Source organism: Solanum pennellii, chromosome 2 (assembly GCF_001406875.1).
Source record: "Solanum pennellii chromosome 2, SPENNV200".
Taxonomy (NCBI): domain Eukaryota; kingdom Viridiplantae; phylum Streptophyta; class Magnoliopsida; order Solanales; family Solanaceae; genus Solanum; species Solanum pennellii.
In genome coordinates this window covers 7,107,272-7,170,785 of record NC_028638.1, presented here as the reverse complement: position 1 = coordinate 7,170,785, position 63,514 = coordinate 7,107,272, and the positions used below count along the sequence as shown (strand labels likewise).

General features: G+C 34.8%; 5 protein-coding genes across 7 annotated transcripts; 2 read left to right on the top strand and 3 right to left on the bottom strand.

The window, feature by feature from the left end:
- The first annotated feature begins 6,375 nt into the window (after window positions 1-6,375).
- Window positions 6,376-13,099, top strand: LOC107008926. 3 transcript variants are annotated; one of them, XM_015208141.2, is made up of 5 exons: window positions 6,376-6,720; window positions 7,495-7,598; window positions 7,941-8,117; window positions 9,671-11,526; window positions 12,766-13,099. In XM_015208141.2, exons 1-5 carry the CDS (start codon window positions 6,578-6,580, stop codon window positions 12,913-12,915), a joined length of 2,430 nt encoding a protein of 809 aa, XP_015063627.1. In that variant the 5' UTR covers window positions 6,376-6,577; the 3' UTR covers window positions 12,916-13,099. The 3 variants fall into 3 exon arrangements, with proteins under 3 accessions (XP_015063627.1, XP_027770822.1, XP_015063628.1); XM_027915021.1 differs by lacking the exon at window positions 6,376-6,720 and having other exon boundaries at window positions 7,500-7,598; window positions 7,945-8,117; XM_015208142.2 differs by lacking the exons at window positions 6,376-6,720; window positions 7,495-7,598; window positions 7,941-8,117 and adding an exon at window positions 8,576-8,708.
- A 1,353-nt stretch (window positions 13,100-14,452) lies between these two features.
- On the bottom strand, window positions 14,453-17,742 carry LOC107009017 (WD repeat-containing protein 76). The gene is made up of 5 exons (XM_015208268.2): window positions 17,546-17,742; window positions 16,670-17,243; window positions 15,716-16,122; window positions 15,459-15,557; window positions 14,453-15,022 (listed from the first exon to the last, which is right to left on the bottom strand). The coding sequence occupies exons 1-5, from the start codon at window positions 17,674-17,676 to the stop codon at window positions 14,809-14,811; spliced, it is 1,425 nt and encodes a 474-aa protein (XP_015063754.1). The 5' UTR covers window positions 17,677-17,742; the 3' UTR covers window positions 14,453-14,808.
- Window positions 17,743-20,798: 3,056 nt separating this feature from the next.
- Window positions 20,799-22,351, bottom strand: LOC107009373 (phospholipase A1-II 1-like). The gene is made up of 3 exons (XM_015208700.2): window positions 21,938-22,351; window positions 21,559-21,864; window positions 20,799-21,488 (listed from the first exon to the last, which is right to left on the bottom strand). The coding sequence occupies exons 1-3, from the start codon at window positions 22,265-22,267 to the stop codon at window positions 20,892-20,894; spliced, it is 1,233 nt and encodes a 410-aa protein (XP_015064186.1). The 5' UTR covers window positions 22,268-22,351; the 3' UTR covers window positions 20,799-20,891.
- A 20,674-nt stretch (window positions 22,352-43,025) lies between these two features.
- On the top strand, window positions 43,026-48,908 carry LOC107010467 (glycerophosphodiester phosphodiesterase GDPDL6-like). Its single transcript, XM_015209752.2, has 9 exons — window positions 43,026-43,170; window positions 45,876-46,293; window positions 46,377-46,486; window positions 46,598-47,105; window positions 47,180-47,221; window positions 47,327-47,602; window positions 47,715-47,851; window positions 47,935-48,421; window positions 48,505-48,908. Exons 1-9 carry the CDS (start codon window positions 43,135-43,137, stop codon window positions 48,732-48,734), a joined length of 2,244 nt encoding a protein of 747 aa, XP_015065238.2. The 5' UTR covers window positions 43,026-43,134; the 3' UTR covers window positions 48,735-48,908.
- Window positions 48,909-51,941: 3,033 nt separating this feature from the next.
- Window positions 51,942-53,554, bottom strand: LOC107009740 (uncharacterized mitochondrial protein AtMg00860-like). The gene is made up of 2 exons (XM_015209086.1): window positions 53,501-53,554; window positions 51,942-52,346 (listed from the first exon to the last, which is right to left on the bottom strand). The coding sequence occupies exons 1-2, from the start codon at window positions 53,552-53,554 to the stop codon at window positions 51,942-51,944; spliced, it is 459 nt and encodes a 152-aa protein (XP_015064572.1).
- Window positions 53,555-63,514: the final 9,960 nt, after the last annotated feature.

Below are 63,514 nucleotides of genomic sequence, written 5' to 3'. Positions count from 1 at the left end.
AAGCTGTAATAGACAATTAGGAAAGGATCATAGGCCATTATTCAATATAGCCCATTTTTAGCCTAATTTAAAGAAAACCAAATGAAATTTATCCTTCTTTGATCCAAATGATTTGAGCTTAATTTAGACCTTTCTTTCTCACTCCAACTGATCTTTTCTGGGAATAATGTGTTGGCCCTGGTCCCTCCTTGGACATGTGCACCTCAGCTTATGCCAAAAGCATAAGTTGAGGGTGGCTAATGCAGTAAACAACCTTTTTATGGCCCTGACCCAACTTTGGGTATTGTGTACTTTGACTCATGGCAAAGCCATGAGTTGAGGGTGGCTATTATGAGGAATGCTCTGTAAAGTGGGGTTGAAAGAACAAAGAGAGAGAAAGAGCAAAAGTAAAGTGATTCAAAATTAGTTGAAAGAAAAGTAAAGAAAAAGAAAAATATACAAGAAATACAAGCAAGAAAAGGAGAGAGTCACTTACACAAATGAAGAAAGAAGAGAAAATAGCAAGGTGAAAGAATATGAGAAACTGGGCGAGATAAAATGATAGAAAATGGTATGTTTAGCCGATATGTCAAGGAGGGCAAAAAGTCACTAAAGTATACCTAAATATACCCTACCTGACCCTGAGCCTATGTTACAAGCTAAGAAAGTCTTATCGTGATCCTAAGGGTTGTATAGCAAACTTAAAGCTGTGAAATAAGGGCAAGCTTATGGCAATAGGTATGAAATGAGTGTGAATTTGTTTTGAGAGTGAGTGTTAAAAGTAATCCTTATACTCAAACTGAAATCATTGTGTGAAAAATGAGGATTTTTTTTTAAAGTGAGCACACTAGTTGCAATACCCGAANTGGGCATACTGCATCGGTGAATGAAGTGACAGAGGCATACCATCTTGATGAAGGCTGAGTAATAAAGTGTCCTCAGTCGTGACGCGACGTCAAATCAGGCGCTTGTTGGGAGGCAACCCAATACTTATAGTTTTTTTTCTTTCTAGTAATGGTAGCATTTTCTACTAATGGGTTTTAAATTTGCAGGCACATCACCAGGAAATTCTGCAGAAAATTACTCTGCAGCAGTCACTGACGGATACAGCGATGGACCGTGTCAACTGTGACGGACCGTCACATGAATTTGTCGTGCCAGGTACGTCTTTCTGTTATTTTCAAACTAGGGCACACGCGACGGAACCAACGACGGACCGTCACAAATGAGACGGACCGTCGTCGTGGACTCGTCGCGTCATTCATTGCGCCCCAGGTTGCTTCACCTACCACTCTAGTATTTCAATTTTTATGCATTGGGGACAATTCCATGTCTTTTTGTTGGGGTGGGGTAAATGGAAAGTGAGTGCTAGGGTGAAGTCTGAGTAGCCCAATTCACTATCCTCTTTTGGGGTTTTCTTGCCTGTGTTCTTTTTCCCCGAAAGACTGATTACTTTTTCCGTTGAACCGGCATGTCTATATCTTGTGTACATAGTTTAATTCTGGAGCATGATGGCTAAAATGATATCCTGATAAAATGGAAAATGATGCATGACTAGGCATAGTAATTGATAAATGTGTGGCTCTAAGCATGACATAGAGGTACACCACTGCATGACCCTAAGTCTAAAATTCGAACTAGGTTTCTGATAATCTGGTAGAGTGATGAGATGTCAAGTGAGTGTGAGAAAGATTTGAATAGTCCACTATTTGTACTGAGCTAGAACTTGCCTGGTTAGTCCTGCTAAAAGTAAGCTGTAATAGACAATTAGGAAAGGATCATAGGCCCTTATTCAATATAGCCCATTTCTAGCCTAAATAAAAGAAACCAAATGAAATTTATCCTTCTTTGATCCAAATAATCTGAGCTTAAATTTAGACCTTTCTTTTTCACCCTAACTGATCTTTTCGGGGAACAATGTGTTGGCCCTGGTCCCTCCTTGGACATGTGCACCTCAGCTTATGCCAAAAGCATAAGTTGAGGGTGGCTAATGCAGTAAACAACCTTCGTTATGGCCCTGACCCAACTTTGGGTATTGTGTACCTTGACTCATGGCAAAGCCATGAGTTGAGGGTGGCTATTATGAGGAATGCTCTGGAAAGTGGGGTTGAAAGAACAAAGAGAGAGAAAGAACAAAAGTAAAGTGACTCAAGAATTAGTCGAAAGAAAAGTAAAGAAAAAGAAAAATATACAAGAAATACAAGCAAGAAAAGAAGAGAGTCACTTACACAAATGAAGAAAGAAGAGAAAATAGCAAGGTGAAAGAATATGAGAAACTGGGCGAGATAAAATGATAGAAAGTGGTATGTTTAGCCGATATGTCAAGGAGGGCAAAAAGTCACTAAAGTATACCTAAATATACCCTACCTGACCCTGAGCCTATGTTACAAGCTAAGAAAGTCCTATCGTGATCCTAAGGGTTGTATAGCGAACTTAAGGCAGTGAAAATAAGGGCAAGCTTATGGCAATAGGTATGAATGAGTGTGACTTTGTTCTGAGAGCGAGTGTTGAAAAGTAATCCTTATACTCAAACTGAAATCATTGTGTGAAAAATGAGGATTTTGTTTTAAAGTGAGGACACTAGTTGCAATACCGGAATTGTTAGCACCTCGGTGAGAAATTGAAGAGGATAGGTGTTAGTGCATGGTGAGTCTGTGTCATGTTCTGATCCCACATAATTCAAGCCTAATAGTGATAGCATGCATAGATATGATGAGATTAATCGGGATTGATAGCCAAATGATTGCAAAGGATAAAACATGGATACTATTGTACAAAGATTTTGTATTGAGTCATAGTGCGTCGCTTGAGGACAAACAACGAATTTAAGTTGAGGGTGTTGATATACCGTGGTTTCACGGTATTATTAATACTTTTTCCTTAAGTTTGGTGTGTCCAAAAGCCTTTTTGTGCTAGTTTTTATATAAGTTTCTCCTTATTTGCAGGAAATCTGTCCAAAGATGAATGCGGAGGTTTTTGAGCGAAAAAATGCAGAAGAGACCACCTACGGAGCTTGTGACGGTCCGTCGTGCTTGTGACGGTCCGTAGGTGGCAGCGTAGTGTAGCTGCTGAAGGAAGATGGGGAAGTCTGACCAAGTGTGGGGTTACGAAGCTTGTGACGGTCCGTCGTGTCTATGACGGTCCGTCCTGCAGGTTCGTCATGAAGTTCAAAGAAGTAATCCCAGTACCCATATTCCAAGAGTTGAAGTGTTTTGGAACGAAGACCCTCGACGGACCGTTGTGCCTATGACGGTCCGTCATACTTGCCGTCGAGGGTAATGAAGAAAGCAGCAGAAGAAATTGCACAAGTATGGGACGACGGAGTCCACGACGGTCCGTCGTGACCACGACGGTCCGTCGCGTGGTCCGTCGACCCAGCCGCGTTTTGGCAGATTTCCAGCAATTAGAATTCTTGTTTAATTAGGTTTTTGTATTTTTATAAATAGTTCGAAAAACCTCGTTTTTGAGGTTAGACACCTGATAGTTAGACTCTTAGATTGTTAAAACTTCGTATTGGTGAACATTGTATTGTGAGATTCTTGATAATCATTAGACTTTTCGTGAGATTATTGATTACTTTGAGAATTCTTGCAAGTGATTTTTGGTGATTAATCAAGCAACCTTTTGGATTTTATTCTTTCTCATTGAAGTAAGTACATGAATTCTTATTTAATATATTTGAATATTGTGTTTATGGCTATGAGTAACTAAACTCCATAACTAGGGTTGTGGGAACTATAGGCAAATAATGAGATAAACCCTAGCTAAAATAACAATTCTAGAATAGTGTCTTGCATGTATTAATAATTCTTTCGCTTAGAAGTCTTTTTAACGGATGACCAACGTTAGAACTCGCCTTAATGCTACTTGCCGGACCAAGGAGGTAGATAATAGGAAAAGAATTATTAACATAGATTTAGTGTATACTATCTAATAGGCTAGTATTGATTGGTACGAGGTAATAACTGAGTCAAATATCGAATACGATGCTTAATATGAGGTAAAGATAAGGGTTAGGATAGCAACACACGTAGCCGGACCAAGGTGCGGAGTGAGATTTTCTAGATGCCGGACCAAGGATTTAGAAATACATAACTTATCACTTTGCATGCAAGATACTAGGAAAGAATTGTTATAGTTAGAATTATCAAGTTATGAACCTGTGGGGAACACGTAAACCCTAGTTACTTTGATTAATTGATTAAACTCCAACATTCAAAGCTGTTAAGTGTCTCTTTCAATTTCGTTAGTTATTTTCACTCATTTAGAAATAGAAACCCCCCTTTTATTGTTTTTACTTTCCAAGGAAGTCATTGACCAAACAATAGTAATAACAGGTTGAAGTTAAGTCTAGACTATTTTCCTCGTGGGAACGATCCCAACCTCACTAGTTGGGTTATTTACTTGACACGACCGCTTTACTTCTTATTTGAGAAGTAAGTTTGAGCGTATCAATGGTCCATAATGCCGCACAAAAATGGTTACTTGGCACATATTTTAGACGCTCATATGACCATGTATCATTCAATAAATTTTCAGACAAATAATTGAACATCCCGCTTTGCTTGAGTAGTTTGGGCCACAATATGAAAATGAGTTGGATCAATGTGAAAGTCAGTTCATCACGCACATGAATATTGCAATCATAAACTTGAATCAAGTCTTTCTCCATCACTTTCACTTTCACTTTCATCACCTTTTTCTTCTCCACTAGATTTATATCAATCACTTTCATCATCTAATTTTTTTTCGCTTGAATTTTTTCTAATTTCGTTACTTTTTTCTTCACCTAATAGGTCTCCGCTGCTCTTAAAGTTTTTTTCCATCTCACTAGATTGTTTCTCGCTATTTTCATCACTTTTTTATTCTACTAATAAGTCATTGTTGCTCTTACAAGTTTGAAGTGTTGCAGTACCTCTTTTCTTAGAAGTCGTATAGCTCTCATCATTTTCTCCAGCATTTGGATTCTGTGAAGATGTTTCAATTCTTTTCCTCTTATATTGATGCATTATATCTACACTAAAATAGTTAAAAAGTTAGTAAATGATATAAAATTAACTTAATAGGATCAATAGAAAATGTGTAATTATAGTACATTAAACATCAATAATTATATTGTTTGTCTTACAACTAATCAATTGATCAACAACTGAACACATTTGTCTAACAACTGTCGTAGTTGTGGAAACAACTTATCTAATCGTCCGACAACTTCATGCAGTTGTTGGACCATTTTGTATCCGAAAGATATGCATAATTATTCCTATAAATAACTTCAGTAGTTGTTCAGACAACTGTAAAAGTTGTTGGTAAAACAACTAAATTGGCTAAATCATTAACACAAAATAATTTTATACAGACTAAAAAGTTCTTTTGAGTTAATTTTAACTTCAAGCGGAATAAATGCAATGCAAAATAACAAAAAAATATGATAATGATTTTCTTCTTTATGAAACCCTAGTTTTGATATTTTGAAATAGAAAAGAGAAGAAAATTTACTAGGAAGAAAACACAATAGAAATTATTGAATATTGAAAGAGGGTCGATTTATTTTTATCGAACACCACTCTAGGCAGTCTTACAAACGTCTGTAACACTCAGCCTATTATACACCCACGAATTTGACTAAGTATAGAAATACTTTAGCAGCAAAGTTAAACAACAAACAGATTTTACAGGAACTTGTCCCAACCTTTATTAATCTGATAATTAATACAAAGGAAGGCTTCACGAATTTGTCTAAGGCTAAAAACACTCTCTGTCTAAGCCTTAGACGAATTTCCACCCTTAATAAAAATTCTGCACATGGCAGTTACATGTGGCAGTTACAAATGACACCTGTCCGACACTTGTCATCACAGGGTTCAAACTAAGTTTCCAACAGCTATATTTCTAACAGATAGAATCTAATTCAAATTACATTCTTTTCTACACGAAATACTAATATTCTAACACTTAGAATATTTCAGGCTACATTCCAACACTTAGAATATTTCAGCCAGCTTCCAACACTTAGAATATTTTAGCTGTCCTCCAACACTTAGTTTTATTTCAGCAATTCGGGTGAACTGCCTTTGTTCTTGCCATTGTTAAGTCTTCACATTCTTGCCTTGTCAAGCCAACACGCTGATAAGTTGAATTTTTTTTCAACTTATCGTTCCTTTGCCGTCCTAGTCGTTTGATTCTATTCTATTAATGAAAAACTCTTCAACATCTTTTTAAATTGGAATTTTATTAAAATTTTAAAAATATTATTTTGAGTCTTTAAGTTTTTTAAAATTAATAGTTTGATCTTTTTTATTAATGTTAAAAACAAGAAAATAGAGGGGGGAAAGGGATCCACTTGTCCCTTTTTTTTAAAATTGAAAACTTAAGAGGCATTCTTACCTTATTTTGGCTAGGCTAGCACATTATTTTTTTCTCCCAATGTCATCTGCTGTTTCTTTGCTTTTCTGCTTTTCTGCTTCCCGTATTATCTTTTCCTTCACACATTTCCTTGTTTCCTTTTCAATTTATCATGGCAAATTCTTGAGCAAATGGATATGTAGTTTGATTCTGGTTGCTGCATCTTTGATATAGAAGAAGGGGGAAGAAAGCTATGTCGACTACATTGCCTCAAGAAGCTCGACGTTTTGGAGATCTAAGGGGGGTGCAATGGCGTATTGATTTGGGTATTTTGCCTTCTTCCCCTGATTCATCCATCCATGATCTTCGCCGCAGCACAGCCGATTTCCGTAGGAGGTATAAAAATTGTAAACTTTGCAATTTTCTTAATCCGGTCAGTTTATGTTTTTTTTCCTCTTCTTAGTTTCCTGAGTAGGCGTCCGCCGCGTTAGTTTGGATGTGATTTGGTTGAAGGGTAGAAGAAAAAATCATTTGAAGTTTAGAGTACAAAAAGGGTGTTTGGAAGTTGAAGTAGTAGCATCTATTTCACTCGGAAACCATCATTTCACTCGAATTACTCGTCAAACTTAGATTTCTCTATTTCAAGTTTGAAGTTGCAATAACAACCATATTGTAAAATATAAACTGTGATCATCTTCAAAAATTATGTACTTGTTTCATCTATTGATATTTTGGTAATACTGAACAGCCATGTGTTGCTTCCTTATCTTAAAAGGAAACAAAAACATAACAGTCTATGAGTTTTTGGGTATTTCCCTGAATCAGATTGTGTTAACTTAGGTGTTAGGTGACTTATAACCACAGATAAGTATTGCTGTTTCACATGTTAGGCTGTCGTGTAGCTCATTTCCGAAAAACTTCGGTGGAGAAAGCTCGTTTTTTTTTTCTAGTACATCTTGGTGTGATACGTATTGTTTATGGATTTGGAAATTTCCGCATCAAGTTCAGTGAACAACAAAATCTACTGATATAGTCTGTTTGAGCATGTTGCTTATTTTAATTTTTGTTCTAATGGTTATTCCCGCATATGTTTTTAATTTGTTACATGAAGCATTCTGGTTATAAAGATTAGCTTATGCATCTTTTAAGGTGTTTTTTGCTTTAATTCAGGTATGCTTCTTTGAGGCGGCAGCTTCTGATTGATCCACATGTTCCGAAAGATGGAAGTAATTCTCTTGATCTTGTCATGGACAATCCACTCTCACAAAATCCAGGTAACACGCCTGATAAAGTGATCTTCTCCCTTTTCCATATGTCCATAATGAAAAATATTCACTTTGGGCACCTTTCTGCATTTTACCTGTATCTTATTTTTTTACTAGAATAATCTTTAAACTTATCATCCCTTTGGACGTTTTTATTCACTACTGCAACTTGAAATGGTTCTTCCATTGAGCTTTGTTTTTAAATCCCGCTTCTTAATTAATCTGTCCTATTTCGGTTCCTTGGTTTAGAATTTAATCAGCGCTACTTCTGCCATTTGGGAAAAAACACTTTGGTGAGTCAGTAGCTTGTGGTGACCTTACCTATGCACTAATTGTGGGGTTTTCCTGCAGATAGCATGTGGAGTCGCTTCTTTAGGAATGCTGAATTGGAGAGAATGGTTGATCAGGATCTCTCTCGTCTATATCCTGAGCATGGTAACTACTTTCAAACACCTGGTTGTCAAGCCACATTGAGAAGAATATTGTTGCTTTGGTGTCTTAGACATCCAGAATTCGGCTACAGGCAAGGTGAATATAGTATTTCATGCCATTTGTAGCTCTGTTTCCTCTGTTTCCTTTTGATTAGGTGCCTTTACTTGTTTCAGTTGTCGTGCATGAAAGAATCTTTTTTTGATAAGTAGCTTAAAAAATTGTGCATTTGTAATTAGTCAATGGAGATCAAAGTCTTTCAAATAACATGCATGTTCTGAATCTTATCCCATACTCAAAATTTCCCATTATCAATCAAGACTCTGTGCTCTATTAGTTTGTCACTGATAGGAAAAAGAAAAAAGTGGCATCCTTTATGGTGTGTCTTTATCCAATGTTCTATGTTGTGTGCTGCTCCCTTTAATTTACATTTTGTGTAGCACCGTCTGATGCCTAATAGCCCATTTTGTCTTAAAGTGATTGCTTTGCTCTGACCTCTGTTTTTCTAAAGCTTTTTCCCGGGCGCTTCTTTGGGTGAGGAAGATAAAAAATACTGCTGGAGGCCGCAAGGTTCGCTGGAGGAACATCCCAAGTTTTAGGCGAGGCCAGATGGGAATCTCCAATTCACATCACAAATATGACAAATGAAATCATAAACCTCAGTATTTTCAGCCTACAACTTAATCTTCGGTAGAACTTACTGAACATTAACTTTCTAAATATTGTTTCTCCATTAACCATCTCGGATTGAAGGTTCAGTATCTTTAGTTTGTAATCCACTATAATTCTAATTCTAGTTACTGGTGGGAAAGAAAACAAGAGAGACAAAGATGAGAACTTGAAGTGCAAGGTTGCCCAAGAAGAAGAAGTAGTCGTGTTGGGTGGGGTGGAAACTAGCTGATTCATACCTGACGATAGAACATTCTCTGAAGAGTTAAAAGAGTAAATTCTAGAAAATACTAATAATGACGCTGGTGGATGAAATGAATTATTTATCTTCGCTTCTCATTGGGTACTGTTCCTTACATGTAAAGACTTTTCAAAATAAAAAATCAATAAACGGACAATTTATGGTTGTAGATGAAAATGGGCTTGGATGCCATTCTAAACAAAAAAAAAAAAAAAAGAGAACAAGAATCTTCTTGTTAAAAATAAAATGAACATAGATATTGAACCAAAATAAAATGAACATAGATATTCAAACCCTAGCATCATGTGTCTAATTTAAAAACCTCTTATGTACACGTGCACAAGTAAAACTTTTGAGAGAATGGCTCCTTTCTTCTTTTATATATGTGCATTTTTCTGTTTAAAATTGGCAAAAAGAAATAGTTCATGGGGCTTACACTCTGCGTCTTGAGACATACTCCTTGCCTCGTGATAGATAAAACACTTCGGCGAATCCTTTCACCTTTTAAGCGCTGACGATGAAAAAGCTCCCCTCTTTTTCTATTCGCTTCGATCTGCTTAATCTAACATAACCTTGGAGTCCATATTAGCGACCGTGCCATGTGTCTTTCTTTTTTTTTTTTTTTGGGGGGGGGGGGGAAGAAGGTATATATGTCATGATTCATGTTCCTTCTATTCTTGTGATAATTGATCTTTTTTTGTCCTCTCAGTAAGATGATAAGCATTCTGCTTTTGGTTTGCAGGGATGCATGAACTGTTGGCCCCACTTCTCTATGTTCTTCAAGCTGATATTGAGCAGCTTTCTGAAGTGAGGAATCTTTATGAAGATTATTTTGCTGACAAATTTGATGGTTTTTCATTTCATGAAAACGATTTTACATATAAATTTGATATCCGAAAATTTTCAGAATCTGAGGAAGAAGAAAATAGATCCGAAAGCAGTCCACTGAAAATTACTAGTTTAACTGAACTAGATCCCAAGATACAATGCATTGTTTTGCTGAATGATGCTTACGGTACTGAAGGTGAGCTTGGTATTCTTTTGTCCGAGAAGTTTATGGAACATGATGCATACTGTATGTTTGATGCTTTGATGAATGGGGCTAGCGGTGCAGTTGCTATGACAGAGTTCTTCTCCCATTCACCATATGGTACTCCTCATGCTGGCTTTTCCCCTGTCATTGAAGCTTCAGCAGCACTTTACCATTTGCTTTCACTTATTGATTCCTCTCTCCACGGCCACCTTGTCAAGCTAGGGGTTGAACCACAGTACTTTGCACTTCGTTGGTTACGAGTACTATTTGGGCGTGAATTTGCACTTGAAGACCTATTGATAATCTGGGATGAAATATTTGCATGTGAAAACAAGAAGATGGTGAAATCTTCTGAAATTGCTGCTGAGTCCAGCTGCAGTGTCTTGAATTCAAACAGAGGAACATTCATCTCAGCTTATGCAGTTACTATGATACTTCACTTGAGACCTTCACTACTTGCCTCTGAAAATGCTACTGTGTGCCTTCAACGATTGCTAAATTTTCCAGATGACGCAATTGTAGAAAAACTGATAGCAAAGGCAAAATCCCTGCAGGCTTTGGCAACGGAGGACAACAATTCAACTCCCTTAGTTGGCCAAGGTGGAGACTATGGTAGAAGTAAGTCAAAAGTTGTGAGAGGTCATAGCAATTCAAATGATTTAAGCTCCCAAAGGACTCCTTTATATTTGGTACCAGAAAGCTATTGGGAAGAAAAGTGGAGAGTTATACACAAAGAAGAAGGGCTCAAGCAAAATTGCATACAGAAACAAACTTCAAAGCAAAGAAAAGGTTGGTCTGAGTTGCATCTTACTAGAACCGAGTTAGCTCCATCGCCATCTAAGGTTAATAATGGAAGAAAAGATCCCAAGTTGTCGGTTAGGAAAAATTTATTGAAAGATATGCCTCAGAACCTTTGTTCGGATGAAGATGAAAATAATCATATTGGTGATGATAATGTACAGGAGAAAAATCCAGTTGCGGTAAATGTACAAGATGGTTACAGTAGAGATGATTTGACTTGCGCATCTGAGCAAATGTGGTCAAGCAGAAATGCTGCTAGTGTACAGAGTGCTTCTATTTTCTCAGATCCCCCAAGTCCTATACATGCTGGTGATCCTGAAAATAGATCTGAGAGTAGTGTTGCATCAAACTCATATGCAGATGAAACTAATGTTGATGCCAATAGAGGTGAGGTGTCTGGAACCAATCTGGGAAACTCACCTCTCCGAAGTTTGGATCCACCACAGCAGGCCTGTTCAAAATCTGAACCTAACGATGCCTCAGGAGGTACATGTACAATAGGCTTGAAGGAACAGAGATCTGTTTCTGGTAAATTTCAGAGGTTATGGAAATTTGGACGAAATGCTGATGAGGAAACGTCTGATAGAAGTGGTCTTTGTGATTCCATAAAAACTTGCAATGGTGGGAATAATCTGACCACCCCAGCTGGTTCTTCTACAGCTGATGCATCTCATAACTATGAAGTAATCAAAGAGGAAACTGTAGACCAAAATCTTATAGCTACATTGAGAAATCTTGGACAGTCTATGCACGAAAAAATCCAGGTTAGAGTGCTTTACTTTGTTACTTTATATGTAGTTATCTTATTGAATATTGGAATAAAATGATTCCAAATAGGGCAAAATGAATCATGACGATTCATTCAGTTGACTTCCACTAGCTTGGGATTCAAGTGAAGTTGTTATTTTTGTATATACTAGCCCCCCTTGGGAAGTAATTTTTAAGGAACTTGTTTTCCTAGAGAAAATGTTCTCCAAAATTTTGACCAATCAAATATAGGAAAAATGGAAAACATGTTTTCCTCCATACTGAACATACCTTTAGTTAATAAATAATTTATCCATCCTTTCGATGGTTAGCATTCTCGAATTTTGTTGGAACATTCTTAACAAAATTTAATAATTTAACTATGTGGATTTAGCTCTTATAATTTTCTCAAGACATTCTGGAGCTTCAATTACGAAGCTGAACGAATTATATAATTTTTCTGTATATGAATTTTACTAATTTCTTCTGTTTTAGTCAGACTTCATCTTTCCAAATTCGTGCATTTCATCTTAGCATGGTCTCTTTGTTCTTTTATCTTCTCCATTTCCCTTTATATTTTCCTTTTTGTGAAGTAAAGATGTTTTAAGATTCTATCTGATTATTGTTTATGCTTCCCAAAATAGAAATTTAGAGATGGACCTGGGGCTCAATATCAATGAGGCATGCATGCCTATTAGTTTCACAAAAGAACATTGTCCGACACCATCCATATAGCAAGATTTTCAAAGGGATAGGAGCTATGTGATATATTAGTGAACTTGAAACATATTTGCACTCTGGTGATCTGTCAGATAAAATTAGATTGGTTGTGTAGTACAATTAGTACTGGATTGTACAGACCTTTCATTTATTGCCTTAATAATAAAATAGTCAATGGGATAAAACTCATGACCGTGTTCTTTTTTTAATTAAAACAAAAGAGAGTAGAACTGGATTATTATTTTATATTTTGCAAAGTTAATGGAAAAACATGCACAAGGAAGCAAACACATGCACTCTCTATCTAGTTGTCTTTGTGGATGCACTAGTCCAAATGTATGGAAATAGTTGTGATAAATTTCTTGCCCAGTTTTAAGTATTTTTTTGTGATTTCAATTGTTTGCAAGACCTGCAGCGCTTTGACTTGGTTCCGGTTCCTGTTGAAAGATAATTGTATTTACTCTAATAGAGAAAACCTGGTTCAATAGTTTATCTGGTCTATTTTTCAGTTCGTTTATTGCTGTTCATTTTTCCAGGTGATCGAGTCTGAGTTCCTGCAAGCTCAGGGTCATGTTGGGACCTTCAAAAACGTCTCTAAGATTGATTTGGCTGGTCAAAGTCAAGGAACAGCGATGACAGCTCTTGAGGAGCTTCGGAAAATCAGCAACCTCTTATCCGAGATGTAAGGAGGGAATAGTCAGTCCAACATGTATATAGGTTAATATTATTAGTGTAATTTTTTGATAATGCTTCAGTGCATCTCTAAACTTGTCCCCGATATCCCAACTATACACTTAAGTGATGGGATACCTCATTGTGGAATAACTTATTCTGGATAATTAATCATGATATAACTTGTTTTCAACCAAACGACCCCTTAAATTTTGCAGGACCTATTACCCCCATTCATGTTCCAACTTTTCTCCTAACACCCTGAGACCTATACTGTAAGATGAGACCCAGCAGTGGTAAACAAGCGTTGGCATGTCATTAATTTTTTCACATCTCTTATGATCTCAATTCTCTTTTGTATGTGAAGTTTGTGTTGTGCTGCATCTCTCTGAAGTCTTATTAGTGTAGGCAAGTGGCAATGAAATTTATATGATTCTGGAAATTCCAAGTTCGACTCATGTTTAAGTTGACCAATTTTCTTCATCCTCTATGGCTGTCTTTTCCAGTGACAGTGTGGATGACAATAATGCTCTGCAATGCTGATAAATTATTCATATCCAGCAAGTTGACACTACTTTTATTGCACACCCTGAATTCTGTAAGTAAACATTTTCTCTGTATCATTTTCTTTTATCAACTTTTCCCAATCATCAGAAACATAGCCTCAATCAATGTGTTGCAAACCCACTTCTACCTTAGCCGTGATGACATCTAACCATTCTCAAGTGGGGTCAACAGTCCGATGAAATACAAACACAAGGAAGCGTTAATAGGAATAACAAAGTAGATAAAAGTATGAGAGATATAGCACAAGTTTAAACCATAATCCAAGACCTATTGTAGGACGAGCATGACTCATGAGTGACAAAAAATATAAGTGTTCGAATGTCAAAAAGAGAAATATATCATGTGAGATACACAAATACTGTTTGGAAGAAAAGAGCAGTAACGTAAACCTCGACCCCACTGTGAACAAGGGTAGTAATTCATTACTGAACAATCGCCAAGTACCCTCTCGAAAAGTGTTGGCAGATTAAAGTCTAAACAAGTGTTGCATGGGTAACGAAAGTACTCAGCAAGTATCATCAGCCCGTCTCCAACAAGGTAGCGGCGAGGATTTGTATAGTAAAGACTGATCACACCTATGCAGAGTATATATCGAAAATAACATAAAGTGGTATGCAGAAGCACAACATTTTAGATAAAATGAATCAATAAAAGTCCATGATTGATAAAGACTCGAACTTTAACCATAAGCCAACATTCTCAATCTGTGCACACCATAAAAAAAAGGAAGGAACAAGATTGGGCGACTCTGGAGGAATGCGCATGCTATAACCATAGTAGTGCTATAACCATAGTAGTATTTGTGTAACACTGTACATTTGAAAAAATTGTCTCATTGAGGTCAAAATCTTGACGTATCTCGGTCTGAGCAGAGCCTTTGATACTATTATAATACTACAAATTAATCTGAACTTTCCAATCAGTGTCTAGGCTTACTTACAGGTAGTACAATACGTTCACTTGAAAAAGGAAGCAAGATAAATGTAGCGTTGTCAACTGATAAAAGCCTTCCGATAACATATACGATGTGTAAAAGGATTTCAGAGTCCGAACATTCAACACAAGGGTTTTAGGCAAGTGGTACTGAATATCTAGCTTTAAAGATAGTCTTGGAAACACCAGCTAATTGCAAACCAAGAAACTATGACATTTGGTCAATAGATTAGACTAAAAACTGCTTAAGTTACATAACTAACAGTTATTAAGCAGTGAACAACAAAAAGATTCCACAAAAACCTATAGGTAAATCATTTCTTGTCCGTCCACAAAAACATTAGCCAGACGGGAAAATGCAGCTCTGCCTCCATGATCACATTTGGCGAGGATCTATTGGCACCAACTTAAGATGCTGTCCAGATATATACCTGCCCACCACTTGTAGCCCCTGCAAGCATTCCAACTTCTTTGCGATGTGCATCAAAACGGCATGGAATAGCAGTCATGTGCTTGCTTCTTAAGGTAAAATCAAGTTTCTTGTCAGGTACTGAGATTGCATCAACTCCTCTTTGCATATTACCAATGTAGATGTAGGAATCATCCCAACCCCATATTCCTCTGCTTCCCCAAGTAAACATATTACAGAAAATAATGTTGTTAGTCTATGATGACAAAGCATGCACAAGTCTAGTGTAAATAATGACCATATTAACTTCTGGAAATACTCACACAACCAACTACCTATCTCAACCAGTACAAAATTGAACAGATCACAAGTAAACATCTTTTTTTTATTATCAAAGTATTATCTCAAAAAGGAGGGATAAACTTTTAGTAATTTCTGTCCCATAAACTAGATGCTCAAAGGAGAAGAATTGATACACCTTATAGCAAATTATCTCATTGTCACATCAATACAAAAAGTATAATAACTATGAACAATAGCTTCTATAACAAAAAAAACATCACCACATTTTGAACTTAGGGAAGCCGGTAATGTAACTCATATAAATCAAAATGAAAAAAAAAATTGTTATTAAGGGATTAGCTGTACCTGAATGAGGAAATCCATCTGTTTGTGTGATTAGTATGGGAGATCATAGATGTATCTTCATAATTAGCGCCACTCAACACACCAACATTATTATCAATACTGCACGAAGCAAAAAACAGAAATAACAAGAAAAAGAATTAGCCATCTGCTACAGAGATGATGATAAAAGTAATCAAGGCGCTTAAAATTTATGATATAAAGCTTTTAGTTTTCTCAACTAACCACAATATAACCTATAAGAATGGCAACGTAAATACCTTGTTGTGGCAAGACGCCTTCCTGAAGGTGAAAAGTAAGCCGAGTGTACTGCTCTTTTGTGGAAGACAGTTTGTAAAGATTTTGGTTTATGTGCACCAACTTTTCTCAAATCCCAAATGCATGCACTACCATCTGTAGAACTAGTAGCCATAATATTACAGTTCTCAGAGGTAAAATCTATTGTGTTGATCCTATCTTCATGCAAATTCCACAATGCTGAAGATTTTCCTGCCCTTAGATCCCAAATACCAAGATCCCCCCTGCCTTCACCATAATATATGGACTTCATATCATGCGATCTCTGTGATATGGAAAATATGGGATGTTCACTCATATATGCCAAATCAAACATTTCCTTTTCAATGTCCATTACCCTGATTAATCCATCATAGCAAGAAGTGATCATCTGCAAATAGAAAGGCAAGATTAATTCACACACACATATCAAGAGCTATTTGTCACTCATGACGCCTTATCCAAATCTGTAAAACCAAAATGCCTATTAGTCAAGAATCTCTTGCCATATTTTTCCTCTTAATGGTATTTGGTCAACATTCTAAAAATCTCATCCTAGCATAATTCAGGAAAGCAAGAGAGCAGTTACGATAATCATATAAAGACGAGCAATAAAAAGGTAAAATGCATAATCGCATAATCCACATCATAGAATACCAGCATAAACTTGTAAAGGTACTAAATACAGTTTGAACACAGATGCAGCTTTCTAAGTTTGTTTCCTTTCTAAAGCATGCAGTTACACCATATGAAAAGAAAAGGTCAACGTAAGAAGTAAAGGTATCAACTTTTGATAACACATTTGTTCTAATCACTGTATCTCAAAAGAATAACTCCTTTTATCTGATAACTGTATCTGGAAAGAAATGGCCATCCAAGTAAGAAAATTACAATACTGCTAGCTATGTACAACACTCTTGAAACAAAATTAACCATACCTTTGACACAGAAAAAGGGTCCACAAGTATTCCTGAAACTGGCCCCGAATGAGGACGGTACAAAAAGATCACATCTCCATCCTCCTGTGGAGCATCAACATTCCAGAAACCTATATTGCCATATTTGTTCCCTACAGCAACCATTCGAACATTGTTGGTGGGAAAAAAACGCACATTTAATATTCTTCCTGGCACAACCCGTGCTATGTTGTCTGGTTCCAACCTCAACGATTCCAAATTAACTATACCAGAAGCCTTTTTTTTCCCTATCCTGTCACCTAAAACAGAATTTTTATCCATGTTCTCGTCGTCAAAACCCTTAATTGTTTCAATGAATTTCTTATTTGGGATATCAAAATCGCCATCATACGCATCACTCATACTTATGGGAATAGGTTCTGAAGGTGAGTTTTTGTCAGTAGGTTGTGAGTTGTCATCAAAATTCTCTTTTGGCCCACCGGCGGCAGAGGAATCCGGTGGAATACCTTGACTCCTGAGAGACCGCCGCAGCACAATCGGTGAGTTAGACTTTTGTTTCTTCTGTGTACTTCGCTGATGTGATTTGCCTTGAGCTCTGCCATGTCAACCAAATGGCTAATTTACTTACACTCACAAATATAACTATTTGCATTAAAACAAACTAAATAAATTCACAAGAAACAAACATGAATATGGTATTCCTGGTTTCACTTTAATAATATTTTTGGGAAAGTACATCATTATTCTACTACATTTAACATATTATTATTTTAACTTTGAAACTTGTTCCCGGAAAAAATTTAAAAATGTTGGATCAGCAACCTCCGGCGGGCGGGCCGAAATAGTAGAGTATAGTGAAAACAAGAGATTTGAAACGAACAAAAAAAATAGGGTTACCTTGGACGCTTTGTTTCCGAAGAAAGTTGAGAAATTCGTGACTGAATCTGAAGGGAGGCAAGCAATTCTTCATTGCGTTTTATATTCTCAATCCTCCGCCGTTCGTAATCCGTCAATTTCTTCGCCGACATTGCAATATTATTTTTTCGGGAAGGCAAGTAAGTTACTGGAGAACAATATATGGAGTATTTATTTACTCTGCCGCCACAAATATAATGGCGGGAAATAATCTCTAAATCTACGTGGTCCATTTCGTGGCCATGGATTTGTGGCACTATGCCCAAGGAGAAGTCTTAATTAATCAAACCATTATTCCTCTCTTATAAATTCAGTAATAAGTAGGGTGGATTCATCAATTTAATTAAGAAATTATTTTTTTGGAATTATCACACTAACATATTTGGATTAATTTTAGAAAAAAGCCCCTTGAATTTGTCAGAAAAAATCACTTATATGTTTAAATTATTATAATGATCGATTAGATAATTAAATTATTTAAAAATAACTTTTTCACCTCCTGATCTGATGTGCAAAACGTTTTTTTTTGAAAAAAAACGTTTTCCACTAGTAAAGTAAAAAAAATCAAAATCATCTTTCTATTACCACCTACAATCCATTTCCAATCCCTTTTTGGTTATTACCTTTCATGATATTACATTTATATTTTATGCTTAAACATATATAATTGATATACTTATAAATATTGTGTTTTAAGTTTTTTTATAATTTATATTAGAAAATATATTTTAAAAATTTAATATTATTATTTTGATTTTATTAATTATTAACATGACTAAATAACCTAATTGAAAAATATTGAACCGAATTTATTTTAAATCTGATCGAATTGAACTTTTATAAAATACAAAAACAGAAAAATTCAGACCGAAGAAAATAGCAGGTTTGCGAGGGACTCCGTGCCACGAACCTGCAACTGGCCGATTTTGATGCATTTTTAGTGAGTCTATAAATAAACAATTTTTTTTTATTTTAATTCTTGTATCGAGAGTTAAATGACTTGTGCAAGAATTTTCATCAACATTTTAGGGTTTTTTTCTACACTTTCTTATCTTTTAATACTTCAAATGAATTTCAAAAATTCAAACTGTGATAATCAAATTATGAGAGAACTAAATCTTATCTTTCTACGATTGTGGCGCTGATATGATTACTTAGTATTGAAACGTTGGATGAAGATTGATTATTACTAAAAGTTATTCTTGTGATTTTATTGTTTCAATGCCTGATCATCATTAAATATAAATATTATATATTCTTCAACTTGAAACAGGAATTGAGAGATATAATATGAAATATAAAAAGCGAGATTATTCTTTTTTTAAAATTAAAATTGATTTATATATAGCTAGGATAGATATATACCAAATTTACCTTGTTTAAGAATGAGATGAGAGATAAGGATCCATAATTGGTTTAATCTATCCATGCCAAACCATGTAGTTAAATTATTAATTTTGATAGGTGGTTAGAGGTTCAAAAAACAATGATCATATTATTAACCACTAGATAGTTATTCGGATCCAAAAGTGGAAAAATACTTTGCATGAATTCATAGTTAAGTCGTAGCCTTTGAATTCCTAAAGTCATTGACAAAAATTCCAAGTGAATTCGAATTGTTGATATTTAATTTTATCAATTTGTTCATTTTAGTTGTTAGTTAAACACACAGTATTCAAACTCTTTTCACATAATTGAATTTAGTTATAGTTAAAAGGAAAATTAGATGTTTGCAAATCATAAATCCTTTGTCCGATAATTCAATTTGTAAAAGTTACTATATTACTTGTTTGATCACTTACATTATTTGTATGTGCATTACATAAATCATAATCGGCTTATTAAGACAGATGATCGAAAAAGCCTCGTAACCTTGGAGTTTCTATTAAATCCACATTCATTATACTTGAATAATTAATATAAGTATATTAAGTTAGGAGTTTCTATTAAATCCACATTCATTATACTTGAATAATTAATGTAAGTATATTAAGTTAGACAATTTATTTGGATTAAACCTGTATTCAAAATATAGCTCAAATTATTTTTATCCAATAAAATTTAAAGGATAGACTACATAAATTCCATTAGTTTAGGTTCTAATTACTTAGATTTTCAATAGTTTTAAATATTACTTCCTCTATCATTTTTCATACTTAGAATACATGTGTTTGAATCTGTGAGATACATGTATATGTCGAATTTTAAAATTGAGATACGTATTTTATTTGTTTGAATTAATTGGTTATAACCAAATTTCTTAATATAAGGCAGAAATCAAGGAGTGTATCTATTTTAATTAATTTCATTTTATTATTATTTGAATAATAAATTCATTGATATCATTTATAAAAGACAAAAATAATAAAATCCATTAATTTGATGTATCTATTATCAATATATGATGTATCAAACAAACAAAACACTTAGATACGTATCATACAAGTAGATTCATATGTACCATAGAAGTATCTAATATTAATTTTGTGTATTTGTTAAACGTGTCTAATATTAATTTCATGTATCTATTTATATGATAATATTAATTTCATGTATCTATTTATAGATCTAATTTTAATTTCATGTATCTATTATTAATTCGATGTATCAAGTATCAATTTCATACATTATATTTAAAAGCATGTGTCTCGGATACATAACAATATTCATACTATTTTCTTTATTACTAGCCATTAAAATGGAGCAAACAATATAAAAACCCTACGATAAATTGAATAGAAAAAATCTAAAACATAGAATCAAATACATGATATGATTGAAAACAAATATACAATAGAAAAAACTAAAGATAATCTTACTTTATCACTTTAACTAATGCTAATTATGTAGAGTTTGATATGAATTTAGCACATGCAAAAGGAAATAAAAATGGTTAAGGAAGAAGGAATACGTGTGGGAGTGAGAATGAGATACGATATTTTTTGTGATAGGGAAAGAAAACGTTTAATGAAGAAAAAGAAAAAGGGATAATGGTGGGATATGTGAGGTATGTGTTTGGGATTGGAAAGGGAAACAACGGAAAAGAATAAAACAAAATTAATTTGAATTGGCAGTGTCCAACTAATTGAGGAGATGATTTAATTTTTTATAAATACGATATATTTTTTTAAAAGTGATATTCTATGTAATATTTTAAAAATAGAGATAAAATATGTATATGTGATAGTTAAGTATAGATAGATATGTATTTTATATAAATTCAAATACCTACATATATTACTTTACCAAACTTATTCAAAAATTGTCAACGTCATGTAATATTTTCTCAACATAACACATGTTTTTATTAATACAAACAAATGTCCATTTATGCATAAACAGAATCATCATCATCTTCATGATCCATCAACTTCCAATATCCATCATTTTGTTGTACCATTCCATTATTCTTCTCAACCCACCAACAAGTTGGTACACAATATTCATCCTTCAATGCATTTAAATGCTTATTAACGAGCGAAATATCGCGTCCTACTTCAAGCTTAAATCCACCATTAGCCCCTTGATATCCAGCAACTCCATGCATATAAGCTTCTAAGCTATGCCAGCTTCTTATATCTCCAGGTACTTTTAAATACTTTGATTTTGTTGTATCAATACCTAGTTCAACTCCGATTTCTGAATAGTCTATCAAGGGATAATTTGGAATTATGTCAAGGCAATTTGTAACGCGTAAAATTCTAAGATTTTCTAGCTTAGAAAATGCATTTACAAAATTTGAATCTCCCACTCGTGGACTTGCAAATAAAATCGCCGTCACTAGACATCCTTTATTGAATCCATTCACAACTATGTCAATCGCGTTAAGCGTTCCAACTGCTGCCCCCATGCTATGCCCTGTTATTGTTATGCTCATTTTCTCACTTTTGTACTCTTCTACCAATCTCTTTAGTTCCTCAACCACCTAATAACAAAATCATGTGAGCAATCAAACATGTTCATAGATGAGAGTATTTAATATCATGAATATTTACCTGGTCTCTAACACTTGTGTTATTGAAAGGTGATCGTGGATCATCTGAAGTATAAATTGAGTACCAGCCTCGATGTATTTGAGGGTCAGTATTACCTCTAAAGATTTCGGGTGCTGAAACTTGAAAAAAATCAAGATCATTTACCCAATCCAATGTTTGAACTGTTCCTCTCCATGAAATAAGAATTTCTCTTCTTCCTAATGCTATTTTTCCCTCATCTGTACACACCGCGATGAAACCTATCCAATTTGATTCCTTGCTCCATGACTCCCTTGACAATGATTTTACTATAAACGCTTCAGGTACCTGGATGAATGGAATAATTAAAAAACCACTACTTATTTAATCTTCTTTTGAATTATTCAAAAATATATATAACCTGAATTGAAGATGTTGCGTATAAATATTTTGTTACGCGATACTTGAAGGGATTGTTGTGATCTTTGTCGAGTCCTACTTTTGTGAAGAAATTATTCCTGGAATATCGATTATTCCCTGCATTTTTGGAAGCCTTGTTAGAATTGAAGTTGTCATAACTTGCTTGAGCCATTTCTCCATAGTGAATAATATATCGACGTAGATCGTAGTCTAAAGGATCCATAAGGCCTTCCCAGTTGTTCTTTCCACTAAGAAGCATCCATCTTTTTGCTATACTACTATCTTTCTTCTCTGTGTTTTTCTTCATTTTTCTTTTGAACCAGTTCCTCATTGAACCTTTTGATACTAGTGATATACACAGACTTTTAATATGAACCCTCAAGTTGGACACATATATACGTGAAATATTGTAGAAAATTATACCAAAGTCTGAACCATAATTTCATCAAGAACTTATTCTATGTTTTGTAGTTGCTTCTTTACTACTCCAAATTGAAATCGTTAAAATATAATACTTTTCTCTGTCTTAATTTACTGACTTATTTTTTTTAAGTAACCATTTAACTTTGAAATGTTTATTTTAGCTTTAATGAAATGATTTATAAATAAAAAGATTTCTATCATTCATTATGAACCACAAATTTTATAAGTCTTTATTTCTTTCTTAAACTCCGTACTGAATTAAACTACCAATAATATATTTGGAAAGGTGACGCTCCTTGTACTCAAAGCTGCAGCCGGCACCACTGTATCACTTAGCTTCTAAAATAGGAATGTCCTTGCTTTAAAGCTAAAATAATAAGAAAGCAATATATGGAATAAAGATAGTGCTTGCATGTTAGACAAGGAAACTACAAGATTCATGAGTATTATTATTGGCTCTAATATTAGATGTTCCAAGAAATTGATATACTATATCATATTACCGAGGTTTAATTAGGATGTTAATGGGGCGAGTTGGGCCTTAATAAAAAAATAGATGTCTCAATAATTCAAGGCCATAAAAAGATATGTCGAAAAATTATATTATTGTTATAAATCCGTTAAATAAGTGGATAGTCCATAAAGTTAATACATGAACAACCATTCATATTCACTAGGTTACATGAACCTTTTTGGATAAGTATGTATCTATTTATTATCATACTTAATATGGTGACCTTTGGAATAATTTCTCACTCTATAAATAGGGTTGTTCATTCATTATTGTAATATATACATATGAAACTTATATATACTTGAATAAGAAGAAAGTCTTCTCCTACATCTATTTCTCTTGTCTTCTTCTTATAATCTTGATTTTACAATACGTTATCAGCACGAGTCTCTACCAGTTCAAGTAAAGAATTTCAAAGCCTCGGAGGTAAGAATTTCCTTTATTTTTAAATAATGTCTAATCTTTCTAAACTTGAATTTCTTGCTCTAGATATATCGGGAAAAAGCTATCTATCATGGGCACTCGATGCAGAAATTCATCTTGATGCGATGGGTCTAGCAGACACCATCCAAGAAAATAATCAAGCATCGAATCAAAACCGTGCTAAGGCGATGATATTTCTCCGTCATCACCTTGATGAGGGTTTGAAAATGGAATATCTCACTGTTAAGGATCCTCTGGTGTTGTGGAACAATTTAAAAGATAGATATGACCACCTGAAGTTGGTTGTCCTTCCACAGGCACGTTATGATTGGATCCACTTGAGACTTCAAGATTTTAAATCTATCAGTGAGTATAACTCTTCTATGTTTAAAATTATCTCACAATTAAAATTATGTGGAGAAAATATCACTGACCATGATATGCTGGAAAAAACGTTTTCCACTTTCCCTGCCTCGAGTATGCTTCTGCAGCAGCAATACCGAGAAATGGGATTTAAAAAGTATTCCGAATTAATCTCACATCTCCTTGTTGCTGAACAACATAATGATTTACTGATGAAAAACCATGAAAGTCGACCTACTGGTTCTATGCCATTTCCTGAAGTAAATACGGCAAATTTTCACCACTAAGCGTGAAAAAGGTCGTGGCCCCAGTCGTGGCCGTGGTCGTGGTCGAGGAAGAAATTTTAATCATGGTGATCGTCTTGCACTAAATAATAACATTCAACACCAGCAGTGTAAAAAGAAGAATGAAAAACATGACGTAGTGCAGAAGAAAAATTCAGACAACAAATGTTATCGATGTGGAGGAAAAGGACATTGGTCACGTACCTGTCGTACGCCAAAGCACCTGGTTGAGTTATATCAAGCTTCCCTGAAGGAGGTGAAAAATAACGCAGAAGTCAACTTTATCACGGAAGATACTGTTGAACCCATGCATCTAGATGTAGCGGATTTCTTTGAGAACCCCGAAGGAAAGATAGATCACCTGATAGGTGATGGGTCTGTGATAATATAAATATATTTCATTTTCGTCTTATATGAACAAGTATGAATATGTTTTCCTAGATTTGTAAATAACTAAAAGGTTGTGTATTGTTTTTGTTTAGTAATAATATTATAATGTTTATTTCTTTTATATCTTTTATCTTGAAGAATATATGGATACCTCAATGATCAATCATGAAGATATTTGTATAATTGATAGTGGAACAACGCACGCCATATTCAAAGATGAGAAATACTTCTCCTACTTGCTTAGAAGAAAAGCAAATGTTACTACAATTTCTGGTAATTCAAACTTAATAGAAGGCTCCGGAAGAGCTACTATATTTCTGCCTAAGGGGACAAAACTTGTCATAGAAGATGCTTTGTTCTCTTCTAAATCCCCAAGAAACCTGTTAAGTTTTAAAGATATTCGCCGAAATGGATATCATGTTGAGACAATAAATGAAATGAATGTTGAATACCTTGGTATTACCAAGATTGTCTCAGACCAGAAATATGTGTTGGAGAAATTATCAACTTTATCTTCTGGCCTGTATTATGCAAAAATAAGTACGATTGAAGCACACTCTATCGTAAACCAGAAGTTTACTGACTTAAAGACTTTTGTGCTTTGGCATGACCGAATAGGTCATCCTGGATCAATAATGATGAGACGAATCATTGAAAACTCAAATGGTCATCCATTAAAGAACCTGAAGATTCTTACAAATGATGAGTTTTCATGTGCTGCTTGCTGCCAAGGCAAATTGATTACTAGGCCATCACCAATGAAGGTTAACATTGAATCCCCTCAATTTTTGGAACGAATACATGGGGATATTTGTGGACCTATTCACCCATCTAGTGGGTCGTTTAGATATTTTATGGTCCTAATAGACGCATCTTCAAGATGGTCTCATGTGTGCCTCTTATCATCTCGCAACCTGGCGTTTGCAAAATTATTGGCACAAATGATACGATTAAGAGCGCAATTTCCAGATTATCCCATTAAGACAATTCGTCTTGATAATGCTGGCGAATTCACATCCCAAGCTTTTGATGCTTATTGCGTATCGGTAGGGATAAAAGTTGAACATCCTGTAGCTCATGTTCATACTCAAAATGGCCTTGCTGAGTTATTTATTAAGCGCTTACAATTGATAGCAAGACCTCTACTTATGAAAAGTGAGTTGCCTACTACTGTTTGGGGTCATGCTATCTTACATGCAGCATCACTTGTTCGTCTCAGACCGACTCATTATAATAAATACTCCCCATTACAATTGGTATTTGGTCATGAACCAAATATTGCTCATCTTCGAAATTTTGGATGTGCTGTATATGTGCCTGTAGCACCACCTCAGCGCAACAAGATGGGCCCTCAAAGAAGGTTAGGCATATATGTTGGGTTTGATTCACCCTCAATAATTCGCTACCTTGAGCCATTGACGGGAGATTGATTCACTGCAAGATTTGCAGATTGTCGATTTGATGAAACAAATTTTCCGCAATTAGGGGGAGAGAAAAATAAACTTAAAAGTGAAATTGCATGGAAAGTTTCATCATTATCTCATTTTGATCCACTCTCCCCTATGTGTGAACACGAGGTCCAGAAGATCATCCATTTGCAAAACATAGCAAATCAAATGCCAGACGCATTTACTGATTCAAAAAGGATAACAAAGTCACATATTCCTGCAGTAAATGTGCCTATCCGAATTGACGTCCCAAAAGGACCATCTACAAGTGTCATACCTTCTGAATCACAAATACGCCTGAAGCGTGGTAGACCATTGAGTACAAAAGATAAAAATCCTAGAAAAAGAAGTACAAAAAATGACACTACAAAATAATTTCGCGAAGAAATTCAAGATCTGATTAATCCTGATATTCCTGAAGAAATCAGTGAACCCGAGACTCAAGTAAATGAAGAACTCTCAATAAGTTCTTCTACAAGTGATGGGATAAGTTTAGATCGATCAAAAATCATAGTGGATAATGTTTTCGCATATGATGTTGCACTTAACATTATGCAAGGAAATGAGGATCTTGAACCTCTATCCGTTGAAGAATGTCGACAAAGACATGATTGGCCAAAATGGAAAGAAGCAATTGAATCAGAATTGAATTCACTTGCTAAGCGTGAGGTTTTTGGACCAGTAGTCCAAACGCCTAGTGATGTTAAACCAATTGGCTATAAATGGGTCTTTGTACGAAAAAGAAATGAGAGAAATGAGATTGTAAGATACAAGGCACGCCTTGTTGCACAAGGATTCTCTCAACGACCTGGTGTCGACTATGAAGAAACATATTCACCTGTTATGGATGCAATAACTTTTCGATATCTCATCGGTTTAGCTGTACATGAAAATCTTGAAATTCGTCTAATGGATGTGGTTACAGCTTACCTTTACGGTTCACTTGATAATGAAATTTATATGAAAGTTCCAGAAGGACTTAAAATGCCTGAAGCATGTAGTTCAAAATCTCGGGAAATATATTCAATCAGATTACAAAAGTCATTATATGGCTTAAAACAATCAGGGCGCATGTGGTATAATCGCCTCAGTGAGTACTTGATAAAACAAGGTTATATAAACGATGTCATTTGTCCTTGTATATTTATTAAGAAAACAACATTGGGATTTGTTATTCTTGCTGTTTATGTTGATGACATTAATCTCATTGGAACTCCAGAAGAGGTTCAAAAGGCAATTGAATATCTAAAGGAAGAATTTGAGATGAAAGACCTTGGAAAGACAAAAATTTGTCTTGGACTACAAATAGAATATTTAGTAGACGGGGTCTTCATCCATCAATCTGCCTATACTGAGAAAATCTTGAAACGATTTTACATGGACAAAGCACATCCATTAAGTACTCCAATGGTTGTCCGATCACTTGAAGTGAGTAAGGATCCATTCCGACCTCAAGAAGAGAATGAGGAACCTCTTGGTCCAGAAGTACCTTATCTTAGTGCAATTGGGGCACTTATGTATCTTGCTAATGCTACGAGACCTGACATAGCATTTTCTGTTAATTTGTTAGCAAGATATAGTTCTTCCCCTACACGAAGACATTGGAAAGGAGTTAAACATATATTGCGATATCTAAGGGGAACTAGTGATATGGGTCTGTTTTATACTAACAAAGATAGTGCAGATCTTGTTGGTCATGCAGATGCAGGTTATTTATCTGACCCACATAAAGCTCGATCACAAACAGGCTATCTGTTCACATATGGAGGTACTGCTATATCATGGCGATCTATGAAGCAGTCTATTGTCGCTACTTCTTCAAATCATGCTGAGATAATAGCCATTCATGAAGCAAGTAGAGAATGTGTATGGTTAAGATCAGTAATACATTCTATCAAAGAAAGATGTGGTTTGAAGTGTGACGTCAAGATACCCACAATACTCTTTGAAGACAATGCTGCATGCATAGCTCAATTAAAAGGAGGCTTTATAAAAGGAGATAGAACGAAACACATTTCACCAAAATTATTCTTCACACATGATCTCCAGAAGAATGGTGATATTGATGTGCGACAAATTCGTTCGAGTGATAATCCAGCAGATTTATTTACTAAATCTTTACCGGCCTCAACTCTTGAGAAGATGGTTCACAAAATTGGAATGCGGAAACTTAACCATCTGAATCGTGGTTTTTATCAGGGGGAGTAAAATACGCACTGTACTCTTTTTTCCTTAATCTAGGTTTTGTCCCATTGGGTTTTCCTAGAAAGGTTTTTAATGAGGCAGCAAATAATGCGTATCAAAAGATATGTGTACTCTTTTTCCTTCACTAAAATTTTTTCCCACAGGGTTTTTTTCTAGTAAGGTTTTAACGAGGCACAATATCTATGGACATCCAAGGGGGAGTGTTATAAATCCATTAAATAAGTGGATAGTCCATAAAGTTAGTACATGAACAACCATTCATATTCACTAGGTTACATGAACCTTTTTGGATAAGTATGTATCTATTTATTATGATACTTAATATGGTGACCTTTGGAATGATTTCTCACTCTATAAATAGGGTTGTTCATTCACTATTGTAATATATACATATGAAACTTATATATACTTGAATAAAAGAAAGTCTTCTCCTACATCTATTTCTCTTGTCTTCTTCTTATAATCTTGATTTTACAACAATTATATATATATATTAATCGAATTCGATATTTATGATTGTATATGCTAAAATGATCCCCCATCACACGACGTAGAATTTTAGCTGAGTAGTGGCTGAAATGAATATTTAGCTTTAAATTTTGATGGCTTATATACCCTAGAGGCCATAACTTACCTGCTACAAAAATAAATATTTTATTTTTATTTTTATTTTTTGTATATAAAAATTTATAAGAATAAAAAGAGATAATTATTAATTATTATCTCTCAGTTAATATTATAATAAATTATTAATTTATTTTTAATTAATATATATAATCATTTGTTGGCTAAGTTTGTCATTCGTTATATTATCCCATTAAGAATACCTCCACAAGTTTGAAACAACCCAATTCTCTCTATTTCATTCTGTTAATAATAAAATGTTAATTTTGTTACGTTTCAAAATAGTAGGAGTATTTTTAGTCGGATAGTATAGCGAAGGAAATGATCTTTTTACCTTATTTTAAGGCGGAATGGTCTGGTGTATTCTCGTACTTGTATCAGTTTGTATTTTGAATATTCATACTTAGTTTTTTGTCATCTGGACTCTTGAACTTAACCAAAATGTGATTTTTAAATCTTTCTGATCATATGTGCATCTCACTCTCCCTTACATAGATGACATGTGTTGTTCATCTTGTATTCCAAACATACTTAGAACAAAACTTTGAACATCTTTGTAACAAAACAAAGTTTAAGAACATTTTCACAACTAGAAAATTAAAACTAGTAACGAAACTAGAATCAGAAACAGAAATTTTTTTAAAAAAAATATACGAAATATTTTTTTTAAAGAAGAATTGTTGTTAATATGTGTCTAAAGAATCTTACTAATTCCAACAAACTTAGCAGAAACACGAAGTAACCAAGTTTAATGAACCAGTGAAGAACAAAAGAATAGAAGAACTGAAATTAATTCACAGATCTAAAGTTTGTAAAACACGTACCAGAATATGAAAAATTTTTAATAGGAAAAAGATCAAGTCCACTGAATTCACAGTGTCCCCTTAAGGAAATTATTCCCCTCTAGTATCCGAGGTTTGATTTGGAATATGACCTCTCAGGGTAAAATGATCTCAATCACCAGAGTATAGATACCAAAAACTCCGGTGTCAGGGAACCACTCAACGGCAGTAAAATACACTTAGAATACTAGATTTAGTAGTTGAAGAAGAAGTCCATAAATTCTGTTTAAAATGAGAGGAAATCCCTCAATTTATAGAAAACAAAGGATAGTGCGAAAATGTTCTTATTGTGCCTTATCGGAAAGGTCACAAACCTTTGGAAAAGTCACAATATTTCAGAAAGGTCGTCACCTTTCATAAAAGTCACAACTTTCCATAAAATTCACAACTTTTCATAAAAGTCGCAACTTTTCATAAAAGTCACAACTTTTCATAAAAGTCGCAACATTTCATAAAAGTCACAACTCTTCATAAAAGTCGCAACTCTTCATTTTCCATTCACACCTTTTTAAAATCCAACAATCCCCCGCATGAATGGGGAATGACTCGAAGACAAAGAAACGGACAAGTATGTGTACTTTACAAGCAAGAATTAATTGCATCTGGATAAGTAGGTTTCCCCTTGGACTTTCCGTAGTGAACATATGTCGGATATACTCGGTCAATCGGTAGATGCGATATCTTTGAACCGTCGAACTTTGGTGTATACCTAGACAACCATATGTCACACAATTAACCCTTTACCATTTATGGTTCTTACGGTTGTGTTCGTTTTAGCCATGAACACCTCCTGGTTTCATGAGTGTACAGAGAGATGGGCTTTTGACAATCATCTTCTTTGAAGCGGCTTACACTTCACACTCACATAGGGGATTTCTAACCGTGTTATCGCGTAGATACACTATTTGGTCAACTCTGTCAAACTTAGCAAATCATTAAAACCATTAAGCTTTATTAACTCATTAACAAGCCTTAATGTTGTATCCTTGTCCCTGAGCATTGTCTTCATCATGAGAATGGATTGAGTTTATTGACAATGCTGAACCGTCATTCACAACTTTGTTTTTCTACTTGAATCTAGCTCTTGGGATCTCCAGTCTGCTAGATAGAGTTACCGCCATGATGACTTGTCCTAAGCCGTAAATTCATTCCCTTAGATGATCTTTTAACTTTCTCTCTAGTTAGGCCTTTTTGTAAGTGGATCCGACACATTATCCTTTGACTTTACATAGTCAATTCTGATAATTCCACTAGAGAGTAGTTTTCTAACAGTATCATGTCTATGTCGTATATGACGAGACTTTCCGTTATATGTCATGCTCCATGCCCTACCTATTGCATCTTGACTGTGAAAGTGTATGCATACTAATGCCAATGGTTTGGGCCAAAATAGAATATCTATCAAGAAATTCCGGAGTCTTTTAACTTATTCACCGACCTTATCTAGAGCACCTAGCTCAAAGATCATTGTAGAGCTAGCGATACATGTCTCTTTTGAAATATTTCTAAGAGACTGCTCCTCTACCAATAGTAAATACATATCCACTCGTGAATTTTACTTCATTCTTCCGATGATTCAATTTGCATCACTATATCTTTCAATATTGTTGGATATGTTATAATGCAAGACATAGTTTTAAGTATTATTTTAAATACTCCAAAACTCTATTTATTGTCATTGTCACGACCCAAAACGAGCCGCGAGTGGCACCAACACTTATCCTACTAGGTGAGCGAACCAACAATCTAAACCCCAAAATTTACCAGTATATCAATTTTGGATAGTAAAATATAATGCGGAAGATCCAAAACTTATTAACATAATCAATTAAATAAACTTCTAAAGTATAATACTTATTATCCCCAAAATCTGGAAGTCATCACATCAAGAACATCTATCCTCAAATTACTAAGTCTAAGAGTATTTAAGAAACTAAAATAAGTAAAAAGATGGTCCATGTCCGAACTTCAAAGACGTCAAGACGTGAAGAAGAGAATCCAGCCCGAGCTAGGAATAATAGCTCACCCTGAAATCTGATGTGCTGAAGACTGGCTAGAGTTGAGGACGAGTCGAAGTCGATGGTGCACTTGCTGCACTCCAAAAAACAACAAGAAGAAAATACAAGTAGGGGTCAGTACAAGGAACACGTACTGAGTAGGTATCATCGGCCAACTCAAAATAGAAATCAGTATATATCAAACAATAGTATAAATTCAACTACAATACTTAACAGGTGGCAAACAACAAATACGTGAACCATAGACAACAACACCATCACCCATGAGGACTCAAGCCTCCACACCATACTCATTTGGGAAATAGGTTCTTTGAGTTCGAGTATATTAAGTAAATTCGAGATTTCTTGCCTTTAATGTTATTGTGTCGGAACGTGACACTCCGATCCCCTAATACCGTGTTGGAACGTGACACTCCGATCCAGTAATCCGTGTCGGAACGTGACACTCCGATCCAATAATCCGTGTCGGAACGTGACACTCCGATCCAATAATCCGTTAATTATCATTTAATATCACCACTTTTTCTTTCGTTAATAAATTTCATCGAGCCTTCTTTATTCAAGACATTACTTCGATAGAGATGGTTCAAGATTAGAATTTCAACATTCGCATTATTTTAGGCGAACCACAAACCACACAATCAAAAACATACAACCACACAATCAAGAACATACAACCACACAATCAAGTACATAGGAGACTTTACAATATCAGTCAATACATATCAATTGCTATTTAGAGTTTATCTATCACATAGAATTAAACCATAACCTACCTCCACCGAAGAATCGAAATCAAGCAAGCTACCTCCCCAATGCCCTTGAACCTTTTCAATCTACGTCGCTCGCTCCCCTCGTTCGTTCACGTCCTTCTCCTTTTCTTATTTTTGTTTTACAGATTCTTTTTACCCTAATTATCATATAATCAATTATAAAAGATGATAAAAGTAACCCACTATTTATTTTAAAGTTATCTCCTTTAATCACCCAACTAACTCAATTATAAAAATTACCCCACTAATTTCATAATAATAATTATGAATAGTCCAAAATACCCCTTAAAAAATTTAGCGGAAGTCTGACCAAGTCGGGGTTACGGAGCTTGTGACGGTCCGTCGTATCTACGACGGTCCGTGCTGCAGGTCCGTCGTGAAGTTCAGAGAGTCGATCCCAGTACCCAGATTCCAAGAGTTGAAGTGTTTCGGAACGAAGACCCTGTGACGGTCCGTCGTATCCATGACGGTCCGTCCTGCAGGTCCGTCATGAAGTTCAGAGAAATAATCTCAGTACCCCGATTCCAAGAGTTGAAGTGTTTTGGAACGAAGGCCCTCGACGGACCGTCGTGCCTATGACGGTTCGTCCTACTTGTCATCGAGGGTAATGAGGAGAGCAGCAGAAGAAACTACACAAGTATGGGACGACGAAGTCCATCACGGTCCGTCGTGACCATGACGGTCCGTCGCGTGGTCCGTCGACCCAGTCAGTATTTATCAAGAATAATCCTACTACTCAAACCGACTAAATAGGTTGTTACAGTCATCTAATGAATTTATTTGGGATCACTTGTGAACGGACTCAGTTTAAAATAGCAAATGCTATATCTGATCACACACACTATATGATATACATCATGCTTCCCAAAAATCTAGCACAATCCAATTGTGAGTCACTTTTGTTTTCACTCTTTTGAAATGCAAAGCTCACATTTATTGGACACTTGACAATATTGACATTCAAATATTTGAACTAGTTAAGTACCTTTTCAATGCAATGAGACCGTGAAAATGCTAAACATTATGGAGTTCTATGAATTCTTATATCTAAGATCGCATTAGCAACTCCAATAATTTTCATTCCACTTGCTTTATAGCATACGTTTAGTAGCATTTATGTCATTAGTGTCTCTATTGATGATCAACATATCACCAATATACAAACAAACAATGACCTTATGATTTTAATGTGAACACATTTATCACTTCCATCATTCTTCAATCCATTTGCCGACATGGTTTGATTGAATTATGTCATTGTTTTGGTGCTTCCATAATGTGACTTAACAAGTTCACATACTTTCTTTTATTTACCAGGTACCACAAAACCCTCGGGTTGTTCCATGTAAATTTCTTCCTCCAATTCTACATTTAAGAAAGTTCTTTTCACATTCATTTGATGAATTTGGAGGTCATATACCACAGTAATAATTTTTGCATCCGAATGGATGTAATTCTAATTACTAACGAGTATATATATCGACAAGATCAAAATCTTATTTTTTTTTCTAAAGCCTTTGACACAAAGTCTTGCTTTATATTTTTCAACAGTTCCATCAACTGTTATTTTTCCTTCTAAAGATTCATTTTGAACCCAAAGGTTTATTTTCTTGAAGAAGATCAATTAACTTTCAATATTGTTTATTGACACCATCTTTCCAAAGGATGAGTCTACAGAAGACACAGAAAATGTTACAAAATCATATTCGAAGGAAGTAAATGTCCTTTAACATTTTACTAAGCCTCTGAATCTCTTTATTAAGTACATTATCCTTTTCATTTCCTAGGCCTTTTAGACCCTTCTCTAGACTACTCAAGTCTAATTTTACAGTCCACAGTCATAGGTCCTATTTTAATTCTTTTAGGAATAGGATCTTGGACTTTGACTAGATACCCCCACACTTTGAAATATTTCAAGTTGGATTTCCTTTCTTTCCATTTCTCATATGGAAAAGATTGTATTCTGATCAAACAAAATCGCTTTCTTTCTAAAAGGACAAAACTTTTTGTTGATCCCTTTTGCAGTAAGGATAGTTCCTCCACACAAGTTTTGTGTAAACCCGAACTTATAAATAATGCATCCATCATTTCTTTCAACGTTCGGTTTTTCATTAGATTGAGGTGAATATGGCAGTAGTTTGATATTTCACTTTCCAAACATATTTCTGCACAATGAGATTTATACTCTCCATTCTTATCACTTCTTATATATTTTTTCACACTGATTTTCAACTTCGATATTACATTGTCTAGACATTTCTATTGCTTCATCCTTACCATTTAGCAAATAGACATAGTCATTTCTAATGCAATTCTCAATAAAAGTAACAAATACTTTTTCCCACCATGAGATGGTGTTAACTTCATATCATAAATGTCAGTGTAAATCAATTCTAAGGGATTAGAATTCCTTTCAACAGATTTATAAGAATGCTCAACATACTTAGATTTCACAAAAACTTGACATTTTTATTTATTGCACTCAAAGTTAGGCAAAACTTCTAAGTTGATCAGTTTTTCTTACAAGGTTTTGTAATTGACATGCCCCAAGTGTTCATGTCACAAACATTGACTCAAGCAAGTAAGAACAAATAAAAACATTGAGTTTGAAAAGCTCTTCGCGAGGTAGCTTTTTCCTCCCTAATATTTTGTTCCTATTTCTTACAATTTTGTATGATAGAAACATTGTTTAGATTGTCAAATATCCTTTTCAGAAGGACATTTCCATAACTTTCAATGTGATTGTTATAGAACTACCTATGAACAAAGTTTCATCGGGTTCAATAAAGAAAATATTGTCCAACTGTTATTTTTACAAAAACATAACAAATGACTATTCATCAATATTCATGTCTATGCAAATACTTTTATTATAATAGACATATCTTTTCATAAAAAATCATAACATTTTAAGTAATTTTTTTCATAAAAGAACACAATTATTTTGAACAAGTATATATATAATTTGGATGTTTCATACTAGTCACACTATATACTAGTAATAGAGAAACTCAACAACCACAATACCAAATATACTCCAAGAATTTTGTGGGTATAACATAATACAAAAGTATCATTGAATTTCATATCTTTTGTTCCAAAGTTAAATTAGACACCAAGTCTAATCATAAGCAAATAACCCCCACATTTCAAATGTGATCTCAAAAATATTTTTCAAGTATTTGAAAATAGTTTTTTCCACATATTTTTATGTTGGAAACATTATTCTACGAAAGAATTATAGTGCTGCAATTCTCTTTGACAATGTTTGCACAATGTCAAAGTTCATTCCATAGAGACACAAAATCACAAATTCTAAGTCACTTTTCTCTATCATAAATAGACATGCCACTTAGTATTTTAAATATTAACAATAAGGACAAAACAAAATTGTACAATTTATTTCTATGTTACATTGAAGTTTATAGAAAATCAAAAGTACAACACTGACTTGTTATGTGAAGTTTTCATATTCTTCAAACCAATTGCATAGTCCAATTTATCCAGAGTATAAAATCACAAAAGTTTTTAGTCTACAAAAATCAGACACACTAACATTTCTCATGGAGTACAAAACTACAGAAGTCTTTTTTTTTCTCCAAACAGAATAACACATATTCTTTATCACATAGAAATATTTTTCTTATCAAATAGTCTTCCAACTATAACATTTTGACATACTATTTTATCAAACAAAATATATGCATCTCTTATTTTTGCAAACTAAAGAATTTTAAAAGCAACAATATTTGCGAAGTAAAATTCATTCCACAACATATGGTTTGCAAATCTTTTTCCAAAGATACACATAATTAAAAAAAATCAAAGATGATTACTCTTAGAAACTATTTTTCTCCTTAGATAATTTAATAAGAAGGTTACCTGGTAATCTTTAAACGGAATACCATAAAAAAATTTGTTACATTCTCACTTCGACTTTGCTAAAACAAAGCAACGAATTATGGAGAAGTAAAGCATTTATCTTCTACTTCCATGATCAGATTCTCTCAATGAGTAGAATACAAAAAAATACTAACAGTATAATAATTTCCTTAAGATTGTTGTTCCTCTTGTATTCCAAACATACTTAGAACAAAACTTTGAACATCTTTGTAAGAAAACAAAGTTTAAGAACATTTTCACAACTAGAAAATTAAAACTAGTAGTGAAACTAGAATCGATAACAGATTTTTTTTAAAAAAAATATACGAAATATTTTTCTTAAAGAAGAATTGTTGTTAATATGTGTCTAAAGAATCTTACTGATTCCAACAAACTTTGCAGAAACGCGAAGTTACCAAGTTTAATGAACCAGTGAAGAACAAAAGAATAGAAGAACTGAAATTAATTCACATATCTAAAGTTTGTAAAACACGTACCAGAATATGAAAAATTTTTAATAGGAAAAAGATCAAGTCCACTGAATTCACAGTGTCCCCTTAAGGAAATTATTCCCCTCTAGTATCCGAGGTTTGATTTGGAATATGACCTCCCAGGGTAAAATGATCTCAATCACCAGAGTATAGATACCAAAAACTCCGGTGTCAGGGAACCACTCAACGGCAGTAAAGTACAATTAGAATAATAGATTTAGTAGTTGAAGAAGAAGTCCATAAATTCTGTTTAAAATGAGAGGAAATCCCTCAATTTATAGAAAACAAAGGATAGTGCGAAAAGGTTCTTATTGTGCCTTACCGGAAAGGTCACAAACCTTTGGAAAAGTCACAATCTTTCAGAAAGGTCGTCACCTTTCATAAAAGTCACAACTTTCCATAAAATTCACAACTTTTCAGAAAAGTTGCAACTTTTCATAAAAGTCACAACTTTTCATAAAAGTCGCAACTTTTCATAAAAGTCACAACTCTTCATAAAAGTCGCAACTCTTCATTTTCTACTCACACCTTTTTAAAATCCAACAATATGTTATATCCATGTCATATATATTAATGTCAAGTCATAATTTTCTTCATAATAATTTTTTAATTATTAGTAAAAATATAAAATGAAAGACAAATTTAAAAAAATCTATTTTATCAAATAAAATAAAATAATTATTTTTGTACACCTTTCCTCCACCTTCCCTAACCAACTATCACTGTCAAAACTCCACCATCTCCATGTCCCCATTTTTCTTTCTTCATTTTTTTCACAATCCAGCAATCTGATGAAGTCAATAGAAGACACATCCCCGCTAGTGCCATTTTAATTTATTATTGACATTTCTAATCCTCCCTATTTTCACTAATTCACCACCAAGTCAGCGTCGTAAAATCCATTAGAATCCAATTGAAAAATCCAATATAGCATTTCCGATTTTCCGGCATGGATAGCAATATAAACTGATCGGAAAAGGTGGAGGATCTCGTCGATGCCGGAGAAATCGATGGAGCCATTGCGTCGTCTCCATTTTTTACGGCGGAGTCTCCATTTTTGCCGGCGTCATCGCCATTTTTATCGGCGAAATCAAAGTAACAACAACCTAAGTCATCTAACAACCACAATAACAACAACCAAGCCACCTACAACCAGATCTGACCAAACTTTTCATAATCCAATGCTTACTACTATTTCACACCCCAAATTGCTTACAAATACAAGAATAATTTTGACACCAAAAGAGGTCAAGTTACTCATTAGAGATATCAACAACTCCACTAATTTCTGATTTTTCTTTGCTTATTATGTTCAAATTTTTTTGCCCAATTTCGTTTTTTATTTAGGGTGACAAAAAAAAAAGAAAAACAAGAAAGAAGTTGAAAAGGAGCAAGGAAAGGCAGAAAGATAGAAATTGAGGTCTGGGAGGGGAAGAAGAGGGAAAATGATGATTGAAGAGGAAAAAAATAGGGATGGGTGGGGGAAAGAAGAAAGAAGTGAAAGAAAAATGAAGATAAATAACAATATGGTGTGGATAAGAAAGAAAAATAGGTTGGGGTTAGGGTGGCTGGAAAATAGGAGGTGTAGGAAAGAAGATAGAGGTAGTGTGGGGAAGAAGATGAAGTTTTTTTCCTTTTTGAATTTATTCTTTTTTAAAAAATCTAATAACGTAAAAGTAAAAGTTAAAATTTTAAATATCATGTTCACTTGCCTTTGCAGGTGTGTGACTACACTCTCTTGCCAACTCATCTATATTAATGCCACATAAGGATGGTCAGTGCTCAGAGGGGTTTACTATGTTGTGTTATGTTGAGTATAAGGGTTCAGCTGACAAAATGTTAAGTTGAAGAGTCTATAATACAAACTGATACAAGTATAAGGGTCTACCAGACCATTCCGCCTTATTTTAATAACACTCCTTATTATCATAGCATAAACTTCTTATATCTAAGAACCATGTCTTTTAATGGTGCAAATATAATTTGTGACCAAACTATATTATCTTTGCTGATACCCACCTCGAAGTGAAATGTTATCACTGTTGTACTGTAGGCGAGGCCTCTTACAGCTAGCGTAATGTCTTCTGCCTATCTGTATTCTAAGAATGTTCTCTTGCCCTAGGTGTTCGTCATGGTCGTGGTAAAGGTTTGTTGGAGCCTGGTCGAGAAGTTCAGATGTTCATCATGAGGGACAAGCAGTGGAAGAGGAAAGTTTCGTCATGGATATAGGTTTCCTAATCCTAAGGAAACAAGAGATCTAAAATCTTTGTAAGTCCTAAACATGCCTGCTCCACAGCCCTCACATGACTCACAATCTGGTAAGAGGTAGACCTCTCCAACGCCAATCGAAGTGGTAAGGCCAACACTCTGATGAACCTCTGACTCAACTCTCGATCTAAATGAAACAATGTGGGCTAAGCCCCGTCCACTCAAGAAATCCAACACATAGTCAGAAACATACAATGAACACTGTTGGGGACCACTCAATCAAATTCTGCTCTAAGAAGCATCGACTGCACCCCAAGAACTGCACCTGTCTGTGGTGCACCATAGAAGAAGTTTGGACCTCCTACAATTGAATATCGAGGAACCGAGGTAGTCAATGATCCTATTGATGCTTGGACTGCCCCTTGATTCTCTGAATGCCGAAGAATGCATCTGAGCTCAAGCTTCAAGCCCGACTGAGGCTTTTTAGTTCAAACACATGCTAAAAATCTGGTAGGATATGCTGATACTGTCCATCGAATCTTTCATGCAATAGAGTTTAATCGAAGCTAAAACACAAGATAAGAAGCCAATAACATAATTTCCTTATAATGCCCTATAGTCCATTGAAGATAGAATTAAAACATCTCCGCACCGATCTGTAGGACTCTACTAAACATTTTCCCTCATACCAAGGATGCCAGACAATCTAGAGCTCTGATACCAACTTGTCACGACCTGATTTCTTGAGTTATGATGAAACCTATTATTACCCACCAATAGGTAAGCCAATTCGTAACCCATAATATTAAGTAATGAGTATGAGGATAGAAACAAGCGAAAACAATAATCTAAACAACAGAATAAGATAAAAGTGGAAGCAAACCCAAAATATATATAAAAGATCCCTCCCAGAACCTGGAAGTCACAAGTACAGAGTTGTTCTAACTAAAGAGTACAAGTACCTAAGTAGACCAAAAGCAAAGCTTGTCTCAAAATATAAAAGACTAGATATACAATATACAGGAGACAAAAAAGTCAAGAACGCCAAGTGCTCACACTCGCCTCCGATCCACAAAGCTGCCATCTCGAATGATTATCGATGGTATATGGTACTAGGACCTACATCACAAAATAAATGCAGAGTATAACATGAGTACCAACACAATGGTACTCAGCAGACATCATAGACCTACTGAAAAAGGTAAAAACAATATGAAGATATAATCTAGACACAAAAAAGGGGTCAAAGTGGAATTTAAAGAAAAGCGCACAAGCATATTAGAAATGAGGACTAAGTACAACTAAATAAATCTAATTGGACTTCATAAGTCCAGAAGATACACTCATAACAAGATTAAATAAAACACGAATAGACCCCCACAAGCCCGATCAATATACATAATAGCTAACTACTAAGATTGAAGCATAGTGAATGGGGCCAGCAAGCCAACCAATAAGCTCTCAGAGGCGTCAGCTTCCCAACAAGCAAGAGTAAACCCGGAGGCGTCAATAGAACCCACGAGAGGCTGCCTAGCAAACCATTAACCTCCCAGGGACGTCAGCCTTCTAGATAGCAAGAGGAAAATCGGGGGCGTCAATAATACCGTGTCTTTGACTGTAAGGGATCGTTTGATACAAAGATTAATAATGCAAGGATTAATACTGCTGGGATTAGTAATGCAGGGATTAATAGTGCAGAGATTTGTCATGCAGGGACTATTTTTACCAAGTGTTTGGTTCATTGTTTCCCACCTCATCTTGTCTTTGGATTAAAATATATAAAAAAACTCCTTTCCAATTATACCCTTGAATTATTATGCAATTGGGGTAATGTAAATAATTGTCGGACAATAATTTTTTTTATGGCCTTCTAACTAGCTATGAAAAGAACAATTTTCTTGTCATATTTGCCTTTTTTACTTAAATTATTTGAGGATAAATAATTGTCATCTTAGTAAATTGATCACTTACAAATGTCAATTTTCAATTTAAAAAAGGATAAAACAATCAACTTTTAAAATTGAAAAGACGGTAAACAATGGTAAAACTAAATAAATCATCTACATTTTCTCATAAAATTGTAAGTTGTAACTTAAATATGTATTCAATTTTATAAATTGTTCAAAATACAAAATATTAGAAAACCGCACAAACATTTTAATTATTTTGTTTATTTCTTGATTTTATGTTTTATGGTTGTGCTAGTAAGTTTATTTAAATAAATAAGCTTACAAATTATTTAGAGAGAGTTGTTTGATACAAATTATTCTCTCTAAATAATTTGTAAGCTAATTTATTTAAATAAATTTACTAGGACAATCATAAAACATAAAATCAAGAAAATAAACAAAATAATTAAAATGTTTTGAAGGATATTTTTGTCTTTAATAGACTTATCCCATGGTATTATATCCCATGTAATGCTAAAACCTCCACATAGAAGTTATTAGTAATACATCATATAATACCATGTAGGAGGTATAACTAATCCATTGATTAGTTATACATAGACCTAATTTCCAACCAAACATAGTACTAAATAATACCATCAATAATACATGGAGTATTTGTTTTAATTCGGCCTACCAAACGACCCCTAAGTAACTATTCAAGGCCACCCAACCAGCGAGTAAACTCTTAGGGGTGTCAGATACCCAACTAACAAGAGTAAACTGGGGGGCATGACGACTCCAAAGAGGATTTCACTGCAACCAACAATAATAACATTGTGGAACAACGTCTAATCACAAGTAACCCGCACAACGCTCCATGCTTGAAGCAACTTCAATATGAAGTCGCGTAGAGAAGCGTGAAACCTTAGGTGTTGCAACGGGGCCGTAGAAAGAGGAAGAGAGGGTGGAAGGTCGTCAAAGCAGGGTCAATGAATAAACTAAGGCTCAATTTATTAAACTTAATTTTTCTACACCAGACAAAAAGGATCTAAGTCGGCCAGATCGACATCAGAGCAGAAACAAGGCCAGAAGGCTATAAATGCCGCGAGTCTATGGCAAACACTAGTATAAACCTATACTAAGGCCAAACATGTTCAATTATACAATACCGATAACATACAAGTCAACTCACAAGATAGGAATACACAAAAAAACCCGACTAGTATATATTGTCCTAATCCCAAAATAATACCAAATCAAGCCTAATGTATGGTTTTTAAGAAAAGGAATAAGAACAACTAGGTTGCAATGAGATCCCCTCATGCGATCACAACACATCAAAACACACCTTTGCAATAAAGAGGGATGGCCCCGTAATCACGATGAACAAAAATAGTTGCACAAGACAATAATATCATCAACTCACAAGACTCAACAAAAATCACCAAATGAATCCTCGATATTTGTTCGAAACTTTGAGTACACAAACCACATATGCTACCCAACCAAACTCGACACCAAACTGCCATTAGAACCTCTAAAATTTCAACCAAGACCTCACTTAGGCCTACAATCATCCCCTGGTTTCAATGGATTCATCAAAATCTTATCCGAATGTCCAAACTCCAAATATTGGCTAAAGTGAACTCATAGTCTAAATTCACTTAACTTACAAATCAAGAGCTCAAATATACGAAATAACTCTGAAACAAAAAATGTCAACACTCCTAGATCAATTCTACATTATAGAGCTGATGAAATTGAAGAAATCCTATTCCGAGACTCGAAAATCTAGTTGTTGTCATAAACCACTTTTAACAACTAACCTTCCAAAAACTACAACTTTTTTATCAAATTCAAAACCAACTTCTCGAGCTCTTTTTCTCAAAGATTCTACCTAGGGGAATTTTAAGGAGTCAATCCTTTTTAGATTGAGATTTGAAATCTCTCAAATATATTAAACTCGAAATTCCACCTTGCAGGTGTTATCTTGTAGCGCTCCAGTGTAGCGGTCCTCTGATCATGAACTCCACTCTCATTGCGTAATACAAATGTGTTTGGAACGGAGCAATGGTGACAAGGAATGTTTTAATTCCTTCGACTGCATCGTGAAATGTTCAATCACAACGATATGGATCGTTATAAAATAATTTCACCAAGAATCTAAAAGGAATGAAGAAAAATAGTAAATTTATTGAAAAGGAAAATAAAATAATAAGAACCAGATATTAGTCCGAGATTTGCGAGAAAGAAAATTAATTAAAGCCTCTTAATATTCACTCATTTTATTTAAAACTCTCTATCCCTTTTTCCCTCATTTCTCCATTCCCTTGAGAGTTTCTTACCTCATCTTTTTTTCTTTCCTTTTTTTTTTATCTTTTTTATCTTTATCTTTTATCCTTCTGAAACTCAAGGGGAATGCTTCTCCCTTCATTACCTGATCTCAACATTCAAGTGAGTTTAATTATATTTCGTCCTTAATTTCTTCTTAATCTTGATATCATATATGACATTGTATTAATTGTATGTACATATTTTGACGTTTACATTTATGGTGATGAAATATTGAGTTAGATATTTTTCATTTCATTATTTAATAGGATTATTTATATGATGGAACTTATGAATTATGTAGATAAAGAATGAAGAAATATAAATGTTTTTCTATGTAATTTAACGAATGTTTGGCTTGGTAGTTCAATTGATGTTACAAGATTAGGATTACATAAAGCTACATATGATTATTTCCATTATCATCATTATCATATATTACTAAAAGCATGAACAAAAAAATTAAAAGTTCAATTACGACTTTACCCCTTTTATAAATTAAATTGTTATAAAATATTTAAATATTTGATTGTATAAATTTAATTAAATATTAATGACTTTTAGACTTCCTAAGATTAATTTCTAATAAAATATCTAATTTATTAATATTTATCATCTATAATCTATATGTATATAATAATTATAATTTTTTTTTAAAAAAAAATCTTTACCTAAATTTCTTTACTTTTCCTCTTCTTATAACTTTTCCCTTAACCCCTCTCATTAATAATATAACTAATGTAGATAAAGTATTATCCTTTATGATAAATAACGAAATTTAATAATTTAAAGGGTGCAAATCTGCAAAATGGAGAAACATATTAATAATGTCCTCTTGATTATTATTAAAGAATGACTAGCTTCACAAATTTAAATTTATTGATGCTTAATTACATGATAAGAACTTTAGTTGTTCTTTCTACATGGTTTGCTAACTTTATTTTTTTCTTCATATTCTTCATTTATTTATTATTATTTTCTAATTACTTATTCAACTTTTATACTCTTAATATTCATAACTCTCATCTTTTCATATTCAAAACCTCCAAATATTTAAACTAAAACTTTAAGAAATCTTTTGATATTCCTCCCATTCTATTTATATAAGTTCAACTTTATCTCATGAAACCCCTACCAAGATTATTAGGTTATTATTTTTATTCTATAGTAAAAGTAGATGATGAAGACTCTTGAATTTTAATAGGATGTGAAAGGAGTCAATAAGAACTCAGAGAGTTATGTATTAATTTTGTACTTATTTTTTCATCTATATATACATCAGTCTTATAAGAATAATGTTTATATTATAGTTTTTTTCTGCTTCTTTTTGTCTTTTTTTCTCTCTATTAGACTTCTTAATTTAGTTTTCTATAAATGTTTTATTGCAGTAAGTCTTTATTCTCATTTTGTAATTGTTATATTGTATGATTCATTACAATTTTTACATATATATTTTCATGAAATTTTAGTTATTCTAACGTATCTATAAAATTCACATGAAACACACGTGCAAAGCACGTGCTCAGAAACTAGTAGAACATATAACACACTCAGAGGTGGACATTCATTTTCTGTTCGTACCTTTAAAATGCAACAGGACCTACTCTTATCCATATCTCCTCTAAAATTTGCATTAGTGTATCCCCTTCATTTTATGCTTGCCCTTGTCGTAAGACACATAGTTAGAGTTATGATCTTTCTATAGTCGTTTTGCAACTTCCGAGCTCGGCCCCTAGAGCGGACGGAACTTTGTCGTCTACCTCTTTCTCTACCCCTCACTCTTCCTCTTACCCAAACCACAGCCTCAACAGCTGGTTTGTCAACCCTCGCTTCTCCTTTGCGTGTTCTCACCATCTGCTAGAAAAGAATGAATGAGTCAGATACAAATTGAATTACCAGATATCAATTTGAATCAAGTTATATAACACAAAGAAAAGAAAGAAGTTGAAATTTCCTAGTGTCTAATAGCCTCTCGAAGAAAACTATAGTCATCCACAAACCATTTTTCAAAACTCAACAAGACATGTTCTTGTACAACGAGATAGATATACAGAAGGCTTTGATACCAACTTTTTCACAATTAAAATGGTGGTGAGCGACACCCACACAAATCCGCCAATGAGTAAACCGTCTAAACCAAATCTTAACCAAATTCATTAACCAATTTTAGATAGAATATAATCTGATTACAACAAAATCCATAATGTTTGTAAAACCACCAAAGTATATGTGTGAAAATAATCCACTACAATTCTCAAGAACCGAACAAAAGATGGACAAGGACTACTAAGAGAATCCACGAAAGCCTGAAAATGAAGTGCTCAATCTAGATAAAAAATTGTTGTCATGCGCTAGAGGTACATATCTTAGGATCTCTGGAATATGTTTTTGCACTCAACAAAAAAAGAGTACAGGGTAGTATCAGTACAGACCAGTGTAATTTCATCTTACAAGTGTAATTCATTAATCTCATTATTGATATAATACACTATAAGACTCACGTATCAAACATTAAGGTGTCCACACATGCTAAGGGACTTATTTAAGATCATCTAGACATGACTTGTAGGGGATCAACTTTGTTCATGTACTATACGTGGTACTCAACGTAACCCTCCACATATATATCACTGCTTATCTGAAACCTTACCTAGGAGTTGAGTTACTCATCAACAGAAAGATAATAGTTATCCTTTAATTCTCTCACACATTATAACAAAAGATCAGTTTCACCATCTCTCATGATACAAATATTATAAGTACACTTGCAACACAAAGTCATTCATTCCAATTTATCATTTAATATTTTTTTTTTCTTTCTGGAACAGGATTGGAAGAAAATGCTGAGGCATGTCTTATTAGTTTGCTTGATGATCCAATGCACTACAGCTGATGCGAAACATAAAAAGGGTACTGCAGTTCCTCTTGCTAAACGAAAATGGTTGACTCTACATGGTGATGAACCAGTAGTAGTTGCAAATGGGGGATTTTCGGGACTTTATCCCTCACAAACAGATATAGCATTTAGAAATGTATTTGGACAGAATGGTACTGTCTTCCTATGTGATCTTCATATGACTCATGATGGACACGGATTTTGTCTCTCACAATTAAACATCCAGAATACAACAAATGCAGCCGATGCTTTTCCAGATCGTAGAAAAACCTACATTGTTAATGGAAAAGAACTTCAAGGATGGTTTGCATTGGACTTCACAAGTGATGAGATGTTAAGTAAATTGGTTGGTAAGAGACAACTTATGCATGTAAATGCTTATATATATATGGTACTGCTCATACTAATATTTGTACTCGACTTTGTTTTCCAGTGACACAATCGATATTCAGCAGATCCGATTTATTTGATTTTTCATCACCATATCCAACTGACCTATTTTTAGAGGAAAACAATAATACTCAAGTATGGATCAATGCTGAGGTGTTTATCACTCCCTTTCTTTCTCATTGTTGAAACATTTTATGAAATGCATTTTAAATCCTATTGTCAGTTAAATGACTTATTTTTTTTTTTACCAAAATTGTATTACAGTATCCGGCATTCTACAACCAGCACAATCTAAGTTTAGTTGATAAAATCAAACAACTCTTGGAGGTAAAGAAGGATATCTCTTACATATCGTCTTCAGATATTGGTTTCTTGAAAAGAATGGGACCAGTTGTGCGCGGTCTCAGAACGAAGTTAATGTTCAAGTTTCCTGTTGATAGAAGCACAGTTGAACCAACAACAAATAAACGATATGCTTCACTATTAACAAAGTTTTCAATGATCAAGAAATTTGCTGCAGGAATCGTTGTACCAAGAGAGTACATATGGCCTGTCAATAGAGGTCGTCATTTAAAGTCTAGTACCAATCTAGTGGCTAAAGCTCATAAACAAGGCGTTCAAGTTTTTGCTTATGGATTCGCAAATGACAACTATTTGCCTTACAACTACAGTTATGATCCACAAAGAGAGTATCTGCAATTCGTTGACAACTCAAAGTTTGCTGTTGACGGTGTGGTCACAGACTTTGCTACGTCAGCATCAATCGCTATTGGTGAGAATATTTTTCATATGATCAAGAGGAAATACAAGATCATTACGTCTCACAATTGTTTCTTCTGACTGCAGCTTGCTTGGCAGGGAGTCGGAATGCTTCAAGGAGAGTCCATAGTATGAAAATTGAATCTCTCTGTGCAATGAAGTAGTAGATAGAGTTCCTATACTACTTTTGGAAAAGGTGATTTCTAAATCCTGTCGTGAAATTTGAATTGGCAGCTCTGATAATTACTGCAAATGGAGCAAGTGGAGATTATCCAGGATCAACCGATCTTGCCTATCAAAAAGCAGTAGATGATGGTGCTGACATAATCGATTGTTCTGTCCAAATGACAAAAGACGGAGTTGCATTCTGCTTGCCTTCAGTTGACCTCATCTCAACCACCACTGCATCCGGACCTTTCATGAGTCGAGCGACTAAGGTTGAGGCACTCCAATCCTCTATGGGGATTTTCTCTTTCGATTTTACATGGGAAGAAATTCAGTCATTGAAACGTGAGTGATCAATCGATCCACCTCTCTCAAGACTACAATATTTCAAATATTTGTTTTTTTCTTTTTGTCAAATTTAGTTCTCTTCTTCTCTCTTTAATTGTCCTGGACACAGCTCAAATGTTTAGTGAATTTAACGGAGAATTGGCAAGGGATCCAGCACGCAAGAATATGGGGAAGTTTGTAACTCTCTCGGATTTCTTGGAATTCGCCAAGGCAAAGGCAGTTTCTGGAGTTCTCATCAACATAGAAGTAATTTTCTTATAATCTAATATATATATATATATATATATATATACAGAGTTATTAATAATTGCAACTTGGTTGTGTTGTAGAATGCTGCCTTCCTTGCCACCAACAAGGATCTCGACATTGTGGGTGCTGTCACGACTGCTTTAAGCAATGCCACACTTGATAAGCAATCAACTCAGAAGGTTCTGATCATGTCAGGTGAAAGTTCAGTTCTAGACAAATTCAAGGATATCTCGACTTACCAAAAAGTACTTCACATTAAGAAGAAGGTTGAATTTGTAACGAATGAGACAGCATTAGAAATCAAGAAGCATGCGGATGCAGTACTTTTACATAAACATTCCTTATACACACAATTTCGAGGAGAGGGTTTTACTTTGAACTTGACCAACCTTATTGAATGTATGCATTGGGCCAATATTAGTGTCTATGCTGGAACTGTTTTGAATGAATTCCAAGATATTTACATGGATTTTAACTCCGATCCATACACCTTGATCCATAACCTCATTTACTATGGTGCGGATGGAATTATAACGCAGTACCCAAGAACAGCAAATGCATACACCAGTAAGTAAATGAACACTCAAATTTATGTAATCTAATTAATTGTGTAGATACAAAAATCAGTTTATAATTCTTTGTTGGCACAGGGAATTTGTGCACTGGGAATAAAGAGTCATATAGAATACCAGAGATAAATCCAGGGGAAGTGATAACGTATGCCCTCGATCCAAAAGAAGTAGAAGAGTACAAGCCTCCCCCTCCAGAGTACTTGGAGACTAAAGACTTTGTTACTCCACCACTACCTCCTGTAGCTGCAATTGCCAAGAAAAATGATCATGGAGGTTCTAATTCCAACTCCATTTTTTCTTTATGGTAATATATATATATATATATATATAAATGGTAAAAAAACAAAAATGAAGCCACAACGTCTTACAAAGCGTCTCCTTTTGAAATTGTAAGAAATGTTACAGACATATTGCACTGATAGTGCAGTAAAATAACCGTTTATGAAGTACCAATCATTAACTTTCAGACAATATTTCAACGACTTATTCTATTCCTCACAAGGCAAAGATTATGTAAAATAGTCATAGTGGGAAAAAAGATGAAGTAAGACACATAAAAATTAGAGAGCAAGCCACATAAATCTCACTAGTTTAGGTTCTAATTACTAGGATTTCTGATTGTTTCAAGTATTGATTACTATACCATATTTCATCCTTTGGATATCGTTACTCGACAAATACATGTATTTGCCGGTTAGAATATTGGAGACACAATGAAGCAAGAACAAGCATACATCACACAAACATAGAATCACAACCATTACCTACTTCGAAACAAGCTTGAAAAGCTAAGAAACTTGATCCATCCCTTTCCGGATTCGTTCCGCTTACTCTTGGTCTACAAACAATCACAATAACATGGGAATCAATAAATGATCGCTAATTACCAAAACTGTAGCAATTCTATGAACCGTAGATAAAACCCATGATCCGAACTAACCAACTAAGGGTTGCCTCCACCATATAATCCATAACAAAATCCTTCCCTATCAACATTAACCCATTCTATTACGTTCTACGGATCGAAAAATTGATTCAGGAATGAAAATCTTACCTTTAGCCTCAAGAATGGTGAAAAACGAGTAAAAATTGCCTCGGGGTCGTTCCTTAACTCTAAAAGTAGAAAATTGCATAATGAGGTCGTTTTGGGGTATATTAACGACTTTAACTCGCATCCTGCCCACCATAGTGGCGGCGCCAGGGCGGTAGAATCCCCCGTCAGGGCGGGATTCACGAACAAACAAAACCCCATTTCATAACACTCCTCTAACCTATGACACTCAGAAATTACCCTTTACGCTAAGTTTGATTTGCGGAGATCTACTCACTCAAATTCAATTTCGTAAAGTCGTTCGGATTCGTTAACGAGTTATCTAACTACTCATGCATTCGAAATCATAAATGGTTCACTTGATTTGTACTAGATGTCTCTACACTTTAATGACTCCGATTTCCTCCAAATCAGGACAGGATTGGAGAAATCTAATTACTACTAAAAAGTTTTTTACAACCCAAATTTTCCCTCGTTAGCATTTCTATAACAACGGGAACAAGTCGTTGCAATAGATATCAATTTACCTATCACTTGTCCTAGAGTGACAAACTTAGGAAAATTAGGCTAAGGAAAAAAAGAGGTAGTATTTGATTCGATGAATAATTGAGGATACTTCTCTCGCATGTCCTTCTTGGTCTCCCAAGTAGCTTCCTTAACTGGGCGATGCTTCTATTGAACCTTCACAGACTTAATCTCCTTGGTCAGCTTGCATACATCACGATCAAGAACAGCAATCGGTTCCTCCTCGTATTAGAGGTTCTTCTCTGGCGAAATTGAGTCCCAATTAGTGATATAATCCCCCATCACCATGATACCTCTTCAACATGGATACATGGAATACCGGATTAACACTTGATAAATTAGGAAGTAGGGCTAACCTATATGCTACCGGACTGACACATTATATCAAATGGACCAATGTATCTAGGACTTAGCTTAGCCATCTTACCGAACCTCATCACCCCTTTCATGGGTGATTCTTCAGAAGAGCACTCTCTCCAATATGAAATTCCATACTTTTAACTTATGATCCACATACTTCTTTTGTCTACTCTAGGATGGTAAATACTTAGCTTGAATATTCCTAACCTTGTCTTGAGTGATTTACATCTCCTCCCATATAATGCCTCAAATGGTGCCATATCAATGCTAGAGTGATAACTATTATTATAAGAGACTTCACACAAGGGTAAAAATTTATCCTAATATCCTCCAAAATAAATCACATATGCTCTTAACATGTCTTCCAACACTTGAATAGTCCTTCAGATGTCCATCTGTCTGTGATGAAAAGCTGTACTAAAAGTGAGTTGGGTGCCCACTTCATTGTGCAATTTCCGCCAGAACTTGGAAGTGAATTGGGTACCACGATATGAGGTGATAGACAGAGGCACTCCTTGCAGCCTCACTATATCTTTTTTACACACACCTTAGCCAACTGTTTCACATTATAATCTATCTTTACCAGAATAAAATGGGATGACTTATTCAATCTATCAACCACTACCCAAATAGAGTCAAACTTCCCCAAAGTCTTGGGAATACCAACCACAAATTCCATAGCTATTCTTTCCCACTTTCATTTCGGAATTGGCATCCTTTAAAGAAACCTGTCGGTCTTCGCTGCTCATATTTCACTTGTTGGTGATTTTGACATTTCACCACAAAATTTGTGATGTATTTCTTCATACCCGACCACCAATAAATTCGCTTAACATCTATTTAAATCTTGGTCACACACGGATGAATAGAATATCTCGAACCAACAGATTCTGCCAACTACTTCTTGGATTAAGTCATCAACTCGAGGAACACAAATTCTCCCTTTAACATTGAGTACACCATCCACATCAAGAGTGACCTCTTGTGACTTACCATTCTCCATCTTCTCCTTGAGTTCGTTCAAATTTTTATTCTCATATTGTCTGGCTTGATCTCCTCAATGAAGGTGACCTTAACTTCAATGCTAGTGAACACCCCACCCTTTTTAGAGATTCCCAACTGCATGAACTTGGACTCTAAGGTCTGAATTTTCTTTGCTAAAGGTTGTTTGGTTACACTCAAGTAGGCTAAGCTACCCATACTTATCGCATTTTGACTTAAGGCGACAGCCACAACATTAGCCTTACCCGGATGGTATTGAAAGGCACATCATAATCCTTAATTAACTCCATCTATTTTCAATGTCTCAAATTCAAATTCTTTTGAGTGAACACATGATGTAAACTACGATGATCGGTGAACACTTCACACTTAACACCATAGAGGTAATGTCGCCAAATCTTAAGAGCGAACACCACCGCTTCCAACTCCAAATCACGCGTTAGGTAATTCCTCTTATGTACCTTTAATTGGCCTGAGGCATAAGCTATAACATTCTTAGTCTGCATCAACACATCACCCAAACCAGAATGTGAATAATCACATTAAATGATAAAATCTTTACCTTCAACCTGTAATGCTAGAATGGACGCAATGGTCCTAGAATGGGCGCAATGGTCAAGAGAGTTTTGAGCTCTTGGAAGCTTTCTTCGCATATAGCAGTCCATTCAAATGATATCTCCTTTTTCGTTAAATTAGTCAATTGAATAGCAATGGAGGCAAAATTCTTAACAAACCAGCCATAATGGCCAGTGAGCCCCACAAAGCTCCTAACTTCCGTCACCGAACTAGGCCAAACCCAATTCTTAATCGCCTCAATCTTTTGAGGATCTACCACTACCATTTCTTTTGAAACTACATGCCCCAAGAATGCAACCGATTTCGACCAAAGTTCGCACTTAAAAAATTTAGCATACAAATTTTGTTTCCGAAGAACACCAAGAAAAATACGAAGATGCTCGGCATACTCTTTCTCACTTTTCAACTAGACCAAAATATCATCAATAAATACTATCACAAATGAATCAAGAAAGGGTTTAAACACCCTATTCATCATACTCATGAACATTGTAGGCGCATTGGTCAAACCAAAAGACAACCAAAAATTCATAGTGCCCGTAACGAGTTCTAAGCGCAGTCTTAGTCACATCCTCCGGCCTAATTTTCAATTGATGGTAACCAAATCTTAGAGGAAACCACTGCCCCTTTCAATTTGTCAAAGAGATCATCTATCTAGGGCAAGGCATATTGTTCCGAATAGTTACTCTATTTAATCCAGTATTATATACACATTCTCATGCTACCATCCTTCTTAACAAACAAAATCCGAGCAACCATGGGGAAGCAATAGAGTGAATAAATCCCTTATCAATAAACTCTTAGATTTGAGACTTAAACTCTCTTAATTTGCCGGAGCCATGCGATATGGAGGAATGGATATGGGGCACATACCATGCTCTAAACCAATGCAAAAATCTATATCTCTATCTGGAGGCATACCAGATAAGTCACTGGGAAACACTTCACTAAATTAGGATACTATAGGAATAAACCCAATGGATGCGGCCTTAATCTCAACATCCCTAATATGGGCCAAACAAGCCAAACAACCTTGCTCTACTAATTACTAGCACGAATGCAGGATATAATCTTAGATTGCTTAGGCTTGAACACCCCTTCCTACTCAAGTTTTTCCCTTCCTGGAATTTCTAGAGTCACTGACTTAGTATTACAATTCAATACAACATAATAGGGGAAAAACTAAGTCATGCCTAAGATTATATCAAAGTCAGTCGTATCCAAAATCACCAAATTAGCCCAAGTCTGATATCCCATAAACAAAATAGGTCAAGCACAATAGACATGGATAACTATGACTAACTCTCCAACTGGGGTAGAAACATGAATAGGGGAATCAAGTACATCAAATATCATATTAAACTTGGAAGAAAATCTCATCGACACAAAAGAATTAGTTGAACTTGGATTAAACAATACATTAGACATCGGGTCACAAATAAGAATAGCACATGTGATCACCACATCAGATGTGTCCGCCTCATTATTGTCCAGAAAAGCATAACATAGCACCCTATAATCTTGACAAGCCACTTCCCTTCCTGGTTGCGCGTTACTTACCTCCACGACCTCAATGATTCCCTCTTCGACCACATTCTGGATGTCCTCCACCATTATTACCATTCCCTGGGGGGGGGGGTACCACTACTCTAAATGGCTGTTGCGCGGGGTATAGCACGCGCGGGTAGGGGCAATCTCTTCTCATATGTCAAAGTTCTCCACAATTATAGAAACTACGATCACAGGGTGTTTTTGTGCCCACCAGAAGCGTAACGCCTTGGGTATCCTGTAAATGATAAGATAAGTTTCTTGAATAGTTACCTTTAGAGGCGAGCATAGCGGACTAAATTAGCTTGGCTACCAGTGTTGGCCTATGTGATACCTTCGAATAGGAGCCCCGAGAATTTTTAGAATTCTTGTCTCTCTTAGCCAATTCCTTAGCCTGACTGTCTCGCGTCACCCCCTCCACTTTCTTCACATAGTTTGTCACCTCACTTAAGTTCCTCCCTACAGAAGTCACATGGACAGATAAAAATTCAACTTAAAATCCAATCCCCGAATAAATAACCGGATCCTCTACCCTCTATAGTCACCAATTGCGTAGCGTATCTATATAAAGCATGAAACTTGGCCTCATAAGTAGCCACAAACATCCCACCTTGATCCAATTTAACAAACTCATCTTTCTTGCGATCCCTCAAAGTTCTAAACACATACTTTTCCAAGAACAGAAATTGGGTCCAAGTGAGTGGAGGTAAAGTAGAAGATTTTCACTCCATGTAAGCTCTCCACCATTGTTTGGCCTCACCTTGAAGTTGGAAAGACACGAACGCAACCCTATGTTGGTGAAAAATATCAGTTTATGCAACCTTTCATAACAGTCTAAGATAAATGCATAAGTGTCTTCAATTTCCCAACTCAAAAAGTACTGGAGGCTTAAGCTTCAAGAACTTAGTCAACATGTCATGCTTATTGTCAGTCATAACAGAGCCCAAAAAAGGATGAAAGAAATCATCACTACCTCCCGTTCCACTGAGCTTAGGAGCAGTGCTAAAAGTAGGAGGCTTGGTGGGAGCCTGAGTTGCTGGACAGTAGGGGCATTCCACGACCAACCCAATCCTTTAAGAATTACATGATTTGCTGCACTAGCACTGAATCCAAGGGAGGAAAAACATCAGCTTTCACTGGTACCTCTTCCTCATGTACAATTTCCTCAACATCTCCAACTTCGATATCCTATTCTATCTCCTCATTATGCGTAGAAGGGTTCTCATTCATATGTATATATATATATATANGCTTTGTCAGTGGAATTCGTCGGGGGTGATCCCTATAAAGGTATGTGAGATCATTTGGTATTAGGTCAGTTCACCCACACACCAAACTTTTTTCGATTTAGTTGTTGGTGAGTTATTTACATGTTAATATGTGAAGCTTTTGAAGAACATTATCAAATTCTTGTTGGTGGAGTTGTTGAATGCCTAATGTCGATTTGATTCGTGTTTTCGAGTTATTTTGAGTTAAATCTATTGGGTATTGAGGGTACTAATGATCCTAAGTGTTTGGAGAAAGAATCATAGAAGTTTAGAGGGTTTAGAGATGAAAAATGAGAAAAGTCGAGAACACCTAGGTACAAGGGTTAGGTTGTCGTGCCAGCCAGAGCGCCCCAACTTTGCCTCTGAAGTTTGGGCCCTGGCGTCTTACGCCTCTCATAGACATTAAAGTATCATACTTTTTAGATTATCACTTAAGTTAAGCTAGTGGATCCACTAAGTTAAGTAAGGTCCTATACCGATGGAAAGGCATAAGATGGTCCTCGGCAGCGCGATGTAAAATTTTGTACCATCACTTAGGCTCATAGTGATTGTTGTCAGTTAGAGAATCTCCAACAGTAGTTATATTACTTTAAATGAGTAAAATTAAGTTTGTTATTGCTTTATATTTAATGAACTAGGATTGTTTTCAGTTGCTTTAAAGTTTAATATATATATATATATATATATATATATATATATATATATCTATATCTAGCATAAATGGCGATGCCGTTCATCGCTTTTATTAAAAATAATTATATATAAATTAAAATACTATACACCCTGTTTGTCGCTTCTAATTTATTTTAGAATATATATATTTTTTAAAAATAGCAACTGACAACGTCTTTATGTCCGTTGCTTATTGGTCAAAAACATGGTAAACATTTTAAAAAAAGCGATGGACAACGTCTCTTTGTCCGTCACTTTTTGGTCAAAATATTGATCAACTATTTTGTAAAAAAGCTACTGACATAAAGACGCCCTCCGTTGCTTTTCATTAAATATATAAAACACAAGTCATAAATTTTCCCCATTTCCCCTTTCCCCAGTTTTGAAAATTCTCTCCTTCCTCCACGGTCGTTGCTGTCGCCAGAGAAATGATCCAACTGCCGCCTGCTTCTCCGTTGCTGCCGGACCAGACGCCGCCGTCGCCGCATGCGCCTCATTCTCCTCTCTCTTCAACCTCTCCTTCTCCTAATTTAAGGTTAGGGTTTTTTAACTCATTATTTTTTTTGAATTAAGCTATATTTTTATCTTGTTAGCTATTTAATTTAAACAGTTTATTGAATTTGTGTTAATTGATTATTAGTTTGCATTAGAGGTTTTTAGTTAGTGAGTGAATTTGTGTAGTTTTAGGATTAGTATTAATTAGGATAATTTAGGAGTAGTTTTTGAATTTTAATTTTAGGACAAGCTAGTTTGAATTAGAGATTTTGGGAGTAGTTTGAATTAGGGTATATAAAGACTTGTTTGAATTTGGGTATTTATTGAGTTAATTAGTTTGATTTTGAGATTTTAGGACTATTTTGAATTTATGTTTTTAACATTAGTTTGAATTTGGAATTTAGGATTAGTTTTATGTTAGAGATTTTAAGAATAGTTTGAATTAGGGTATTTAAAGACTTGTTTGAATTTGGGTGTTTCTTAACTTAATTAGTTTGATTTTGATATTTTAGGACTAGTTTCAATTTGTGATTTTAAGATTAGTTTGAATTTGGAATTTAGGACTGGTTTGAATTATATTTGAGATTAACTAATTGTTTGAAGTTGAGATTTTAGCACTAGTCTGATTTTGGGATTCTAGGAATATAAATTTTAAGACCAGTTTGAATTTAGAATTTATTAGGATTATTTTGAATTATATTTGATATTTTAGGACTAATAGATTGAATTTGGGACACTAGCTAGGTAGTTTGAATTTTCAATTTTAGGGATTTGAATTACAACTAAATTAAAACTTATAATTAATTACAAGTTGAATTTACTATAAATTAACTTAATTAGAAATCTGAACTTGAAATGTTGTTGACTTTAATTTATTAGAACTTAATTTTTATTCTTATTAGAATATGGATTTTAGTTGAACTTAATTAGAATTTTGTAGCACTTGAAAATATTATTGACCTTAATTAATTTGAACTTATTATAAATTTATTAGACCAAACAAAGCATATTTTGAAGTTGAACTTAGATTTGAGCTTGAAATTAGAACTTGAACTTAGAATTTGAAGTTGAACTTGAAATTAGAATTTGAACTCTAACTTATAACTTGAAATTGATATTAGAACTTGAACTTGAACTTAGAATGGGAACTTGAACTTAGAATGTGAACTTGAACTTGAACTTAGGACTTGAACATAAAATTTGAAGTTGAACTTACACTTGAACCTGAAATTAGAGCTTGAACGTAGAATTTGAACTTGAGCTTAGAACTTGAAATTAGAACTTGAACTTGAACTTATATAGAATTTGAAGTTGAACTTAGACTTGGACTTGAGACTAGAACATGAACTTGAACTAGTTAATCCAGAATTTAACATACCAAATAACTTCTATCATGCAAAGCGTTTGCTGTCCAAGTTAGGATTGACGTTTGATAGAATTCATTGTTGTGTTAATGGTTGCTTGTTGTTTAACAAGACTGATAGTGAATTAGAAAATTGTAAGTTTTGTGGACATGCTCGTTATAAGAGGACTCCGACTGAAAGATGGTCCCAGTTCTGGCGGTGCATTATCTACCTCTCAGTCCTAGGTTAAAAATGTTGTATGAATCAATGAGGTCTACCCCACATATGAGATGAATCGTGAATATCGAAGGCCTCCGAGTGTCTTGTCTCATCCATCTGATGGTGAAGGATGGAAACATTTTGATAATGTATATCTTGAGTTTTATAGTGAACCAAGAAATGTTAGATTGGGGTTGTATTCAGGTGGCTTCACACCATTCTCTAATGCAGCTTCGCCTTATTCATGCTGGCCGATACTCCTTATTTACCAGTCTAAGATCTCAATTGGTATTGTAATTTAAGGAGATTCTCATTAAGAAAATCTAGCTCAAAAGCAACCTTACCAACACTACTCAAAGTCTTGTATGAGCCTACCAAACCGGGAATAAACATCTCAAACTCCCTACACCTCTCAAAGTGAGAGTTTCAAGTCAATCCAAATCATGAACATATAGAACACTCAACATTCACATCCATCACACACGGTAGATCTAAACCATGGAGAATTTCACTTCTATCCTTTTTTTAAAAGTGTCTACTCACTCAACATCTCTAAGCATCACTTAAACACCAACATTCACCAAATCCTCTAATAAAACACATAACCATAACACAACCCACCTATACCAAAGGATATCATCTAATTCTATCATATCAAGACCCATCTAGTCACATAGCCATAATTGACATTACTACTAACCTTTTTCTCCATAGATCCTTGTAACATGAGACCTTCAAGTGGTCATATCCTAAATACCATCAAATAAGGAATATGAAAGAGACCTTTTAAAGTTAAACTCTATGGAATGACTTGAAGAATGAAAAAGTGAGATTTTCCTAACATTGAATAGCCTCATATTCATAAATGAGGCGATCTTCTGTCACGACCCGAGAGCACCCCCGAGTCGTAACACAATACTGTACTTGACCGCAAAGGGGTCTCATAAAATCCTCTTAGCATTCATAACATTCAATATAGGAAATAGAGAAGAATTAAAAGCTTTATTAAAAACAAAACTATTAAAAATCTCATTTCATTATGCAAGAGGAAGAATAATTCTCATATGGCCATCATTCAACAAACATAACAAGATAGGGTCATGACCCTTTACAATCGAAAATCCTAAAGACGTCTATTACAAAGTTTCGACATAAAGGAACTAGAGACATAAAATCTTTGTCCTAGACATATAAGGACATACCAAAAAGGTCTTGAGACAAATCTAGTCCCAAGCTTCACTAGAGAATGCAATCACTTGCCGAAACTTACAGTTGTAGTAAAACATAGAAGAAGAATGGGGTTAGTACAATTAAGCACTAAGGATGATGACCATGCAAAAACATGCTAACATGGAAATTTTGTTGAGAGTCATGCTTTTATGACATTTTGTAAAACTTCATGAACATTTTAACAATAAAGGCATAATACAAGACACAACAAACATTCAAGTCACTATATCTCATTCAAACCATTACCTTTACCTTATCACCGTCACCTTAACTAATCATGCTTCCACTGATATCAACATATACATTAAGTAGATCATTTAATCATCTTAGGCCTCTATCTAAAGTTACCCTAAGACCCACTTAAGTAAGACATAAAGTAGTAGCCCATACTATCTCTTCAAACCACACCTAAGTGTTCCTCAAGGCTACACTAGACAAGAACCTTTCCATTTCAATACACCATGCTAAGTAGCTCATTTCATCAATATAAGAGAGACATGCATCACATTATAGGGATAAAAAGTCAACTTTCATTATTAGTTTTATTTAGAGGACTATCAAACATTAGTGATGAAGACTTAGGGAACTCACTCAGGCACCTTCAAAGTGTACTCGTGCTATGTGTAGATAGCAACCCATACTACTACCGACACATTTTAGTACCTATCAAGTAACTACAGTGACATCCCACAGGATGGAAATAGGCATTAACCGACATAGACCATGAGAGCTAAATCATGGAATCCGATGTTGTATCCCCACACCATAAAGAGGTGTTAGACTTGCCAAGGGTAGAACTAATACACATCCTATGTAGGAACGTAGTTTACGGGATACAAAAGATGTACATTGGACTCTAGCCTAATATTGGGAAGAGCTACCATCTTAACCACATCCACTAGGTGCTTAGCCGTTGTTCCCATAGAGTATTTGCATTAATAATATATAGATGTGCTTGAGAGGGCCACCAAGATTAGGCCTACCGACCCAAGACACATACACATGAAGGGACACGACCTTTTAGTCTACCGCTCTAAGGTACATCATTTCCCACAAGAAGGAAACTACCATATTTAAGTCTACCCTTCAAGGTTTTACATTTACCTAGGGTTCTAGAATCATCATGAAGGGAAACCAACTTTAGGTCTACCGGTTCAACACATGGTCTAAAATACCTTATTAGTTATTCATAGGGAAGACACTAACTCAAGATACACATTCACCTCTACATTCATTTTGTATATCACATTTCTCAATACAACATATGGTAATGCTTCACTTCCACAAACTATGCCTTCCATTCCATAATCACAATGTACAGATTAAGTAACACCTCCATCATAAGTGGATCACTCATCAAGCTATCACAATTCTATATCAATTATACATTAACATGAAATTAGGTCAAACATGACCCTTCCATGTCTATAATCTGAATTCTTCAATTAATCAACACTTAACCATAATTAGACATAGATAACAATACAAATCAATAATCTAAATCATTCTACACATGAATCCATCATCATTCATTCATAATCAATAAACCCACTTCTTAGGTCAAATTTGAGAAATTAAGAGAACTCATGGCTTCAGAGAATTTTTCGTCTTAAATCATCAACTAAGCAACAATATAATCATAATTTATCCTTTGAAAATGTTTAATGTAAGAACCCATGAGATTGAGTGAAATTTAGGCTTTTTCACAAACATTAGAAACTTGAAAATTATTTTTAAATTGACTTTAGGGTGAAACTAACCTTAGATAACAATTCACCATACCTTATAATTTAAGATTCCCATGAAAATAACTTGAAAACTTGGAGAGATTGACCTTGAAACCTTGAGTTCTTCACCTCTAATGGAGTTTTCCTTGAGAGAGGGTTTTGGGGAAGAGAGGTTTCTAACTTTGGGCTTTTGAAAATAATAAAGTTAAAAATACCTTTTAAATTTTTAATACTCTTAAAATACATAAAACACCTAAAATAACCATCCATTTATTAGTTGGATCTTGGAATGAATTTAAAATTCATCCTCTTACTTGGCCGAACTGCACCAGATAATAGTTCCCATCTACAGATCTAATCCACAGATTGTTGATTGATTGGCGACTCGTGTTTTCCATCCCTAGTTATGGACTGAGGCTCCTAAATCGGAGCTAAGTCTCCCAAGACTAATTCTTGAACTAATGATCAAGTCCATGAGATGTAGATCAATCTACTGGTCGTGGTTTGCTTTTATAGGTCACCATTTTTGGCAGTTTCGGTGTTGAACTTAGGTTAATCCTCCAGGACCCTTAGAGTGGTCCTTGGGAGTCGTGCCTAGACGTTTAACCCCTAAACAAGACATTCTAAGTACGAGAACCATTTAACTTGACTTTAACCTCCAAACGACACTCCAGAACTCAACTACAAGACTTTACGACACACTAGCCCAAATGATTAGTTTTCTGACGTCATGGCCATTCCTTGATGTTCGACCTCAAAACTCCTTAAATAAACTCCAAACTCATTTCTAATCATTTTAATCCAGTTACCACATCAAACATACCATATGATCTCTAGTTCTTCCTATCCGTTTTAGGGTCATTACATTATCCTCCATTTGGGAACATTTATCCTCGAACGATTGTTTAAACACAAAAGGGTAATGATTAAAGACTAGCAGCCCACAAATAAAAATTCAACATCAATGTAAGTATATAAACATAGGATAAATCATCAAATCCATATTCACTATTTAGAAACATAATAAGCAAGTAGTAAATACATCTCTAAACTCATTATGCATCAAAACTTCACGTTCTTCATTTTATTGAAGGAGATTCCGTCTCTAAATCACGTTAAGCTAATCACCACATTGTAACACTCCGAAAGTACATGACTTGGTTTAGAGCCCCACATGATGAACTAAACACTAAAACATTGTTTCTAAGACTAAAATAACGTATTTGAACTAAGTAGGAAGTATTAGAGCCTAAACGTCAAGGGACGACCACGATGTCCGGAAACTAGTGCAATTGGACTAGTAAACGTTCTCAAGTCTTGTGAAGGATTGGAAGTGTTGTATGGAGTCTAAAATTTGTAAAAATACTTTTAACAAGTAAAATTATGTATATAGGGTCAAAACGTCGAGGTACGACCTCCAAGGACCTCCCTATGGGTCCTTAAAGGGACCCCACCTTTGACCAAACAAGCTGCCCAAGGAAGCAAGAAAATGAACTGCCATGAAGCCAGTCCGCGTCGCGGCCATAGTTCACTATTGGACGAATTTCATGGTCCCGTCACGGACACGTCACGGACTTTACTGTCTCAAAATTATTTTTGGAAATCTTGCGGGAATAACTTAGCGATGCGGAATTGTTTCCCGGCGAAAAATCTGAAATTATAATTTAAGTTTGACTTCACTAAATGGTAAAATTAAGTAAGGGTCTTTTGGATATTTTAGGTGAGGGTTATATATTGATTTTAAATCAGATTTTACCACAATTTCCCACTCAAATTAAATCCCCAAATAAAAATCCATAAGCTCTCCCTTCTCTCTACTTTCTCTCTCTACTCAACCAAATTCCCAAGTTTTATACTCAAATTGGAGGATAAAGTCACGGTTAAGGTATGTTTTCTTTCACTCTTGGGATTTATTTCCCAAAGAGGTCCTTTCAAAGAGATTTTCAAACTTCCCCAAACTAGGGGTCACGACCGAGGAGCACCCCCTAGAAGTAACATGACGTACTTGACCTCTCAGAGGTATTATACAAGCCTATAGTTATCATTCATCGCATTATCATAGGTAAATTTAGCCGAAAATTTAAAACTTTTATAGCACATCATATGCTAGAACATCACTTCCATTAAGTAGATAAAATATCATATTTACATATTTAGACTCTAAGTCTCTTTGCCAACTTAGACTTAACATCATTAGAATACTTTAGGGACACGACCCTTATACATAAAACATAACTAAACTATTACATGTCTTTAAACATAAACTTGACATAGGACATCCTTGAATCTTAAGGATTTCTTTCCTTGACCTTGGGGAACACATATCAAGCTCTTTACCATAGAGACAAAGTTTAAGCACCTATAGCCTACAATGTGTAAAAAGGTGAAGAAGAATGGATTTAGTACAAGAATGCACTAAGTATGACAACCATGCAAAAACATTTATTTAAAAGGGACATTTTACTTGAAACCATGCATTATGCCTTTTTGCGAAAACTTAATAAAACTTGATACAATAATCATCATGTCATTTGCATACTTATTTTAGGCATACACAATAGTCATAACATCACATAAAACCACACATTGGATTTAAGGCATATAAGTCACCACTCTACATTAAGCACATTTTCAATTACAATGACTTCATTTTATAGTAATCTTTATTTCGTTTAACTTCTTAGCTTCCCAAGTAACCCTCTAGTTATACTTGGTGCAATTCATCACTTTAAGACCACAAGATACTCATACATACCACCTTCATAACCAAGCACATACCTTCATAAAATTATCACATCACAAAACACATTCAAGTCAAGAACTCCTAATACTATTACAGTAAACCATATTCAAATTGTACACATACTAACTCCACTTCACATAGACCATTATAAGACCTTACTCATATCCTCAATCTAAGTCTACTAGTGCAATGTACATGTGAAGCCCCATAACCTCAGACATACTAAGTAAACCTATCAAGAGATCACAAACATATCACTCACTTCATACATCAACAAGTCAAGTAAGGACAACTTCATACATGCCAAGTAAGACCTTCTTCATATAGTT

What these genes read in the sequence shown, in the direction of transcription:
- LOC107008926 (XM_015208141.2), top strand. Translation starts at nt 6,578, where the DNA reads ATGTCGACTACATTGCCTCAAGAAGCTCGACGTTTTGGAGATCTAAGG. An exon ending in TCCACTCTCACAAAATCCAG is followed by an intron (nt 7,599 to 7,940) that starts GTAACACGCCTG and finishes GTTTTCCTGCAG; the next exon opens with ATAGCATGTGGAGTCGCTTC. An exon ending in AGAATTCGGCTACAGGCAAG is followed by an intron (nt 8,118 to 9,670) that starts GTGAATATAGTA and finishes TTTGGTTTGCAG; the next exon opens with GGATGCATGAACTGTTGGCC.
- LOC107009740 (XM_015209086.1), bottom strand. Translation starts at nt 53,554, where the DNA reads ATGGTGGAGGACATCCAGAATGTGGTCGAAGAGGGAATCATTGAGGTC. An exon ending in GAATCATTGAGGTCGTGGAG is followed by an intron (nt 52,347 to 53,500) that starts GTAAGTAACGCG and finishes ATTTTGGTCTAG; the next exon opens with TTGAAAAGTGAGAAAGAGTA.
- LOC107009373 (XM_015208700.2), bottom strand. Translation starts at nt 22,267, where the DNA reads ATGAGGAACTGGTTCAAAAGAAAAATGAAGAAAAACACAGAGAAGAAA. An exon ending in ACGCAACATCTTCAATTCAG is followed by an intron (nt 21,865 to 21,937) that starts GTTATATATATT and finishes CCATTCATCCAG; the next exon opens with GTACCTGAAGCGTTTATAGT. An exon ending in ACACAAGTGTTAGAGACCAG is followed by an intron (nt 21,489 to 21,558) that starts GTAAATATTCAT and finishes TTTTGTTATTAG; the next exon opens with GTGGTTGAGGAACTAAAGAG.
- LOC107009017 (XM_015208268.2), bottom strand. Translation starts at nt 17,676, where the DNA reads ATGTCGGCGAAGAAATTGACGGATTACGAACGGCGGAGGATTGAGAAT. An exon ending in TCGGAAACAAAGCGTCCAAG is followed by an intron (nt 17,244 to 17,545) that starts GTAACCCTATTT and finishes TTGACATGGCAG; the next exon opens with AGCTCAAGGCAAATCACATC. An exon ending in ACCCTTTTTCTGTGTCAAAG is followed by an intron (nt 16,123 to 16,669) that starts GTATGGTTAATT and finishes TTCTATTTGCAG; the next exon opens with ATGATCACTTCTTGCTATGA.
- LOC107010467 (XM_015209752.2), top strand. Translation starts at nt 43,135, where the DNA reads ATGCTTCTCCCTTCATTACCTGATCTCAACATTCAA. An exon ending in GTCAGCATCAATCGCTATTG is followed by an intron (nt 47,106 to 47,179) that starts GTGAGAATATTT and finishes TTCTGACTGCAG; the next exon opens with CTTGCTTGGCAGGGAGTCGG. An exon ending in GAGTTCTCATCAACATAGAA is followed by an intron (nt 47,852 to 47,934) that starts GTAATTTTCTTA and finishes GTTGTGTTGTAG; the next exon opens with AATGCTGCCTTCCTTGCCAC.